Source organism: Bos indicus, chromosome 5, assembly GCF_029378745.1.
Source record: "Bos indicus isolate NIAB-ARS_2022 breed Sahiwal x Tharparkar chromosome 5, NIAB-ARS_B.indTharparkar_mat_pri_1.0, whole genome shotgun sequence".
Taxonomy (NCBI): domain Eukaryota; kingdom Metazoa; phylum Chordata; class Mammalia; order Artiodactyla; family Bovidae; genus Bos; species Bos indicus.
Genome location: NC_091764.1, coordinates 115,788,147 through 115,849,899, shown reverse-complemented (window position 1 = coordinate 115,849,899; position 61,753 = coordinate 115,788,147). Strand labels below are relative to the sequence as shown.

At 58.6% G+C, this 61,753-nt stretch overlaps 1 protein-coding gene across 4 annotated transcripts; it reads right to left on the bottom strand.

Moving 5' to 3' along the window:
• Nucleotides 1–7,333: 7,333 nt before the first annotated feature.
• PRR5 (proline rich 5) lies at nt 7,334–60,403 on the bottom strand. Of its 4 annotated transcripts, none has more exons than XM_070790564.1 (9): nt 60,233–60,403; nt 33,549–33,671; nt 24,646–24,726; nt 22,719–22,767; nt 21,230–21,287; nt 16,440–16,531; nt 15,975–16,115; nt 9,762–9,897; nt 7,334–8,277 (listed from the first exon to the last, which is right to left on the bottom strand). In XM_070790564.1, exons 2-9 carry the CDS (start codon nt 33,659–33,661, stop codon nt 7,799–7,801), a joined length of 1,149 nt encoding a protein of 382 aa, XP_070646665.1. In that variant the 5' UTR covers nt 33,662–33,671; nt 60,233–60,403; the 3' UTR covers nt 7,334–7,798. The 4 variants fall into 4 exon arrangements, with proteins under 4 accessions (XP_070646665.1, XP_070646663.1, XP_070646664.1 ...); XM_070790562.1 differs by lacking the exon at nt 60,233–60,403 and adding an exon at nt 59,186–59,207; XM_070790563.1 differs by lacking the exons at nt 15,975–16,115; nt 60,233–60,403 and adding an exon at nt 59,186–59,319.
• Nucleotides 60,404–61,753: the final 1,350 nt, after the last annotated feature.

Below are 61,753 nucleotides of genomic sequence, written 5' to 3'. Positions count from 1 at the left end.
CCTCTGATAAAACATTGTTATGCTCTTTAACCAAATTGCAAAGAGTTTCTCTCCTTATAGCGCTAGCAGAACAAAACCCAGGGAAGACCTGGGTGTCTGAGCCCGAGATACACGACCATTCCAGGGATAGGAAGGGGGTTAGACAGACCAAAACTTTATCCTCCCCAAGGTCAGGACAGCTTAGGGACTTCCCTGGGGGTCCCAGTGGCTAAGAAGCTCCCAGTGCAGGGGGCCCAGGTTCCATCCCTGATCAGGGAACTAGATCCCACATGCCACCACTAAGAGTTTGCATGTCACAGCTAAAAGACCCTGCGTGGGGCGACGACCCCACGTGCTGCGGTTAAGAACCAGCACAGACAAACCAATAAATATAAACCAATAAATATAAAGCTTCATGCCAGTCGTGCTAACCGTAAGCGTGAAGTAAGTGAATACGGTTTAATATTAATGGGAACCAGTGCTTGGCTCTAAACTTCAGCTGTCACCTTTCCGAGGCGGGCCAGCATTATGAGGCTGTTTGCTGACTGCAGTATCTCCAAGTGTCCAGTCCTGTGTCCAGCACATGGTAGTCACTGTTCTCAATATGAATGAATGAATGACAACAGTTTCTATTGTCCCCCAAGCAGCTGCCTTTTTCTGTGCAAAGAATCTGTGACCATCCTGGCATGCGGGCTTGTTCACCTCTCACACCCCTAAAAGTGAAAGTGTTAAGTCGCTCGGTCGTGTCCGACTCTGTGTGACCCCGTGGACTGTAGCCCGCCAGGCTCCTCTATCCGTGGGGATTCTCCAGGCAAGAATACTGGAGTGGGTAGCCTATCCCTTCCCCAGGGGATCTTCCTGACCCAGGAATTGAACCGGGGTCTCCTGCATTGCAGGTGGAATCTTTACCGTCTGGGTCACCAGGGAAACACCTGCATGTTATTATTTTTACCCTCCTTGCTCCCAAAGGACTTTGGAGGTGAGAAGACAGAGGGGTCCATGCTGCTGCCGCCCTCTAAGTCATGTGCACGTGTGAGCCCCTGGATGGATCGGGAAGGGGGCCTGTTTCCAGGTCAAAACTCTTCTTCCCTCTCAAAACATGGCAAGGAAATGGAGGAGATGCCCCATGACTTACATGCTTGAAGGGTTTCAGCTAGTGGTTATGCTGCCTTTTGTGGAATATAAGCATCTTTTATTATCAAGGTAAGATCAGTCTCATGAAACTGGGACAATTTTCTGGTTCAAAAAGCGACTTTGGACAGAAGTAAGAGAAAACACCCCTCTCCTCTTCCCCGCTGCTCTATGACTAGCAATGTAATTTCATGGTATTAAGATGTGTCGGGGGGAACGCTGCCCTCCTCGCTTCTGTGTTTTGTGAAAATCTCATACAAATTCCACAACCACAGCTTAGTGATATTAAAACATACACAGTAAAGCAGTCATACAGAATGATTCTGGGAAAAGAATGCAGGTGTGTCCCGCCATTCATAATAAAAGGCAAGAAGTAGAAAGAAACTGTGAGACCCACATCGGCTCCCTTTTTGGTTCTTTCTTCTGTTTTTCTCCCCAAGCACGTCTAATCAGTCACCCACCAGTTAGTCATTCCCTTTTGTAGCTGTAACAATGACTCCTTGCATTTCAAATGCTTTGCGATAGAAAAGAACGAATAATAATGCAAAATGAAGGAATTACATCTGAATGGTATTATTCCCAGCTTTATTAAATTTGCTCTGTACAAATGTTTATGAAGTTGGAGAGTTGCTTTTCCCCTGAGCCGCAAATTCCACGTTAATAAGTGCTGGGGGATGGGAGCTTGAAAGGAAGGAGGAAAGAAAGACCCCTCGTCAGTGGTCCTGGGCTTCTCGTTTGTTTTTTTCCCAAATTTAACTCTCCCTGCCAGCTGCTTGAGCCGAGATGTGTTCTGCTTTGAATCCTACTAAAACCATGAAACCAAAATTTCCCCACCAAGTGTGGGCTCGGGCGTGATATCCAAGTCGAGCCAAAAGGCGTCTAGGAGTTCGTGTTCCAACCCTCCCCTTTATGGGCACAGACCAGTGAGGTGAAGGGCTTTATTTGCTGCCGTGCAGCCCAGCCAGGAACCCAAGCAAGGTTTCCCGACTGCCTGCCCTCCTGTCGTGTGCCCCGGTCCAAATTTTAAGCAAATGCGTTTGGTTGTTAGCAGTGACTGCACACTCAGCACACGCCCCCTGGTGTCTGCTGCCGCTGTTTGGACCCAAGTCTCGAAACCCTTTTGATTTACAACTGAGCAGGTCTCATCCTGATGCCTTTTTGGTGTCAGGGTGGAAGGCTGGTTGTGTCCTCTGACACTCTGCACCTTTCAAATGACTTTGCTGTGTGCAGACTCCCCACCGTATTAGTCTCTCCACCCGAGGTGGCCAGACCTAGGGGTTTACCCAGAGTCCTTTGCAACCAGGACCCTGACATTGACTAGACTCCACTGTTGTGACCTACACCATGAGAAAGAAGGCGGCCCTGCAGTGTTTTATGGGAAAGGGAAGCCTCAGATGTTCAGCGGGGGCAGGGGGCGGGGAGGAGGGGGCTTGCAGTGGATACAAGGTTAAGTACCTGGGACATGATTGCTATTGGTGCTGGTGACAGTTGTGGGTTTGGCCCAGGATAACTGGTACATTGTTATGTGGTGAGAGCACTTCCATATAGTGGGAGTGATTTCTGGGGGGGAAGCTTCAGCCTGCAGCCACTTGAAGCAGGATTTTAGCTTCTGGCCAGAGATTGGAGTCAGGCCGCAGCAGTGAGAACACTGAATCCCGGCCACTAGACCGGTGGCCAGGACCTGCCCGTATGGCTTTGCAGAAAATGGGAGAATAGTGAAAGAAGTGAAGCGTTTGTTAGAAGAGTGCGTGTGGATAGACACGTGGTGGGCTCAGAGAGAGAGCAGCGCCCTCGTGGTAGCTGGAAGTACCTCCTTTGCTTGGTTCCGTTTATTCGGCTTATCCCAGTGTCCCCCCCTGTCTGCACACACATCTCTTGGCCAAGACAGATTCTAGCGAAGAAGCCTATGAGTAGGTTGACAGTGCTTCCTTTTGACCTCCAAGAAGCCTTCCTGGGCATGTATAGTTGGGAATGTCTCCTTGACCTCGAGAATGAGAAATACGAGGTCTTTCATCTGGGCAGGGCTCAGCTCCTCCTCATCTTGGAGTATCTGTCCACAGGGGACGAACTCCAGCTGTTCAGCCTAGGGCCCATCTATCTCCTGCCTTGGGAGCATCTCTGAGTGGTAGAAGCATCTGTGTGGAAGGAGCATCTCTGAGCGGTAGGAGCATCTCTGTGCGGTAGGAGCATCTCTGAGTGGTGGAAGCATCTCTGTGCGGTAGGAGCATCTCTGAGTGGTAGGAGCATCTCTGTGCGGTAGGAGCATCTCTGAGTGGTAGGAGCATCTCTGTGCGGTAGGAGCATCTCTGAGTGGTAGGAGCATCTCTGTGCGGTAGGAGCATCTCTGAGTGGTAGGAGCATCTCTGTGCGGTAGGAGCATCTCTGAGTGGTAGGAGCATCTCTGTGCGGTAGGAGCATCTCTGAGTGGTAGGAGCATCTCTGTGCGGTAGGAGCATCTCTGAGTGGTAGGAGCATCTCTGTGCGGTAGGAGCATCTCTGAGTGGTAGGAGCATCTCTGAGTGGTAGGAGCATCTCTGTGTAGTAGGAGCATCTCTGAGTGGTAGGAGCATCTCTGAGTGGTGGAAGCATCTCTGAGTGGTAGGAGCATCTCCCTGTGATAGGAGCATCTCTTGTGCCTTAGCAGCCTCCCTGTGCAATGGGAGCATCTCTATGGGGTGTGAGCATCCCTGTGCAGTGGCCACAGTAGTGGCAGCTTTTCCACCAGGCCTGTCATTTGCGATGGTTTGACGCACTGTTCCTGGAAAGAAAGCCTCTAGCTTGGCCCTCCCCACCTCCTGACAACTGTGTGCCTGCACTTGGTCGTTTAGTCAAGTCCAACTCATTGCAACCCCATGGACTGTAGCCCGCCAGGCTCCTCTGTCCGTGGGATTCTCCCTGTAAGAATATTGGAGGGGTTGCCATTTCCTACTCCAAGGGATCTTCCTGACCCAGGAATTAAACCCGTGTCTCTTGCGTCTCCTGCATTGGCGGGTGGGTTCTTTACCACTGTGCTGCATGGGAAGCTCCAACATCTCTAGGAGCTCCCAACATCCTTTAACAAACTCCTCTGTGTAATATGCAAGAATCTGCTTCCGTGGCTTGCAAATAAGAGCCCTGCCCGGCTCTGCACCCTCCTATTTCAGACTACCCTGTCCCTCCTCCCATGCCCAACACAGGCTGACATAAATTCCCATGGTGAAAAGAGTAATGTCAGCATGAGAAATATTTTTGTGATGATGTTGATGACACTTTACATTTTTATAGCTTTTTGCAGTCTGTTAAAGCAATTCTGAGCTCTCTGCAAACACATTCATCAATGAGAAGGGGTCTTGGGGCTGAAACCATCAGTTCATTCATCCATTATCACCTTCAGGTCAAAACCCATTAAGTGTTTGCTGGGCTGCACAGCCTGTCAACTGCACAGAGCTTCTTCAGCACACAGCCTGTCAACTGCACACACCCTTCATGAAGGGTGCTTGGTAACTCGGGGTTCATCATCTACAGCCCCTGCTCTGCGTGTGTCCACAGCGCACAGACGAGCAGAAAAACATCGCCAGTCACAGGATATTACATCTGGAAAGACCCGCACTGCAGATCGGGAATCTCGGCCCAATATGACATAGCAAGGTCATGACCGATTCAGGATCAGAACCCTGGGTCCTGGCTCTGCCCACGAGGGGTATGCAACACACGTAAATATATAAAATGCCGTCACCCAGTGTCAGCCTTCTCTCTACCCACAGACCACCTTCCTCTAGAGTGTTTGGGTAAGAGGAGTGTATCAGTCAGTCACGCCAGGTATGCTGCAGTAACAAACATCCCCAGTCTCAGGGGCTTACACCAACCTGGGTCTACTTCTCACGCATGCTGCCCATCCACAGCCCCCTGAGAACCGGCCTACTCTAGCAGCCTCATCTGGATACTGCCAATCTCCACGCAGAGAAAAGGAGAGCTCTGGAGGATCTCTGCCTGGCAATGAAAGATCCAGTGTCAAAGGGTCCCTTTGCTCAGAACTGGCTGGGCAGACCTGGTCACAGCACACCACCCAGCCCCAAGGGGACTGGGAAATGTGGGCCTTCTGTGTGCTCGGAACCCGAGCGCAGCTGGTATTGGGTGTAGCTCACAGCACGTGGACCCCCAGGATCTGGCTGAAACGCAGATCCAGCATCAGCAGGTGTGGGCCGGTCTTAGACTCTGCACCTGAGAGCAAAGGGGAGCGTGGTCAGGAGGATCCCCTGGAAAACCTACAACCAACCAACTAGCAAAACACAAAAATAGTGAGCCGGTCTCTCGAACCCCAGCCCTGGAGATGCAGACAGATGATCCACTGAATAAGGGTCCATGCTAATCAACCTTCAGTTAACAAGGGAACCAGCACGTGCTGGGCACTGAGCTGTGGCCGAGGGCTCAGTGGGAACAGGGTAGGAGCCTTCCTGCTGCACGGGGCTGCCTTCTCATGGGGAGATAAGTTAATAATGAACTTATTTCGGCAGGAGGATTTCCCAAGAGCTCATGAAGCATCTCTCGGGCTCCAGGCAGCTATATTAATAGGTTTTCCACTGTGTCTCTCCACTCTGCTCTCTAAGACAACCACATGTAAGCTTCTGATTCCACAGTTCCTGTTTTCAGGTCTGAATTTCAGACTGACCAGTGTTGTGAATCAGTGGGGAAATGGGTGGCGGGGGAGGGGTGGGAGAGGAGACCATGGCTCAGGGGTGGGAGGCGGGCAGGTGATGGAGCAGACACAGGGCTACAGGCCGGCCTTGGCCACAGCTAGCCTGGAGCCTGGCCTGAGCTCCCTGAAGGCCAAAGTGAGACATGGTCAGTGGTGCGACCTTGGGTGCCGGGTTTGGTTCTCGGAGGGGACACCTGGGTTTCACCTTGGACCAAGGCCCACATGTCTCTCTCTGATAGTTCTGTGGATCTAGAGGCACCAGGAATACCTGGTCTTGGAATCTGAGTTCCCTGGTCCTGAGTTTTCATTCATAATTTACCAATCCATAGCAAGACACTTTGATGCAGAGCACTTTAAACTTTTTCTGAACAAGGTTGGGTATAAAACATGGATACGCTCAAGGCCCACCTTGGCAGCCTGCCCCTTAATGGGGGGCTTGGGGGCAGCCCAGGTTGGAGGCCCCGCCTGAGTGCCCCAGAGCTGCTGTGGGACCTGGGTTCAGCACCTACACCCGCTGGGATTCCGTTTTCCTACTGCCGCGGAGGCGCATCTGGCAGGTGTCTGGGGGCGCCCTTCCTCCCAGGGTGGAGCAACCTGTCAAAGAGCTCAGAGGCTCCTACGAAGTTCACGCCTGATCGTGGGGCCATGTGCCAGCCAGTGTCAGAGCCCCCAGGGATCAGATGGGCCTGGGGTGCTCAGATCTCCAGCGCTGGGGACATGAGGGCAGAACAGGGCCTGAGGGGCCCTCCCCACTGCGGGCAGAGCGCAGGCAGCCAGCTCCCCACCTCGACCACCACCCTCCGCCTGGTCCTTCAGTTTAGAGGGAACCGGTGCCATAACGCACTCGCTCCATCCCAAGCAGGTCCCAGGCCCAGCCCGGGGTTCCATACCGGAGCTGGGAGCCGAGCGGGCTGCTTCAGCAATCTCAGCCCCACCAGCCGAGCTGAGTGGCTACATCCTTGTTGTTCTCCGACCAGGCACAGGCTCCTGGCCCCATCTCCCAAGCCTGCTTCCCAAGGCTGCTCCCTTAGCCACTTCTCCCCGGGACCTTCTCAGTGCTGGAGCGGTCACAAGGCCCTGTGTGGTCAGAACATCCCCAGATCAGACCGCAAAGCTGAGCTCCTGCACAGCCGCCCCCTGGGCACCCCACCCTGGGCTGGAGCAGGGGCTCCTGGCCTGTGTCTCCCACCAGAAGACACTCATCCGCACCGACAGCTCCGTGTGCAGACCCCCAGAGGCTGACACTTGCCACCAGGCATCCATGTGGCAGTACCCATCACACCGGCTCACCCGCCCTGGGTCCATCCTGTTGTCTGCTCATACGTCACCCAGCCCTCACGTCCAACCAAAAACTGACTCCATGGGAGGGGAGCCCTTGGAATGGGTCACGGTCTCCCCCGACCCCCGGCCAGAAGGTCCCCATCCAGTGGCTCAGAGCTGACCTCCAGGAACAGGAAGGGGAGGCCCTGGTGAGCTGGTGACCGGCCTGGGGCTGAAGACCCTGTAGGGATGTCCGCGGAGCCTGGCATCACAGACACAGCTCAGGAGCCAGGTAGACAGGTTTTATTCCACCCAACCCCTGCCCACGGCCCCCCTGGGCAGAGCAAGGGCAGGCTGCTCGGAGGGTCTGAGGCAGAGTGGTGCACAGGTGGTCTCGCTGTGGCCCCAGGCGAGTGACAGAGGGAAGGTGGGTCAGCCACCCACCCTGGCGTCGCTCCAGGGGCCTGGCCAAGCTGAGGGGTTCACAGTCTCCGTGGTGTGGATGCTGGAGGGCTGGGGTGCGGGCCATGCCTAGACACGCACACAAGGCTGCCAGGCACCTGATGGGCCCCCAACGCCCCAGAACAAAGGTGCCGGGGTTGGGTGGGTGGGGGAATCTGGCAACAGTCTTTCTGACAAAGACAGGAATGCCAAAGTGGCCGACGTCGACAGGGATCCAGACGGGAGAGTAGAAAACGCTCGCGCTCACGCACTGCACACACACGCGGGTTCGGTAGAATCGCGAGGCTGGAGTCACACGACGCTCTGCCGGCCCCCCGCCCCATCAAACTCGGACGTGCCCGAGCCCCCGCCCCGGCCAAAGTCAATGAAGATCCCCTCCGAATCCGAGTCGACCGACTCCAGGATCTGGTCGACCAGGTTCTCGGGGCTGGAGGAGGCCGGGGAGCCGCGGGCCGCGCCCGGGCCGGGCTTGGGGGGCTGGGCCGGCGGGTACAGTCTGTTGGCGCAGGGCCCCGACGGGGGCGACGACGGGGAGGTGCCGAAGGCCCCAGCGGGCCCCGGGCCGGGCGTGTCGGCGAAGCCCTGGGGCTCGGGGCAGGACGTCATCTCGGAGACCGAGTGCCGCCGGACGCCCGCGCCGCCCGCCGCCGCGCCCTCGGCCTCGTGCTCCGCCACGGGGTTCAGCAGCGGCGTGTTGTAGCTCTTGGAGCGCACCACCGGGTTCTTGGCCAGGACGTCCCCGGAGCGGGAGCGCCGCAGGTAGTGCTTCTCTGAGGAGAGACCGGCGGAGGGAGCGTTATCAGGCATGGCCGGCCAGGCGCGGGGCAGCCCCGGCTCCCGCACGCACCGCGCGCCCGGCTCTGCACCAGGCTCCGCTCCAGGGAGGGGAGTCGGGCCCCGCCCCGCGGACCTGTGGCCATCCTGGGGGCGGGGGTGGGGGGCGGGGGGGTCCCCGGGGGTCCCCTCCTCCTCTCCTGGGGCCAACCCCCTCAGCCTGGACGGGGCGGGGGCTCGACGGAATCGCCCAAACGTTTGCACACGTGCACGGGCCTCCTCGTCCCGACCCGCAGGAAGTCACCAGGTCCAAGCACTTGCTACACGCCAGCACCTACCCAGGCGGACAGAGCCCCGACCCTCAGAGCTGCGGTCCTACTGTGTGTGTGTGTGTGTTGGGGGGAGACTAGAAACCCCTTTTGGGGGCCACAGCTCAGGCAACGGCAAACACTGAAATGGGGCAGAGGATGAGGGCAGGGCTGGGGGTTTATTCTTAACCCCGGGGAGAGGACGGCCATGGGGGCGGGGCTCAGGCTCCCCAGCTCAGGACCTGCGGTTCCACATAGCGACCACCAGGTGGCAGGGCTGAGCGTGGCCAGCGGCCCAGGGGCCATTCCCGGACCACGGGAGACAGGCTCCTTCCTGGCCTGGCAGGGGTCTCGGGGTCCAGGGCCGCAGGAGCTGGGGCGGCTCAAAATTTTCCTCCAGCTGCTGGGGCCCACCTGAGCGGAGGCATGCCGCTGGGCAGGTTTCAGACCTGCAGGTGGATGGGCCCTCTGGACCTACCTCATCCCAGGCCTGGGTCCTCCCTGCCCTTGAGCCCCCGGCCTGGCCTTCCCTGAGCGCCTCACCCATGGCGTGGGTCACTTCATGTCACCTGGCAGGGGTCACCTTGGGCACTCATCTGGGGATGGTTTACTCACTTGTCTGCGTCCCCTGGTGGCAAGAACCCTTGACAGTGGGTGTGGTCCCCCCGAACCCCAGGACCAACAGCAGAAGCTGGCACCCAGCAGGTGCTCAGCTGACACTGCTGACTGAACCAAGGGGCCCAGGACGCCCAGGCACGCCCACCCCGTAATCCCTGCACACCCCCGGGAGCCCCCAAATAAGCCTGCATTTCTTGGGCTCTGGGCCATTGTACGTGCTGGGTCCTCGTGAAACCCCGACCCCAGGACTGAGCATGGACGTGACTTCTGTGGGGAATCCAGGGGCCTCTGGGGGGCTCTCAGAGGAGCCACGGCAACACCATTAATGCTGTCTGCCCATCAGGGCAGCCCTTAAAGGAGGGACCCCCAGGTGACCCCCCCTGTGTGCCCAGTGACCTGCATGCCACACGGCCAGTGGGTACTTGGGGCAGACCTGCTACATCTGCACCTCTGATTCGGTCTGGCCTTTCACCAGAGGCTGGGGTTCCCAGGCAGAGGTGTGGATGGGGCCAGGGGCCACCCCGCCCTCCACCCCAGGCCCAGGCGACCCCTACCCAGGATGCAGGAGTGTGTGAAGGCCCCCTCGCCAGAGTAGAGGCCGTAGGTGCCCAGGTAGGGCGACACCACCTTCTGGATCAGCGTCTCCAGGCGCAGGTAGTCCTTCGTCACGCCCCGGGACTCGTGCACCCCCTGCGAGAGGGAGAGGGCAGGAAGGTCACTGGTCAGCCTGTCACTCCCAGCCGAGCCGGGCGCAGCTCAGAGGCCACCACGAACGGCCCGACCCACCCCCTCTCTCCGGTCCTGGCCCCCATGGTAGGAGCCACTGCACCCTCCCTTTCCAGGCATCTCTCCAGTTGGAACCTCTGAGCCACTTCCTGCTTCAACGCCCTCGTGGGGGCCCGCTGCACACAGCAGCTGGTGTGGCTGGGAGGCTAAGATGTCCATGGAAAAGGCTCTGAGGCCAAATCAGGACAGGTACCCTGAACCCCCACCCGGACAGCTGTGTATCCCCTTCTGTGAGCTGGCTTCCCAGAGGCTCTGGGCAGTCACTGGGCCAAGCTCATTGCCGGGGCCCCCTATCTCACCCACTTGTCCCAGGGAGCACTGCAGGCAGGCAAGGCTGCCCCCAGGGGCGGGGCCCTGGTCCAGGTCCGCATCCCGGCTGGGGGGTCAAGCCCTGCCCATCTGATAGCACCATCCATGCCCCTCCCACGCTGCCAGGTCCTGTCCAGCTCCTCCCAACACGTCCCCTCACTCGGAGCTTTAAAGGGCTCTCCACCTGCTCCCATTTCATTGGAACCAAGGCCTGAGCATTGAGGCTGCCCACGGGACAGCCTTGGTCTTGCCCACAGCTGTGAGCCCCGGCAGAGGGCTGGGCACACAGCAGGATTTAGTGAGCTTAATGAAGGTTGTTTCCGAATGAATGGATCATTCTCAAAGGACTGCCAGCAGTTAAGAAACAGGACACACCCAGGTTAACGTTAAATGATGGTTTAAAACAGGAACAGAATACAGCTCTATGCTGCCTATGAGAAAGCCACTTAAAGGATAAAGACATGCAGACAAGAATCTGGGAGGGAACGAAGGAGATAAAACGTGTTAACAGATCACAGCTCACCAACCATGGCAGGGAAAGCCGTGTCAATTTCAGACAGGACCGACTTCAGGCCAAAGAACTTGGGCAGGAATAAGGAAGATCCCGAACTAACAATAAAGAGGTTGATTCTCCAAGTTGATACAACAGTCTCTAATGTGAACACACCTAACAACAGAACAGGAGACTACGGAGGCCAAAAGTGGTGGGGCTGCAAGGAGAAGCAGAGAGCCCACAGCTAGAGACTCCGCCCCGGGGTCGGAAACAGACCCAGCACAGAAACCCAGGAAGGACTCGGACAGACTCAGCACCACCGTCAACCAGCCGATACAATCGATGTCTACGGACAACTTTGTCCAACAGCAGAATCCACATTCTTCTCAAGCTCACATGGGGCATTCTCTAAAACAGACCATACTCCAGGCCATGAAACACACCTCGACACATTTGTAAGGACAGAAATCAACGTCTACTCTCAGACCACAGAAGAACTAAACCAGAAACAGAATAACCGATAATCTCCAAATACACGGAGATTAAACAGCTCACTTCTAATTAACACGCGGGTCAAAGAAGAAACCTCAAGACCTATTTTTAGATATTTTGCATTAAGTGAAAACCTAACATCCAAATTTACGGGCTGCATCAAAAGCAGTGCTTAGAGGGAAATTTAAAGTACTGAATGGATACATTAGAAAATAAAAAAAGTCTAAAATCGACTGTCTAAGCTTCCACCTTAGGAAACTAGAAACAAAAGCACAAGCTCAATCCAAGGTAAGCAGGGAAAAAGAAATAGAGCAGAAGTCAGTGAAACGGAAAACAAAAATGGGTAGAGAAAACCAACAAACCCAAAAGCTTTGAAAAGATCAATAAAATCCACAAGCCTCTAGCCAAGCTACTGAAGAAGAAAAGAGAAGATAAAAATGACTAATATCAGAAATGAAAGAGGGGAGGACTTCCCGAGTGGGTCCGGTGGTTAAGACTCTGCTTTCAAGGCAGGAGGCATGGGTTCAGTCCTTGGTTGGGGAACTAAGGTTCTGCATGCCAAAACCTATTGCATATTGAGTGCAGCACTTTCACAGCATCATCTTTCAGGATCTGGAATAGCTCAACTGGAATTCTATCACTGCCAGGAGCCAGTGGCAAAGGTCATGAGGAAGGAGGCTTGGCATACGCAAAGGCGGGATCGAGCCTCAGGAGTCCCCCTGGAAATTCTCGAGCATCTACCCCCAAAACCAGAGTCTGCCTACTTTCCGCTTTGTGCTCTCACCTACACCTCTGACTTTACAGGGGGCTGTCCCCCACTACCTCTCTCTGAAAAAAAGAGTTAACTTACAGCTCCAGTTAATAAAGTTCCTGGGTGTGATAGTGTTTCAACCTACAAACTCCTTTGGAAGTCCTCTAGCCTGCCTGAAAAGGTTTTTCCAGCCACAAGTGATTGCTCAGAGCCTCCCAACTGTGAGAGGCATGAGATGTTCTAAACTGTCTAAATACAGAGTCCTTTGAGAAGTTAAAAGATTGATTAGAAATTGTATTGAAGGGTTTTTCACTTGTTGGGCCAATGTTTGCTGCTAAGTCTCCATATCCCTTACCTGCTGTGTCCCTGGCAGTGTATTGATTAATATAATTGGTGTAAGTAGTAGCTTTAATGTTTGTAACCTGGGACCCTTGAGTTAATTCTTTTTTGTTGTAGCCCACCACACCTTTGCCCTATAGGAATGCAACTTTAATGCTTTTGGAGGGTGGCGCCTGCCTAATCACCTTTAGAGAAAAATAAGTTTTCTGAAGAAAGGGTCTTAAAATGTTAACAGGCCTCCGGGCCAGAAGATGATGCAAATCACCTAAACTTTTGCATATGATAAGTTTGCAGGAAGAAAGCCTGGCTTACTCCATGACTCTACCCCTTCCCCCATTATCCTCTATGCATGCTAAGTCGCTTCAGTCGTGTCCGACTCTGTGCGACCCCATAGATGGCAGCCCACTAGGCTCCTCTGTCCCTGGGATTTTCCAAGCAAGAACACTGGAGTGGGTTGCCATTTCCTTCTCCAATGCATGAAAGTGAAAAGTGAAAGGGAAGTCGCTGAGTCGTGCCTGACTCTTAGCGACCCCATGGACTGCAGCCCAACAGGCCCCTCCATCCATGGGATTTTCCAGGCAAGAGTACTGGAGTGGGGTGCCATTGCCTTCTCCATCCTCTATGCATAACTTAAGGTATAAAAACTACTTTGGAAAATAAAGTGCGGGCCTTGTTCACCGAAACTTGGTCTCCCCATGTCGTTCTTTCTATCACCTTCTGGCTGAATTTTTCCTCTGAGGTGGGGAAGCTCGTCAAGCCTACTAATTTTGCCTGGGCTTCTAAGATCCGACCGGGGAGGCCTTAGTGTCTCCTCTCCTTCGGGAGAACGGGAGGACGCCTGCGGCCTTCGTAGGTGACGTAAATTCCCTGCTTTGTAATTTTATTCAGCCTCTTTTCTTCACTGAATTTTCCTACTGAGCTATCTTTATTTCAGCCTCTTTTCTCCACTGAATTTCCTCACTGAGCTATCCTCATTCTATTACTCTTTATATCTTTGATGAATATTTAAATAAATAGGTCGCCAATGCCGTTTCTCCTTCGAATACCCTGGATCAGCCGAGGCTGGACCCCGGCAAAAACCCAACCCAAAGCAAACAAACTCCCACAAATAAACAGACAAAACGAAGAAATGAAAGAAGGAACGTCTTATTACAGACCCCAGAGTGACGTGCGCTCAGTCCTGTCTGACTCTCTGCGACTCCATGGACAGAGGAGCCTGGCAGGCTACAGTCCCGACTCAGGGATGGAACCTGCATTGGCAGGTGGATTCTTCACCACTGAGCCACCTGGGAAGCCCTATGGATGCCCCCGGAAGTCATCCAGATGAACATGGAGGAATTGTCCCCGCCCCCCCAACCACAGCACCATGAGTGAGGATGTTACTGATGAGCTATGCTGGCCGTTGCACAAACCGTATGTCCTTTCATTCCCAGGACTTGTTTATGAAGCCTGGTCTCTGCTCCCCACTGCACAGTGAGGAAACGGGGCCCCGGGGCTGCGTTATTTGGGTGAGCTCAGATGCAGGGCTTCTTCCCCGGTGGCTCAGATGGTAAAGAATCTGCTGCCATGTGGGAGACCTGGGTTCAATCCCTGGGTTAGGAAGATCCCCTGGAGAAGGGTATGGCAACTCACTCCAGTATTCTTGCCTGGAGAATCCCCATGGACAGAGGAGCCTGGCGGGCTACAGTCTGTGGGGTTGCAGAGTTGGACACGACTGCTATTCAGCTTCCAGGACCCCGTGAAAAGGAACTATGACTCTGCAGGTGGAACTCAGTAGGCTGGGGAACTCGGTGCACTTGGAGAACACAGTAGGCCCTCAACACACGCTGACCAGGTCCATCTGGGGCTTGAAAACTGGGGTCAGGTTCACCGCGGGGCTGGGACAAGGCCATGCAAAGTGGAGGCCAAGACAAGGGCAAAGGGCCGAGGCTGGTGTGCGGATGGCAGCCAGACAGGGCAGGACGACGCTGGGGGAAAACGGGCCCAAGCCCAGAAGCTGCACGAGGCAACAGGGACCACCAGGGGTCAGCACTGCCCTGGCCCGGCCCCCACCCCGGGGCTGCTCCTGGGATCGAAGTGAAGGCACTCAGTCATGTCCGACTCTTTACCACCCCGTGGACGGTAGCCCACCAGGCTGCTCCATCCATGGGATTCTCCAGGCAAGAAAACTGGAGTGGGTTGCCATCTCCTTCTCCAGGGGATCTTTCCAACCCAGGGATTGAACCCGGGTCTCCCGCACTGCAGGCAGACCTCTTTACCGTCAGAGCCACCAGGAAAGCTCTCCTGGGATTAAAAAAAAAAAAGCAAAGGTTAGTCCCACAGTCACGTCTGACTCTTTGTGATCCCACGGACGACTGCCAGCCTGGCTCCTTTGTCCATGGGATTCTCCAGGCAAGAATACTGGAGTGGGTTGCCATTTCCTTCTCCAGGGGATCTTCCCAACCCAGGGATCGAACCTGGGTCTCCTGCATTGCAAGCAGATTCTTTACCAACTGAGCCACTAGGGAAGCCTGGGATCAAGGTGACACCTTATTCCTCGGCTAGAAATCCCAGCGTCGTCACTTCCTGCCCCCAAGAACAAGCACCACGGAGGACTCGGCACCAGTTTCTTCCCATCATCCTTGAACTTGCCCCCAGGGAGGTGGTCCTACTCCATCACACAGATGAGGAGACAGGCTGAGATGCAAAGTCCCTCCAGCTGTTCCCTGCCCCTCACCCACCCGGGGCAACCCAGCCAGTTCAGTTCAGTCACTCAGTCGTGTCCGACTCTGCGATCCCACAGACTGCGGCATGCCAGGCTTCCCTATCCATCACCAACTCCCGGAGCTTGCTCAAACTCATGTCCATCCAGTTAGGTGATGCCATCCAACCATCTCATCCTCTGTCGTCCCCTTGGATCAACAGCCCCACCCATCAACAGAAACCCAGCCGGGTTGGACCTAAATCCCTCTGAAATCCCAACTGCAGGCCTGGCACCCTGCTTCACTGCCAGGACAACCAGCTCCCACTGGGAGTAGCCCCTGGACCCTTCAGCCCTCAAGGCTCACTAGCCCCTTCCTGCCCTGCAATCTTCAACCAGCTGCCCTGGGTCTCCCCACTGATCAGCCTCACAGACCCTAATTTAGGAGGACTCGCACATGCACGTGTGGGTTCAGGACAGTGAACTGGGTTTGGAGCCTGTCCGCCTCCGGCGAGCAAGGACTCTTCCCTGTGAGCCTGAGGCGGGGTGGTTGATGGTGCTCCCCCCGAGCTGTGACAGTGAGGTAAGCTGGCTCACTCTAGGGTGCTGTGCTCACCACAGGGTGTGGTGGTTTGAAGAAAGGTCCAACAGGAAGGTCTGGAATTGCTGTGGGGAGTGGGAGGTGGTGGCCCCCAGCCCCCCCGCCGGATGGGGGCACGTTGGGGCCCAACCACGGGGACACTCCGTCCGCACACCCCGGCTCCCCGCGGGGTCCCAGGCTGGCCTCCTCCTCTGCCCCGGCAGCTTCCTCTCCCTCCCAGGTTCTTCCCGAGGGTCCCTGCTTGGTGGGTCTCACATGGACAAGAACCAGGCTCTGTCCCCAGGGAGCCTGCCCCGGCGCCCGAGGCCCCACCCACCTGCAGCACCAGCAGCATCTGCACGATGGCGGGGGGCACACGGGCGTGGGCCCGGGCCAGCGCGTCCTCCAGCTTCACGCCCAGGGTGATGGTGTTCCGAAAGTGCAGCAGGGCCAGCTGGCGCACCGACGGCTCCTTGCCCTGCAGACACGCGGCCGCCGCTGTCACCGAGACCCCCCAAGACACTGGGACGGACCCGCTGACCCCCAGGCCCCCGTCCACCCTGCTCTCCTCCCCAGACGACCCTTGTTCCGAGGAGAGAGGGCCCCACGTGGCTTCCTCGGAAGAGGGAGGGGTGACCGTCACACACAGAGACCCTCCTTCGTGTGGGAGCATTGCGCAGGTCTTCCTGGGGTCCTGGGGAGGCGGCTGCCTTCCGTCCATCTCGGGAGGGGGCGGCGTGCGCAGGCGCAGGCGGCCCACGGAGAGCGGAGGCGCGCCCACCTCCAGGTCCCGGCCGCTCACCTGCACGGGGTAGAAGACCGCCTGCAGGGTGGGCAGCACGTCGCTGAAGAAGAAGTCCCAGGTCTCCGCCAGCGAGTCCAGCAGCTTCTGTCCTGTGGGCACAGGGACCGTCATCACCACCCCAAGGGCGCCGGCAGACGCTTCCTGTCTTCCCAGGTCACGCATCACCTCCTCGCACCCGGGGGAGGGCACGGTCCCGGAGCTGACGCAGGGCTCTGGAGGTCCCCCCCGCCCCACCCCCGCCAGGGCGATAGAGCGGGGACCCCCTGCTTCTCCTCCCGGTGCCTCAGTTTCCCCACAAAAACAATGGGGCTTGGGGTAGGGGGTGCCCTGTAGCCCAGGGCATGGGGCTCTGTGCTCCACTGCAGGGGGTGTGGGTTTGATCCCTGGTTGGGGAACTAAAATTTGCAAGCTGTGAGGTGCCGGTGGCCGGGGGCGGGGGCTGTTAATACTCTTCTCCCAGAGCTGATGGAAGGAAGCCAGACAAAGCAGGGCCTGGGGCAGAGAGCGTATGGGTGTGTGCGTGTGTTCCTGTTTGCACCACACACAAGCCCCCGGGTGCTCCACTCACACGCTCGTCTCATCCACTGCCCCCCAGCACCCTGTCTCTCTGTCTCCCCCAGCAGACACTGGCAAGGCACCTACACTGTGCCAGGCCTGGCACCAGGGACCCAGCTAAGCCCCTAACTGCCCAAGTCCCACCACGTTGACAGACAGCAGCGATCGGGGCTGGGAGCAGTGGGGGTGGGGAGTGACCCCACCAGGCAGATGAAGAGCTGGGCTTCAGAGAGCGTCTCTCCCTCCAGGGCCCGCGTCCCCACCATCTGGAGCTGCCTAGGGTAAGCCCTGGGGAGCCAGGATGACGGCCTTCAACAGCTGAAACCCGTCCCAGGCAGGAGGGAGTCAGGCAGGGAGGGCTTCCTGGAGGAGGTGCTAGCCGAGGGTTTGCCTGGTGCCCTGACACCCTCGGCAGACGGAGGCAGACGTGTTGGAAGCAGGCGTTTGGACAACGGGAAGGAGCGACGCCAGCCACAGGTGGACAGACTCTCAGGGGAGAGTCCCTGAGATGGATGGATCCAGCTGGATCCGCCCTCCCCTCACCCTCAGGGGAGGGACATTTTGAGGTGCCCCTGCGCTGGCTCTGGGCATCCCCAGGAAATGCCAAGTGCTGAACCCTTAGCCCTTCTGCCTGGAATGAGCGGAGAGCCCGGGTGAAGGCTGCCGGCTCAGGACGAGCAGGCCGCTGGGGTGTCTCGCTGAGGCCTCTGCTGCTGGCCGGGACCCCCAGCGGGAAGCCAGACCAGCTGTCGGCTGGGGACACACGGGCGTGGTGGGTCGGTGTCCCTGGGAGCCAAGTGGCCAGGGCTGCAGATTGCAGGTTGGCCAGCCTCCCAGACCACACCACCCATGCCTGGCTCCTGGAGGTTTCCCTGGGAACCAGGTTGGTGAAGGGCCCTTGCCTTTTAAGTTCCCTTTCCCTGCGTTCTGGGGTGCCCCCCCAACCTGTGAAGTCCCCCAGTCTGTGGAGATGCCAGGCTCGGAGAGGGCAGCTTGGCAGGGGGAGGGTGACCGTGGGGAGGAGGGGGTCTCTGCATATGACCCGTCTGCCTGGTGGCCAGCTCCCGGTCTTCCCCCGGGGCTCCACAGCGGGCTGCCTGGAACCCAGGACGGTGGGTGCCCACCCCCTAAGGAGCTTGGCCTGCACACAAAGGTCCCTTGAGGTCCCCGCCGTCGCCGGTGAGAAGAAAGGCGGCTCAGTTCCCGGGCGGCCGTGGGGCGGCTCTGGGCGTGCGCCAGCCCGGCGTCTGGCGGAAACGCAGGGGAAAAGGAGATCTTGTAAAACCGAGCACGAGCCGGAGCAGAGCTGCACGCAGACCAGGGGTCAGGAGGCTCAGCCGTCTCTTGGCTGGGCGCTCTGCTGCCCGGGGACTGGGGGCGGGGGCGCTGGGGTTGTCAGCCGTGAGGCAGGCACGTGGCATTAAAGCCCGGCCCTGGGGGGCCCCCATCAGCCCAAGCCTCAGTGTGGTCCTCTGCGAAATGGGCATGATCCGCGTGTCCACACTCAGTAGGCTGAGCGCTGCCATGTAGCAGTCGCTCGCTGTTAGCCTGACGCTGACGGTGGGCCTCTGTGGTTCGCAACCAACCTGGCAGGATCAGGACTGCCCAGGGGTTGGATAGCCCTTGAGCCAGTTCTGGGATGGGGGTTTGGTCAGCCTGTTTGCCTTCCTTTGGTTTGATCATGCAGGCCCCGGAGACAGAGATGGGCCGGGCTGACCTCAGCTCAGGTCTCAGCCTGAGGCAGCGAGACCCCGGGGACAGCAGTGACCCCAGGGCAGCTGGAAGGGCCACCACCGCAGGGGCTCAGAGGTGAGCGCATGAGGGTCACTGCAGTGGAGGTGGGTGGCCTGACCTCTAACAAGCCGGGACTCCTGCAGGACAAGGCCAAGCCCAAGGCCTGGACCCTACACGAGCCCCTCGGGTCCCCCTCAGAGACCCCGAGGGTCTGCCTGCTGAGAAATGACCCGGCTGCAGCGGAGTCCTTAGAACTGTCACCTTCAATGGGTTCCCTAGAGAGAGATGCCATTTCACGGCCCCTCGGGGCTTCCCACATTTCCAGGAATCAGTCTGCTCAGGAGCAACGTTCAAGGCCTCACTGGAGGCTGGAGTGGGCAGGTGGCAAGGTCCTGGGGCTGCCCCGCGTGGGGCCGCCTGCCTCCCAGCAGAGGCATGGGCTGAGGACGTGGCTGGCCACAGGGAGCAGGCTTTGGGACTTAAACTGGGGTAGAAGGCAGTGGTGGGGTGGGCTCCCAAGGCTGCCTCTCGGGGTGTGGCTGGCCCCTGTCCCCACTGCGTGGGCTGGAGGAGGCCACATGTCCTCCTGAAAAGACCACATTTCAAGGCCTGACTCCATGCAGCCCTTCCTGACTGCCAGGTGGAGCCAACCCTCTCTTCCCCAGGGCCTCCCTTCCTCCTGACACCGATCACACTGGACTGTCGCTGTCTGCTCCACATCTGTGTGCCCAGCTGGGCTGTGAGCCCTTGCCAGGCAGGGCCCAGGTCCACCTCCAGCTCCCCAGAGGCCCCCCGGGGCCTGACCTGTAGTGAGCACACTGATGGAGCCTGTCTGACCCCCACCGAGGTGGGGACAGAGGGAAACGACGTGTCTGTGGCTGGCTGGGGATTGGAGGCCGGGCCCTCTGGCCCCCAGCCTGGGGCTCTGTGCCGGTCCCCAAGGCCAGGGGAGGTTGGATGGCGTTAGTGCTCCCTGCTGGGTGGCCTGGTGGCCACGGCCATCATGGGCAAGACTCCACCAAACTGCACAAAGCACCTCTTCTCCAAAGGGCCCAGCTCCCTTGGGCCGGAGCTGGTGGGAGGGCAGGCATTGCTGGAATGTGCCGAGTCAGGAGAGGGGAATGGGAGGGCCCCTCCGCCAGCAAATCCTCCTGCCGGCTCAGGTGCCACCTCCTCCAGGAAGCCTGCCCAGATCCCCAATGGCCTGTGCCTCTTGTCCCCACGTCTGTGGTTCTCACGGCCCTTCTCAGGCTCCTGCCTTGGCCGCTTCCACCCGACAGAGGCAGAGCTGGTGCAGAAGGGACAGAGGACACAGCTCTGAGTTAATGCTGAGTGCCCCAGGCCTTGGTCTCCATCTCTGTGAAATGGGCTAAGGCCCTTGCTTTCCAGGGTCAGTAAGGATGCAAGGGGGAACCTGGAGCAGCAGAGAGAAGAGTACAGATTCGGGTGCTGGGCTGCCAGGGAGGGGTCGTGTAGCCCGGGCGAGTGACTCAGCCCCCCTGTGCCTCAGTGTCCCCAGCGTTCAGTGGCTACAACGATGGAAACTTCTGCATGGGTCTGTCAGGCGATCCAGGAGTTGGGTGATGGAAGCTGCTGGGATGAGTCCAGCACCCGTGTGGGGCTTGGGTCTGGCACAGAGGGGCCTGCCCCGCACGGGGCGGGGCACACAGCAGGCCTGCAACAGCACATAATCAGCCTGAGCTGGGTTCTCTGCATAACTCGATTTATCTCTATGCCAAGTCACCCCTACCAGGAGGCAAACACACTACATTTATCACCCTCCAGCCCACAAACATGGGGAACCCAAGGTTTCTGGGACCTGGCCTGTCCTTCCAGAGCTCTGGGCCCGGTCAGGCGCCTCCCTCTCCTCGCTGAGGGCCGCCGTGGGCAGAGAGGCCAGCTGTGACTCCTGGCCCGGTCCCTAGAAGGGCAAAGGGGATACACTCTGGACCCGGATGCCCTGGGTTCCAATCCCACCTCCACCTCTTAAAACACTGTGGTTCTGGATGAATTGAGGGCCACTGCTGCCCTGTTCCCAGCTATGAAATGGGTACAATGACCGAGAGGCCTCACAGGGCCCCAAACCTCGGCCGGGAGCCCAGGTCAGCTGCTCCTCTGGCTGGGGGCTCCCTGCTCTGCCATGTCCCGGGTCTAGACCACTCCCCCTCTGGTCCTCAAGGATCCTGATGGGGGTTCTCCCAGGCTGCTGGGACGGGGTTCCTGGGGGCCAGAGAGCCTCGTGGGCAGTGAGGTGAAGCAGAGGCTTTCTCCCCGACATTCCTTGGCCCTCCAGGGCCCCATCAAGGTCCCTTCCCAAGATCAGATCTGGGCCCCGCTGCCCTCGAGGCATTGCTCCTACCCCTCTGAGCCTCCTCGCCCGGGAGGGCCACCCCACCTTCCCAGAGCCCTAGGTGGAGCCCAGGTGAAGCCAGGGTGCCCAGGAGCCACGCCCTCAAGCAGCCGGCACCCGCTCCCGGCCCCAAGACCACCACACTCACCCTCGTAGAAGCGGATCTTGTCTCGCAGGATCACCATGCCTTTCGTCAGCAGCTGGTTCTGCAAGGCCCATGTGGAGATGCCGTCACCGCCCCGGGGTGGGGGGACCCAGGGCCCCCAACACTTACTTCCCAGCAGGCAGCTGAGGTCCTGAGGGGAAGGGGCTCACCGATGACCCACAGCCCGCCTGCCCCAGAGCTGGGACCTCAGCTCCTCTAGTGGACAGGGGTGACTGACCCAATCGGGCTGTCCTGAGACAGAAGAGGGTAAGGAACCCCCAACCTGCCCCCCAGAGACGGGCCAGGCTGGGGTCTCCTGCTCCAGGCTGAGCGGGTGGGCAGGTAGCTGCCCCTGAACCGCACGTGGAAGGGGGGTCTTTCAGGCAAGAGGGGCTCCGTGACCAAAGGATGGCGTGAGCGTGGCCATGGTCCACCTGAGGCTCAAACGGTAGCCCCCGGCACCACCCCTCAAGCAACACCAGGTGGCTTTCACAACAGCTGGAGCAGCCAGAGAGCAGGAACAATCCGGGGGCCAAGGACCAAGGAGCAGCCCCGGCCCACGAGGGCATGTCACTCGGCTGCAGAAAGGGACGAGGCTCTGACACGGGCACGACGTGGAGGAGCGTCGACAACGCTGTGCTCAGTGAGAGAGGCCAGGCTAAAAGGCCAGGGGCTGTGCAGTCCCACCACACAGGTGGATCCAGGCAGAAAACAGATCAGCGGTGGCCTGGGGCTGCGGGGAGAGGGGAAGGGGGCGAGGACAGGGTCTCCCTTCGGGGTGACGGAAAAGGCCTGGGATCAGACAGTGGGGACAGCCGTCTGTCCCCCCGAGAAGAGCTTTGAGTATGCTGACTACTGCACTGCACTTTGTTCAGAGGCAGGCCATGCAATCTATCAGTTTACACCTCAATAAAGCTGCTACGTTAAAAAACCAACCCTACACCCACAGGATGGGGAGGGGCCCCAGGCTGGTTCTCACCCCCCGCTCCTGGGCCTGCATGTGGACACCCCTGCCTGTACCACCTCGGCCTTCCTGCCTGTGCAACCTCGGGGGCCCCGGGCCCAGTGTGTTCATTCTCTTTGCAGGCCTGTGGCTTCTGCAGCACCTGGGAAAGGGCGACCTCGGTGACCCCGGTGCCGCGCTAACACTGTCACCACACAGCTCAGGGTGACACGGCCCAGGGCTTGTAGATGAAGAACACCGGGACTCTGGGGACCAACCCTGGTCTTCCAGGAAGAGGCGGGCCACCAATCACAAAAGTGACCTCGAGCCCCGTGCCAGGCAGGGCTCTGAGTCCTCACCTGCCTCTGATCGCATAACCGCCCCAACAACCTGAGCTGGCTGGCTGGGGAAACTGAGTCAAGGCTAGGTAGACACCTCGAGCCCAGCACGCCACGTGCCCACCGGGAGCAGGCACCCCCTTCCCACCCTGTCCTTTCCAGCCAACTCAGGAAGCAACCCCGGGCCTGATGGGGAGCAGAGCACACCCACCTGTAGGTACTCCGTGAAGAAGGACCCCAGCTCCGTCTTCAGCAGCTGCCTGTGGGGGTGGGGTGGCAGGAGTCAGAGACCTCATGGTGCTGGTGAGGGTGGGGGTGGGGTGGGGGCCGCCTGCAGCAGGAGACCAACCCCTAGGCCCGGAGGATGTGGCCAGATGCTTCTCCAAGATAGACGAGTGGCCAGTAATGTGGGGGAGGTAGTTATCAGTCAGGTCAGGGGAAGGCTGACCACTGTCAGTCACCAGGGAACCAAACCCAGACCCCGACACCCACCCTGATGGTGTTAGAATCAAGGCCCCAGGCTGTAACACGTGCAGGGGAGAAGCTGGGGAAAACGACCCCTCATACTCGGTGAGAAGGAATGCAAGACGGCGCAGCCGCTGCGGATAATGGCTGGGCAGCTCCTCAAAAGGTTCAGTGTAGACCTGAGGTTCAGTGTAGACCCCCGAACCCCACCCTTAGGTGCAGACCCTGGAGCAATGGGAACAGAGGTCCACGCGAGGTCTCCTACATGGATGCTCCCAACAGCCGAAAGGTGCAACCCACCCAAACGTCTGTCAACACAGGACTGGGGAAACAAAAGGGCGTGTTTTCATACAATGGGGTATTATCCGGCCATAAAAAGAAACGAGGCGCTGATACCTGCTCCAGCCCAGACGAGCCCAGGTGTGGAGGTGCACTGGGCCGAGGGCAAGAAGCAGACACCAAGGCCACGTGCATTATCGTATGACTCCATTTACAGGGAACATCTGGGCAAACCCACGCAGATGAAGTGGACTGAACCTCCCAGAGGCCGGTGGTGGTGGCAGGGGGTGATAGGGAGTGACTGTTAAGGGGTCTGGGTTTTTCTGTGGCAGGGTAGGGGGGTGGGGGGTGATGAAAATGTCCTGGAATTAGATAGTGCTGGCAGTGGTACAAGCTGTTGAATGGACTAAGAACCACTCAACTGTACACTGTAAAAAGATAAATTGTACTTAAAAAAAAACAAACATATACGGGCTTCCCTGGTACCTCAGACAGTAAATAATCTGCTTGCAACAAAGGAGACCCAGGTTTGATCCCTGGGTCAGGAAGATCCCCTGGAGAAGGAAATGGCCACCCACTCCAGTATTCTTGCCTGGGAAATCCCACGGAGAGAGGAGCCTGGTGGGCTACAATCCATGGGGTCGCAAAGAATCAGACACGACTGAGCGACTAACACTTTGAAGGGCCATCTTAGGTCTTCAGGGTCGGGGTGGGGTGACCCTGTCCCAATCCCTCGTCTACTCCTGCCCCGAGCTCACGAGGTTTGCTGCCTGTTTACCCAGGGTGCAGGGACAGGATGGCACTGGTCGGGGCATGAGAGAGAAGGGCATGGAGGTGGGAAATGCCTCCTTGAACAAGGTAGCTGTGAGGCCCTGGGCAAGTCTCTCGACCTCTCGAGTTCAGCCTCCTCCAGTACCACGTAGGACTAACGCCTCGGCCTTCCCAGATGCCCTCCACGCTGGTCTGTCCCAGCTCCCGCAGCCGAGTTCAGTTCTCAACTGTTCGCAGGAAATAAGGGGCGTTCAACTGGGCTGTAATGGCCTTTCTGGGAACAAAACTCCCGTCATTAGGCAGGTGGGTCCTTCCTCTTTTAACAGAATAAATATCCTTCGCGATGCTCAACGGCAGCTGGGAATGTGGGCGTCATCTTGAGCCACTGCCCAAGTCCCTCCCCGTTTCCCCTGCAAAGCAGTCCTGGACCAGAGAGCGGGGTGTGAAGGCCACAGGACACGGCTGGGGTCAAGGGTCACAGAGCGGTCAGCGCCCACCTCAGCTCTAAGGGTGGAACCTGGGGCTAGTGGACAGGGGGGCCTGCCCGGGGTCCCCCCTTCCTAGCACAGCCCTCCCACCGCTCCCAGACCCGGGCCCGCATGACGGGACAGATGGCCACTCACCGGACACCTTCGTTCAGGCTGAAAAGCTCCTGGTCGGGCAGCCCCTTGCGCTGGAAGACGGCAATCACCCCGTTGTGGATGCTGCAGGGGGAGGTTGGAGGGGGAGAGCAGGGTTGCCGACCAGAGGCCCTGAGCCCCAGCCCACCTTCCCTCTCCCGTGGCGCCCTGCCCGCTCCGCTCAAAGCTGGGCAATGGCCTCTCGCAGAGAAGGAAGGCCTGGAGCACACAGGTCGGCCGCCCCCATGGTACCCCATCTGCCCCAGAGCCTCAGATCCCATCTCGAGCTCCAGGCCTGTCACCGGTCACTTCTCCTGGAGCTCCCAGGTACCTTCCACACACTCTGCCTCCCTTCCCGTATCCCTGAACCCTCTACACCCAGGCCAGAAACTAGGGAACACCCTGTGATGGCCTCCTGCACCCCCGAATATAACTGCCTTGTGCTTCCAGGTGCCCTGGAGCTGGCCCCTGACCCCCTGAACTGGGTATCTGTGCTGTCTGCACCTGGCCCCACTGGGGAAGCTGCCCTCACCACAGGCCTTTGCTCATGTCCCTCCTTCAGGGCCCAGGCGGTCTCAGTGCTTACATTCCATCAGTATGCAGCCACGTGTTTACAGGTGACTTGTTTGATCGACTGGTTCCCACCACCATCTGTAAACCTCAGAGCACAGGCCCTGTGCCATCAGCGGCTGCGCGCTCACCCTGGCTCAGAGGACAGCCTGGTAAGTGCTGTTCGGTCCTTAAGTCGTGGCCAACTCTTTGGGACCCCAAGGACTGCAGCGTGCCAGGCTCCTCTGTCCTTTACCGTCTCCCGGAGTTTGCTCAGGTTCAAGTCCATTGAGCTGGTGATGCCATCCAGCCACCTCATCCTCTGCCGCCCTCTTCTCCTTTGGCCTTTAATCTTTCCCAGCATCAGGGTCTTTTCCATGAGTCGGCTAGCGACATTCATCCTGACTCTTCCAGGCCCTCCAGATCCAACTGGCCCTGAAGCCCTGCCCATCTCTACCCCCGAGATCTCCGCTGCGCCATATCTTTCCTTCACACTCACCTGACCTCTGACTGCACAGTCAGCCTCACTGCACCTGCCTCCACCCAGGGCCCTGCAGATACAGCCTAAAGCCTGAATGTGGCATTCAAGGCTCGTCTGGAATGGTTCCTCCCCACCAGGCAGAGTACTGCTGCCATACCTTAGGGTCTTTGTATCCATTTCTCCTAAGGGGGTGGGTGGGGGTGGGGTGGTCCTCATGCTATCTACTAGGCAAGTAACTATTCACGCTGGAGCTTTGGCTCAGAGGCCACCGCCTCCAAGAAGCCCTCCTGACTTCCTCCCTTTCCCTCACCTCCTGGCACTTTGCCATTTACTTCCACATTAGTTCCTGCCACCGGCCATAAGCTCCCAAGGGTGAGAACCAGGTCTGGTGGCTCCACCGCCCTCCACTTAGGACCCGGTTGCTGCTGTAAAGCTCAGCACCATAGATTGCTTCTCAGTGTTTAGGGACAGCCGGACACCGGTTGCTGTGCATGTGTATCACGGAGTAGGCGGCGGCCACCAAGCTCCCAGAGCCCTTGTCTGTTCTCCCCAGGCCCACCGTTCCTAGTAACGTGGACTAGGACGTTCCTAGTTCCTAACGTTCCTAGTAAAGTGTCCACCCACTTTGCAGATGAGGAAACTGAGGTTCAGAGGGGCCAGGTTCCAGGAGGCCACCAAGCGCACCCAGCGCTGCCCTTACTTTCTGTGGAGCCAGCAGTGGGCAGGGCTGCCAGCTTGCACCCTGGAAGAGGCAGAGCAGGGGCAGGGCCCACACACCCTGGGTGGGTGACGGCAGCTCTGAGCAGTGCAGGGACATGCCTGGGGACCAGGCCAGGTGCCTCGTCCCCTGACCTGCCGCCCGACCACCCCGGGGCCTGCTGCTGGAATGCTGCTTATTCCTGTGGCCAGGGCCACACGCCCTCCCACTTGCTTCCTGCCTGAGAAATGGGGGTCACAAGCGTGCCTGCCCCTAGGCTGCCGGGAGGATGAAAGCCTGGCCAGGCCCGAGCCTCAGTGTGGTCCCAGCTGGGATCACGCTCGCCTCCGTCAGGAGGCCTGTGTGGACCCGGCCTATAGCTCTGACACAGTCAGGCTGTTCCCCATTTACAGGCTAAAAAAAGTAAGAGTCTGTTGGGAAGTCAAACGGCCACAGGAAGCCGGACTGCAGCTGCCACCCTGAAATCCGAACAGCCGGGGACTCACGCCCGGTGGGGCTGTGGGGGGTCAGCCCCTCCCAGTCCTGCCGGGGGCGGGAGCCCAGGGCACTGGCATGCGGGGCCCCATGGGGCCTGGCCACTGCGGAGGCTCAGAGGGGCCCGGCTGAGTCTTCCCTGCGGCCCAGGCCTCCGTCAGGCTGAGGGACGGCCTGCGGGAAGGCCTCATCAGCCTCCCGGGCCTGGTCCTGCTGTTCTCAGCAGCCTCTCCAAATCCTTCCTCCTCCTCCAGTGAGCGTTCTGGAGGAACCCCAGCCCGCTCTGGTCCGCTGCCCAAAGGCCACCCTAACCATGTGGCTTTGGACGGGAAGACCGGCTCTTGGGAGAAGCCTTCTGGAGGCCCTTGGGGGTCCAGCACCCACTGGGTCACCTGCACCGCCCCCCGCCCTGCCTCAGGCCTTCGTCCTTGCTGTCCTCTCTCCTGCAGGCTCACCATGAAGTCAGGACCCTCTCCCCTCCCACCTGTGTGGGGAGTGTATTTGACCCTATCTTCTTCTGCAAGAGGAGAGGTCTGTCTCGATTATTGCCTGCTTCTCGCAGCCCAGGCCTCACACCACTCTACGTGTATGCAGAGCCCTGCCCAGCCCTGGGGTCCCCCTTGAGTTCCCCAGCCATCCTGGCCTCCTGCTTTGTGGACCCCGATCGTGCCCTGCCCATCTCCAGCCCCCATGCTGGTCTCAGTTTGCACCCCAGCTCTGGGCTCCCTGGCTGCACACCTCTGCCAAGACTGGACCATTCGTGCCTCAGTTTCCCCATCTGTACAATGGGACTCATATAATCACAGCCGCTGTAGGAGACACTGGGGAACAGATAGCGCCCTGTGGGGTTACGTGTGTCACACATCATCAGAGTTGACTGTGGGGGTGGGGGGGCAGAGGGTGCCCCTAGAAGCATCCACCATGGCTCTACCATCTGCCCTGGGTTTTTCTCCATCTCCTTCTAACCATGGCATGAGGTGGGGACTATGACAGTCCAAGCTGCAGAAGGAAACGGTGAGGCTCAGAGCAGCCAGGGCACGCCCAGTGTCATACAACTTGATGCCTGGTGGGGCCAGAAGGAAGCCTGGGGCCCACCGTCCTCCCACCCCATGTGGCTGCTCCAAATAGGGGTGGCGGCCAGGCAAGGTCTCTGCAGCTGATGTTCCACGCTGTTTCTAAAGTTTTGAGTTGGGTCAAGAATAAAGCCCTGCTGGGATAGAGAGGAGACCGGGGGTAGTGGGATGGTAGTGGAGAGGCAAGGCCCTTGTGGGTCTCCTCCCTTCAAAGAGAAGTGAAACCCCAGCCCATGGCCTCCCTGAGCAAGGCAGGCAGGCCCAGCCGGGACACGGGCAGTGGCCCAGTGGAAACCGCAGGCACCCAGGGGCCCGAGTAGAGACCGACCCGTCACCTCCTCTTGCAGGGAGGCCCTCTCCAGACCTCCCGCCCACCTAGGGAGACAGGATGGCAGGAACCAGTCTCAGCACCTGTCACCCGAGCACAGGGCGAGGAGAGAAGCCTGAACCCCTGGGTGAGGCTCCACGGCCCCCACGATGGGGCCCAGACCTGCTGCCCTCAGGGCTGGCCAGGGTCCCCGTGCTCAGGCTAGGGGAGGAAGGGCTGACTGTGGGGCTCTGGGGGGACCTGCCTTGGCTGCCCTGGCGTGGGCTTGTGCCGGTGTGGGGCCGCCAGCAGGTGGGACCCCAGCAGGGCAGGACCCCGGCCGCACCTCTCACTGTCACTCATCCGTCCATGTAGGAAACTCTGGCAGAGAGTAAGCAGGCGACAAACCCTGGCAGGTCACACAACACATCTCTAGGGACTCCTGGGAAGGCTGGGGCCAAGGGCGAGGCCTGGAGGCGCAGGCCTGCCCCTTCATGGGCCCTGCTCTGCTCTGGACCTGCCTCTGGAGCCTCAGGAAACAAGCGAGGAGTGCAGGCCTCCGCCAGGTGCGCCCTCACCCTCTTAACTGCCTGGTGCCTCAGACTGAGTATGTGGGAGCGGCGGGGATGCCAAGCACAGGCCCCCACTGGCCTCCCCTTCCCGCTCCCAAATACCAGTCACCCTAGAGGTTTTAGCCAGCCTCCTTCGGCCACCCAGAGACCCCCATGAAGTGGTGGCAGGAGCTCTGGACTTAGAACTGGACAGGTCCCCTCACCTCCAAGTTCTCATCTGCAAGGTGGGGGCAGGAGTCCCACCTTGCAGGCTGCTGCAGGGAAGGAAGGCAGCCTCTTCCACGCCCAGGGTTGGGACAGGGGCCAATACCAGTTGGGGGTGGGCCGCATCGGAGGCATGCGGCATTCAGGGCCCAGGAGGAGAGCCGGGCACAGGATGCTCTGCACTCCCCGGCCCCCGCCTCACCCCTCCAGGACCAGGGATGGGTGGATGAGCAGGGCGGGCTGCAGCCTCTGGGCTCTCACCGCCAACCCCCGCCCGGCCTGGCCCCAGTGGACATGAGCCCTGGGCTGTGGCTCCAAGTCGGACCAGGGTTCAGACCCAGCGTTAGCAGGGGCTCTTGGTCAAGGCCCTTTCCTTCTCTGGCCTCGGTTTCTCTGAAGACCACCATCGCAGCCTTAGAGACGGGTCTGCAGGAGCAAGAGGACCCCGCCACTGCATTGCATGGGCTCCCACAGCCGGAAGACAGGCAGGCGCCTGGCTCAGGCATTCAGGCGAGGAGTAGTGCTCCCTAATGGTCTATATCCTGTGGCCCAAATGCAAGACTCAGGCCAGGGTTTGGGGGGCTCTGCCTGTCCCCCAGCTGGCCCCTGAGCTCAGGCACATGACCTTTGTGCAGCTCGACGCCCCGCACACACAGAAGGGTCCAGACCGAGCGAGGTGCTAACTGGGGCCAGCACAAGGACAGGGACATAGCATGCCACCTCCGAGCCCCTGGGGAGGGGACCAGGGGCTGTGTGTGGGGCCAACAGGTGAGGCATCCAGCCCTCTGCAGGGCCAGCCCTGGGCCGGGCGCGGGGCACAACCCGCCCCGGAAAGCAGCCGCAGGGGCTTAGGAAACAGCTGCCGACGGTTCTGCTCTAGTTTCTGGTTCGTTGAATACGGCCCGGTGGGCCAGCCCTGCACCCAGAGCTCCTCTGTGCACCCACGGGAGAAGGGAGCACAGTCCCCCACCGCGTGTGGCCAGTGTTCACACTCCCCGGTGGTTGTGTTCTTCCCAGCACTGACTACCACCCGCTCGGGCCTCGTGGATTTCCTGCGGCCCCGTTTACCTCCTGACCCCCTTCCTCGACTCCCGATTCCATGCCTGGGGCTGGGACAGGGCCAGTGGGTGAACGAATGGACAAAGGAAGGAACGGCCAGGTGACACGTGGATGCCGCCGTCATGGGCACATGCTCTGTGTTTTGTCCCACGTCCAGATGAGGGAGCAGAGAGAGGCCCAGGGAAGTCAAGAGGACCGGGCCAGGTCACTGCAGTGGGTCTCCGAGAAATTCATGTCTTCCCAATGCCATAGATCTTATTTGTAAACAGAGTCTTTGCAGACGTAATTAGTAAAGGACTCTGAGACAAAACCAGTCTGGATTTAGGTTGGGCGCTACGTCCTACGAGTGGTGTAAGAGGGAAGAGAGGGAAGTTTCGGCACAGAGACACAGAGGACAAGACCCGGTGGAGGCAGACACAGAGAACGGAGCGGCATGGCCAGAGGCCAAGGAGCCACAGGGACCTGTAAGAGGCAGGGACACTCTCCCCTGCAGCCTCCGGAGGGAGCGAGGCCCCGCGGACACCTGATTTTGGACTCCTGCTCTCCAGACTGGGAGAGAAGGACTTTCTGTTGTTTTGAGCCACCAGTTCAGTTCAGTTGCTCAGTCGTGTCCGACTCTTTGCGACCCCATGAATTGCAGCACGCCGGGCCTCCCTATCCATCACCAACTCCCAGAGTTCACTCAAACTCATGTCCATCGGGTCGGTGATGCCATCCAGCCATCTCATCCTCTGTCGTCCCCTTCTCCTTCTGCCCCCAATCCCTCCCAGCATCAGGGTCTTTTCCAATGAGTCAACTCTTCGCATGAGGTGGCCAAAGTACTGGAGTTTCAGCTTTAGCATCAGTCCTTCCAAAGAAATCCCAGGGCTGATCTCCTTCAGAATGGACTGGTTGGATCTCCTTGCAGTCCAAGGGACTCTCAAGAGTCTTCTTCAACACCACAGTTCAAAAGCATCAATTCTTCGGCGCTCAGCCTTCTTCACAGTCCACCTCTCACATCCATACATGACCACAGGAAAAACCAGAGCCTTGACTAGATGGACCAAGTTTGTGCCAATTGTTTTACAGTTGCCCTGGGAAACTAACACGGCCACGAAGAAAAAAGCGGTTCACTTTGGACTCAAAATGAGGCGTCCACAGCTCAGCAAGGCAGGCCCCGCACTGCCCCATGCCCCGAGGCTGTTGTCCTGGGGATACTGCAAGGAGGCGGGTGGGCCAGCAGGCAGCCAGAAGAGGCTCAGGCCCCCGGTGATACCTGTGGAGCTCCGGTGGGGAAGACCCTGCCCCTCCCTGACTCAGGGCTCTCTCTGCCAGGGGGAGGACAGCAGGCGCTGTGCTCTGCGGCGTCAGCATGGGCAGGCCTCCTGGTCCTCTCGTTCTTCCCCTCTAAATGGGGGTGCGGGGTGGTAATTGTATCTCCCTCCCCGAGTTATGGTGGCAGCAGGCAAAGTGAGCCAGGGGCCCCTCGCAGGGGTCGAGCCGCAGGAGTGTGGCAGGGCAGGTTGAGCTGCAACGGATCCAAGGCTAGGTGGCTAGGAGCCTGGGGGGAGCTGGCTGCCAGCCGGGTCACACCCTACAGTCCGCCAGGGACAGGGCACAGAACGGCTCTGAGGTCCTAAAGTTCCTTTAGGTTAAAACAAAAAACAGTGGGGGTGCCCATGTGGCCTCTCCCTACAGGCACCCCCCTGGGCTCCAGAAGACTCAGAGCCGATCCTAGGGTGCCCCCACCTCTGCCTGGAGACCCCTGAGTAGCGCTGAGCACTGCAGGAGAAAGCTGCTGTTGGTGAAAGCTCAGGAACCAGTAGACTTCTAGCACGCACGTGTGCTCAGCTGCTCTAGTTGTGGTGGACTCTCCGTGACCCCGCGGACGGGAGCCAGGCTCCTCTGTCCATGGGATTCTCCGGGCAAGAATGCTGGAGCGGGTAGCCACTCCCTTCTCCAGGCGATCTTCCCGACTGAGGGACTGAAGCCGTGTCTCGGGTCTCCTGCTCTGCCAGGCGGGTTCTTTATCAGCAGTGCCACCTGGGAACCCGTGAGAGGCCCTCCCAAAACCTATCCCGACAAGGCCCACCCTGACATGTCCCCAGCATGAATTTGAGCTTGAGTCGTGAGTTACCAAACACCTATTAGGTGCTAGACACATGCTGAGGGCTTGAATACAGATCTTCACCTTTAATCCCTACAACAGCCTGGAGGTGGGCATTTTAAAGGACAAGGAAATTGAGGACCAGGGAGGCTCAGTGACTCTCTCAAGCAGGGAAGAGGCAGACCTGGAATGTGAACTAACTCTGTCTGTCTCCTCGGGCTGGATCAGGGCAGAGACAAGGAGGGGGACTGCTTTTCTCTCAGTGCTGCGGGTGGAGGAACTGCCTCTTCGGGCAGCACGTGGTCACTGGGCCCAGGAGATGCCCTGAGGGGAGTCCTTCTCTCCGTATCCCCACACCAGTCCCGTAAGAAGGAATGCTGACCCATGGGGAAACTGAGGCCGACTGGTCCCTAACTCTCAAGCCGTTCGCAACCTGGTAGAGGACAGAAGCGAAGGGCACAGAGGATGGTCTCAGGCTGGCAGCCCTGTGCTTCCCGCCACGCTCAGGAATAGGTGAGCGTCCACGCTGACAGTTGGTTTCCTGGTGGCCCAGACCACAGACGGTGGAGCATCTGGCAGGGCGTGTGCAGTGGTGGGGGCAGCTCACATCCACAGCCCCCCTGGACAGCCTGCGCCCCTCTCTTCTCTCCTCCCACTTTCCTTTTGGTGGAAATTCTGTTTTTGAATAGGGCTCCTGAGCAAACACGGTGGGAAATCCCACTAAACAAATCGTCTCTTTTTCCGGATTCCCCCAGCCTCGCTCTTTAAACAAAGCTGGTGGGGTGGGGGTGGGACTTCCCACGGCCCCTGCTAGTCTGGGAAGGACTCGCTGGGGGAGGGTCGTCTCAGGAATGCCAGGCAGCTGCTGCTGCTGCACCCCTGCTGACAGCTGGGAGGGCAGGGGCCCTCCCCCCGCGCTCAAGGGAAAGCCGGCCGCCCCGACTCCCGACCGAAGGGACCTAAACGCAGAAACAGGAAGCAGAGCAACCCATCGACTGCGCCCGCAAAGCTCATCTGCGAAATGGGATAAATACTTCCTGCTCTATTTACCTCCCAGGTTGCCAACAGCAGGGGCGAGGGGCGAAGACGTGGGAAGACCCCGGGAGGAAGGCAGGCTTGCGGGATCCAGGCCCACCCCGTCACCCACCAGCTGCGGGGTGGGGTAGGGGTGCCCCTGGCGCCAGCCCCGGGCCCGCGGTCTCGTCCCTCCGTTCTAGAAACACGTCGCACTAAACTTCCCTCCCCGCCCGCGTAACTCCGGCGGAGCGAGTTCTCCGCAACCCGGGAGGCGCAGAGCTGCCCCCGGGCACACTTCCTCGCCCCAGGCGCCCCCCGCCCCCGGCTCTGGGACCCGCGGGGCCGGCCGGGAGGGCGCGGCCTTACCTGTCCCAGGTGGCGTTGGCGCAGGCCCGGCGCTGCTGCGTGCCCCGCTCGTCCGCGGCGGTGGCGGCGGCCGGCTCTCTCTTGCCCAGGTCACTGAGGCTGGGCGAACTCATGAACTTCAACCTGCGGAGAGTCCTCATGGTGACCTCCTCTGGCGGCGGGCTCCGCGCCCACGCGCGCTCCGCGCCGCGCCCTGCGCCACGCCGCGCCGCGGGCCCCAGCCGGCGCTGCGCCCTCTACGAGGAAACTTGGGCGAAAGCAGGAAGCCGGGCGGCCCTCCCGGGGCCCGCCCCGGCCCCGCGCCTCCGCCCCGGGCCCCACGCCGGCCGCCGCGCCGGGTTAATCATTGCTCCGAACGGCCGCGGCGCGCAGCGCCCGGAGCTCGGCGGATACCGCGCGGACCCGGCGCAAAAAGGGCCCGGGGGCGGGGCAGGACTGAGGGGGCGGGGTGCAGGGCCGGGGCGGGGCGTAGGCGTGGCCTCCGGAGAGGGCGTGTACAGAGGCGGGGCCTAGAGCTGGGGGCGGGGCCTCCACAGAGGGCGTGTGCAGAGGCGGGGCCACGAGCTGGGGGTGGGGCCGGCTCCTCCAAGGCAGCCTTAGCGGCCCTCCTGGGGTCGCGCTCTGGGTTCCCTCTATTCTTCCAAGGGCCACGAGTGCCCACCAGAAAACAACACGCACGACTGCACAATCCGACCCCAATCGCCCACCCCGCGACAGGCCCTGCGGCCCCACCCCGACGGTGCTCTGCTTCGTGCCCGGTCCCGGACCCCTGCTGCAGTTGTTGTGCCAAGTGCCCCCTACCTCGCCATCCCTCCCCACTAAAGGCTGCGCCCAGACAGATTTCTCAAGACCCCGCCATGTGGACACAGGCTCCTCCCTGGTTCTCATGAAGGCTAACTAGGTCGAGGTCTTCAGCCTGTTTTGCAGTTGAGAAAACCAAGGCTCAGAAGGTGAAAGAACCTGCCCAACGCCTTACAATGAACAAACGGTTTGGGATGCCCATGGGGCTCCCTGGCCCTTGCCCTCTCCATCAGACAGGGCAAGACAGTGTCTCTCCCCTCCTGTGTTCCCACGGCCTTTCCCGAAGCAAGGCCTTTATCACCAGAGGCCTGGCCTCACGTCTTCCTGTAAATGTCCCGCGTGCATCACTGGGGGAGAGGAGAAGCAGAGCCTGGAGTGCTCAGGCCCCCTCCCCCCAGTGCTGTACAGAAGATGGAACTGAGGCCCGGGGCCTCCCAGGCCCCCTATCCAGGCTCTCTGTATGAGATTACACCGCCCCCACCCCGACCCCCGTCAATGACAGAGCCAAAGCCCCTGCCGCCACCCCCCTCCCCCACCCCGCTGGTCTTGGTAATTCAGCCCGACACAGTGTAGGTCCACATTACCGTCCCCACTCAGAGACTGGAATCTGCACCTTCGCGTGGAGGAGGTGGTGATCGCAGGGGAGAGGTATGGCTCAATCCCCCGCCCCCTCAAGGCCGGGCCTCTTTCTGCTGAATGCCCCAGGTGGGATGATTTGCCAAGCCCAGGCTGAGTAACCAATGAGCGTCTTTTGTGGCTCCAGGCGTATGAGGTGTATTGACTGGGGAGGAGACACTGTCCAGGGAAAATCACCCAACGTTTCCCAAGCACGTACTGCACACCAGACATTACCCTCATCCTCGGGAGGCAGAGTCCTGCCCAGCAAGCCCCCTGACTCTGAGCTCAGAATCGAGGGGTCAGAGACCTCTGACTCCCCCAGAGTCCATCACCCCCAAGGCTGAGACCTGCATGACGCAGCGTGAACGACAGGCCAGGAAGGACGGTGGTTTCCACACCCTTGTAGAAACAACTGTGGACCCTGTCTGCTCCTTCCACCTCCACTGTCACCTCCCCAGCCCAGGACAACAGACACCTCCTGACTGGTCTGCCTGGGGCCACCCAGGTCACGGGAAAGCCTGTCCTCCAGGTGGCAACCAGGGTGACCCTTGGCATACCATGTGCCCTCCTGCGCTTGGAGGCCCTGCTGGTTCCCACCACCCTGGGGATCAAGGCCAGAGCCTGAAATTCTTGGGGGACCGTCCCGCCTCTCCTCGTTCCCGCTTCTGACTGCCTTCACCTTGGGTTAGGCTCAGGGGTTACCCTCTGGGCATCTGATGACTTTTCCATGCGATGCCTCAAGCCAGGCATCCAGGGGGTCCAGGACTGTGATGTAGTTCACCACTACATTCCTGAGCTCAGTACACAATAGGTATGCGGTAAATATTTGGTTAAATGGATGGATAAACATCTGTCTCACAGGTGGGAAGGGATTCAATGCATTGTAAATATTGCCACACTGAGGCTTTCCTGGTGGCTCAGTGGTAAGGAATGTGTCTGCCAACGTAGATCCCTGGTTTGGGAAGATTCCACATGCCTCGGAGCAACTAAGCCCCTGTGTCACAACTATTAAGCCTGTGCTCTAGAGCCGCGGAACCGCGACTTCTGAGCCCACGGGCCGCATCTACTGAAGCCCGCACACTCCACAGCGCGGCTCTGCAACAAGAGAAGCCACCACAGCGAGAAGCCTGTGCGTGCCACGAGAGAGGAGCCCCTGCTGGCAGCAACTGGAGAAGAGCCTGTGCAGCAGTGAAGACTCAGCAGTCAAATAAATGAATAAAATTATATATATAAAAGTTGCCACACTGGACAGAGGCAGAACCACCGTCACTGCCCCTGGTGTAAATGCAGCAGAGAACCGCCAGGATCCGTCCACATCCCCGTGGACAGGATGAAGGGCGGGTTCCCTCGCTGGAGGGAGGCTCTCGGGCGAGGGCACTGCTTTGTGTGCTTGGCGCACTCAGGTGGGAAGAACTCAGCCACAGGCAGGGCCTGGCTGGCACGAGGGGCCAGCTCAGTGCAGAGGGAGGCTGGACTGTTCTGGATGTGGGTGGTAAGGGCAGTCCAAGGAGCGGGGCAGGAGTGGGGCTAGAAGAGGAGGGGCTGGGAGAAGTGGCCAGCCAGAAATGCCAGAGGTGGGGCTGGCAGTGCTGGGGGTGTAGAGGAGACCCAGGGGTCTTCTGTGTTTGGGCTGGTGATGGGCAGGGAGGGGCCCGGGGTGGGTGGGGGCTGGACAGACAGGGGAGCAGGCAGGCCCCAGGGCCGGAATCTGAGGCAGAGGCCGGGAGGCAAACCATCCCAGCCCCCAAAGCAGGGGGCAATGGGGAGGCCGAAAACCAAGTCCGGCCCCTAAACGTGTTCCGCACAGCTCGCGGTGTGGGGGAGAAAAACAAAAAACCAAAACTGCCCACAGCCAGGGTTTCACAATGGAGACACTGACACAGAAACCCTGATTTCTGGCTTCCCGGGAAATGTCAGATGACCTGGCCTCCTGGGCCTGCGGCCCCATGTGACCGCCGTGACTGGGATGCTGCCCCCACAGGCAGGCACAGGGTCTCCCGGTGCCCACCGGGCCCTCCACTGACTTATGGAGGCTTCTGCGCCAGGTAAGAGGTTGGGGACTGAGCAACCGTATGGCGGGGTGGGGCTGGGTTGGGCCCGTGTGTGCCTGGGACTCAGGGAAGGGAATGCCCTCCATTCAAGGGAATGGGAGACAGGGGTACCCATTCATGCACCCCCGAGGCTCCCAGAGTAACCTTGCTGCAAGAGCTGTGCCAGGCCTGATGGCATCAACCACATCCTCTCCTCCTTAAGGAGTCAAACTTCATCCCAGCCCCTCCCCAACCAGTGGGAGGTCAGTACCTGGTACAGGACCCTGGTCAATAAGGGGGACCCACAGGGCTTTTCTTTCTGTTGCGGGAGGGAGCCCTGGGCAGAACGGGGGTCCACTGGACCTGCCATCAAGTCAGGTGACCTCTAGGGTCTTGGTCTGCCCATCGGTAAGATGGATGGGGTTGAGGGACATGGGAATGAGACCCCATAAAACCCTTCTGCAAGGAGATCAAACCAGTGAGTCCTAAAGGAAATCAATCCTAACTATTCATTAGGACTGATACTGAAGCTACAATACCTTGGCCACCTGATGTGAAGAGCTGACTCATTGAAAAAGAACCTAAGGCTAGGAGGGATTGGGGGCAGGAGGAGAAGGGGACAACAGAGGATGAGATGGTTGGATGGCATCACCGACTCAATGGACATGAGTCTGAGCTAGCTCCACGAGACGGTGAAGGACAGGGAAGCCTGGCGTGCTGCAGTCCACAGAGCAGCAAAGAGTCAGACACGACTGAGCGACTGAACAACAACAAAGCCCTCAGGGGCCACGTGCTCCCTGTAGCTGTGGCAGGAGCTGGTGATCCAGGTGTCTTTGATCCTTGAGGTATGACTGTGCTGAGGGGCTGGTCCGGAGGTTTTGTCTTCACGGTCAAGGTGCGAGGACTGGCAATGACCTTTAGGATGGGCTCAAAGCACTGGGTCTTGGCGTCAGAAAGGCCTCCAGGGCTGGGAACTCCAGCCAGGATCTTCGGGGGTGAGGCCTGGGGTTGCTCGGAAGTATCTCAGGGACTCTGCAAACCCCTGGGCATGGCTCAGTCCTGTGCCCACCACACAGATGGACAGCCTGACGCCTGGGAGCAGGATGGATGGCAGGAAGTCTGTGCGGCCCTGGAACCCAGGCCTCCAGCCTTCTAGGCCACCAGGGGTAGGATAGGAGCAGGCAAGAGGCAGCCGCCAGCTCTGTGGACCTCTTGCTGGCGCTGACCTCAGCCAGCTGCACCCTGCCCGCTCGGAGGGGCACTTCCGCCCCCTGGTGGCAAAGGCTGGTGCTCCCCACAGCAGGCTGGGACTGTCCCTCCAGTTTGCTGGGGAATCCCACCGGCCAGCACTCTGCACCCTGGGGGCCTGGACAGCTGGGAGGGGCCTCACCCAGGCATAGAGAACCCTGAGGGGAATGCCTGGCGCGTGTCTCCTTTCTCTGAGATGGGCAAGACCCCCATGCTGAGGGGAGGTGGGACGAGACCATTCACACGGTCGTGCGATGCACGCCAAAGGGTGGCTTACTGCTGGCTGTGACAGTTGCAGAAAGAGACTGGAGTCAGGGCTGAGCCCCCATCACCCACGGTGACGCCAGCATCACTTGGCGATTAGACTGGTCATCTCCGAAGGCTTTGCAATGTGATGGTTCTCAGCGACTGTCCCAAGGCTGGACAACCAGTCCTCAGGCTGGATGGGCACCAGGCCATCAGAAGCAGCATGTACTATATAGTTCATGAGTGGGGGGACTTTCAGAGGTGCCCCTGTGCCCAGCCTGGGGTGGGGGCACCACGACCAGAGGTGGGTGGGTCCTGCCCTCAAGGTTGTTGTTGGGTCACTAAGTCATGTCCCACTCTTTGCGACTCCATGGACTGCAGCATGCCAGACTCCCCTTCACTATCTCCTGGAGTTTGCTCAAATTCGTGTTCATTGAATCGGTGATGCGATCCAACATCTCAGCCTGTGCCGCCTGCTTCTCCTTTTGCCTTCAGTCTTCAGACTTGGGAGCTTTTCTCTCTGGCTTCACTGTTGTCGCTGTTCAATTGCTCAGTTGTGTCCGATTCTTTGCGAACCCACGGACTGCAGCACTCCAGGCTTTCCTGTAATTCAGCATCTCCCAGAATTTCCTCAAACTCATGTCCACTGAGTCGGTGATGCCATCCAACCATCTCATCCTCTGTCGCCCTCTTCTCCTCCCGCCTTCAATCTTTCCCAGCATCAGAGTCTTTTCCAATGAGTCGGCTCTTCACATCAGGTGGCCGAAGTATTGGAGCTTCAGCTTCAGTCCTTCCGATGAATATTAAGGGTTGGTTTCCTTTAGGATGGAGTGATTTGATCTCCTTGCAGTCCAAGATGCTCCAGGGAAAAGTGTCCCTTCTGGTGGTTTCAGAGTCAGTACCGACTATTATTACCCCGTTTCAGAGATGGAGACAGAGAAGGTGAGTGGGGGTGAGCTGCCTGCTTAAGCTGTCAGCTAAGAAGCGTGGGGGCAGGGATGCTGTGCTGCTAGGGGGACAAAGCCCACCTCCCCAGTGCTTTAAAAGCGCTGGAGACATTTATTGAGCACCTACTGCATGCCTGGCACTAGGCGCTGGGAACACAGCAGGGGACAAAAAAGCCAGGGTCTCTGCCGTCGGGGGAGCTCACCATCCCCTCCGAGCTCTGCCATCTGCCATCTCCTGACATGTTCACGGTCCCCTCGAGCCTTCTCTCTGCCAGCAGAGCTCCCGCCCCACCCCGCTGCCACCAGGACCCACCTGGAGCCCCCTTCCCCAGACTAGTGGCCTCTTCCCTCTGCTCTCAGAACCCTCCCCTCCTCCTTCTGGATCTGGATCCCAGGCCTGGAGTGGGGTGGGGGCGGGCGTTCTGACCAGGAGACGTCCCTGTTCTTAGATCCCCAAACGGCACCCACTAGAGGCTCTGTCAAGCCTCAGGTTCCCATCTTCAACAACTGGTTCCCCAGGTCTCTCCCGGGACAGTGTTGTGCAGCTCTTGTTGTTATTCAGTCACTCAGTCATGTCGAACTCTTTGCGACCCCAAGGACTGCAGTGCGCCAGGCTTCCCTGGCCTTCAGTATCTCTGGGAGTTTGCTCAAACTCTTGTCTGTTGAGTCGGCGATGCCATCCAACCATCTCATCCTCTGCCGCCCCCTTCTCCTTTTGCCCTCCATCTTTCCCAGCATCAGGGCCTTTTCCAATGAGTGGGCTCTTCGCATCAGGTGGCCAAAGTATCGGAGTTTTGGGTTTTTTGTGGAACCCTGATTCTGGTCTATAGATAGGTCCCTGGTGGTACAGTTAGGAGAGCAAAGCAGGAGAGATTCCAGGCTTCCCAGTCCTCCAAACTGGGTCTGCTGCCCACTCAGCCGCCTCCCCTGCAAGCCCCTATGCCCCCAAGTCTCGGGCTCCCCAGTGGAATGTCCCTCCCAGGGTGAGCGGGAGGATTGAATGAGCCTCCATAACTATAAGGAAGTCAGTTTCAGTCTGTGGCAATTGGTGAAGGCAGCCCTGAGACACCAGGGCATCGCCTTCTCCAGACAGAGCCTGCACCCTGGCCCACCCAGACCCCGGCTTTGACCTCTGCATCCGGGAAACCTCACAGCCAAATGTGGCAAGGTCGGGCCCCAACACCCAGCAAAGCGGAGACGCGTTCGTCCCCTACTCCCGGCTTGTCTAACAGGAGCACACAGACTCTAGGAGACAGGAGGTGACAGGTAACTTCTGGCCAAGGCATCGTGGCTTCTGAACGCCAACAAAGCAGGGGGCCGCTCTGCCTTTCTCAACCTGGATAAATGCAGCTCCGAGCCACATCCCCACTGTGTAGCCAGGTGGACCAGGGCCACGCCGGGCAGAGCTGGGTGGATTGGGCTTGATGTCCAGTTTTCTCTCCTCCCCAGGCACTTTCCTGGCCAGCAGCCTTTTCTTAGAAGAATCCTTGGAAAGAGTAAGGACTGCGCAGGCAACCGGAGCTCAGACTAATGATGGGAAGCCCAGGAGAGGAGCCTGGGATCGTGGACCAGGGTGGGGGGGGGTGGGGGCTCCAAAAGGGTCTCTTCACTTACTTCTTCCAGGAATGAATAGTTCCAGGGTGGTGAAGGTCAGTGGCGGGGGGAGAGCCTGTGTCCTTGACTTTGTAAATAAAGCCCACAGAGCCCAATGAGGAGGCAATGGCGGTGGGTCAGCTGGACTCTGCCGACTCTTAAGGCCTTGCTCCCAGGGGAGGGGGAATCCACCCCACCCACCATCCTCCTGCTTCTGCAGGGACGTGGCTCTGTCCACCAGGTGATACATTTAACGCAGGAGAAGCTGCTGCTGAGATTCGCTGGGAGGTGTGAAGGGGAGCCCCCCACCCTTCCAGCAACAGGGACCCCTTACTGAGGGCTGGCCCTGGCTGGGCTGGCCCACGGTCCCCAGCTGGGGACCTGATTCTCTGCCAGCAGAGTGGTCTGATTCCCCCACCACAGTGGACATGGAGGCCCCAGGTCCTGATGTCACCTGGCCAATCATAGGCCAGGATGGACGCTGGAGTCCCCATTCCAGTCCTGGCTTCCTTCATAATGGGCTGTGGACTGAACACTGGCCTGTTCCTGGGACAGGCTGGGACCCTCCTCACGCAAAGCCTGGGCAGGTAGCGCCCCTCCCCCACTGACCCCCGGCCCCTACTGTCCAGCTCCCCCCCTGCTGGATCAGCAAGCACAGGTCCGGCCCCTGCTCCTGGAACCTGCCCACCTCTGGGCCCTGAAGGCCTGAGGACTCCAGACTTCACCACCTCCCCTTCCCCTGACCTGGCCTCCTGGCCTCTCAGTCTACAGGACTCCACCCCACCGCTGGCCGATCGAGCCACTCTGCCACCCAGACATAACCTACCCATCGGCTCCGAGGCTTCCGCGGAGGCCCCAGCCTGCGGGATGAGCTCCAAATTTCCAGCGAGGTGGCCAAGACTCCTACAGACCACGGCCGCTGCTCCTCGGTCTCCACTGCAACTCCTACGAAGCCCCTCCAGGCCCCCTCCTGCAGCACCCCCCCCCCCCAACCCGCTAGGAGACAAAGCAACCACTGTTCCCAGTCTTTCTGCCCGCTTCCCACCTCCGGGCCTCTACCCAGCCTCTGCCCTAGGCCTGGGTGCCCCTGTCCCTTCCCTCCAACTCATCTCTTGTACAGTGATTATATTAATAGTAAAAGGCAGGAGAGGGCCGTGATTTGGAGTGTGGACTCTGGAGCCAGCCAGCCTGGGCTGGATGGTGGCTTTACCGGTTAACAGCTGACTGTCTTGAGCTGATCACCTCTCCTCTCTTTAACTGTGCCTTGGTTTCCTCATCTGTAAGACGAATCAGAAGAACACCTTCCCCCACAGGGATCCCAAGACTGTAAATGCATTCAATGATGTCAGAGGCTCAGGGTGGGCCTGGTGCACAGTAGGTGGTCATCAACATTAGCAGTCATCACCAGCTGGCCTCTTGCTCTCCATGCCCATTCCTCCAGTGTCCCCTGGATCCCAGGCCCCCAGGATCTTTCTCCCCTCAACCCAGCTCAGCCAACAATCCCCAGGCTGCCCCCCGCCTCTCCTTGTGAGGATCTCGGGACTGGGCCTGCCTCCTCCATCAGACGCCCCCCGAGACTGAGGCTCCTCCAGGCAGAGGAGCAAATGCCCAGCGGACACCGACGAAGACTTCCCTCTAGACCTAGCTTTAATCAGTCTCCTTGGAGCTCTCTGCTGGACGAAGGCTGACCTTGGGCTCCACTCGCTGTCCTTGCAGAATCCACTTTGAGCAAGAATTCTGAGTCAGTTTAGTGAAAAACCCCCACCCCTGCTATCTGAGCTCCCTGTGTCTCACCACTTGGCTGGCCTTCAGCTAGAATTCAGTGGAGTGGGTCAACAACAGTCCCCCTTCCCCCGATGTCTCCTCTTCCAGCTTTCCCATCCACTGACCCTCACCCTGCTCCTTGGCTACAAACCCCCACTTGTCCTTGTTCACGATACACTGCGCTCAGTCGCTCAGTCGTACCCAAGTCTCTGCGACCCCATGGACTGCAGCCCACTAGGCTCCTCTGTCCATGGGATTTCCCAGGCAAGAACACTGGAGTGGGTTGCCATTTCCTCCTCCAGGGGATCTTCCCGACTCAGGGATCGAGCCCATGACTCCTGCTTGGCAGGTAGATTCTTGACCACTGAGCTACCTGCGAAGACTTGCTGGAGCGGGAGTCAGGTCCAGTCACTTCCCTCACCGCTGCAAGACTCGATCTGAGATTCAGAAATGCAAAGAACTTTGAAAACTCAGATGTTTGTCAGGGCTCATTTAGCCACAAAACCTGATCTGACCAGAAGTAAGGCTATTTAGAGTCTCTGTCTACCTGACGTGGTGGAGATCTTGTGCAAAAACATTCCCCAGGATGCTGCCCTGATGCCTTCCACAGGGCAGTGACAGCCTGCGTCATCATTCAAAAATAACTGGAATTCCGCCGTTACATCTGGCCCTGAGCGTGTTGGCCAGATAAGGGCTGGGGGATTTGCACAGACGCAAGATGAGTCAGAGCTGGCAGGTATGTGGCTGAGCCAGATTCCATCAGACTCCAAAGATGGCCTGTAACTTAGTAGAACTAGACACAGGTATATATAGGCTCTGAAAGTACCTGGGAAGAAGTAGTGATATATGGAGAATATGGTTACTATTTTGCATTCACCACTTAAAAGTCAATTTAGGGAACTGCACAACCTGAAAACTCCTCCCTACGTATCCCCTAGAAATGCTGCATAAAAAATTATACACGTCTAAATGCAGAGCTGAGCTTGTAAAAAAGTGAGGATAATCAACCACAGGCCAGAATGATAATAATATTAGTATTATCAATAAGAGATTCCTTATCAGTATCTTTATACCATATCTGATATTAATTTACATAATTAATCTAATAATTATTATATAATTAAAATAATAGTTAGATAGCATCACTGACTCAATGGACATGAGTTTGAGCAATCAGTGGGAGATACCGAAGGACAGGGAAGCCTGGCGTGCTTCAGTCCGTGGGATCGCAAAGAGTCAGACACGACTTAGCGACTGAACAACAGCAATATTAATTTTACTGAAGGCCAGCATAGTGCTTGCAATATACAATAATTCGATATGGAGTGATCTCAAGAATCTTAACAGAAACCTCATTTAACATGGAGCCAGGAGGCCAGAAGGGGGAGCCCTCACATCCTAGTACTCCCGGTCAGTCGCAGACCCAACAGTAAGAGACAGACCTTCGCATCTCCAACAGGAAGGTTACTACTCTACTACCCAGCTGGAGGAAGGAAGAATTTCTCCTTGCCTGGCAACAGCCCAGCCAATGAGAGACTGGGACAATTCAGCCAACGAAAAGCCACTACACTTGGAACTCCCCGTTTCCTCCAATGGACTCTTTTGTTTATAACAGCCCCTCCAAACTCCCCTTCTCTCTTATAAAAGAATGGTACCCTGGACTTGCCTGTGGTTTGCCATAGGTTGCACATCCTCAATTGCAATTCTTTGCTATTCCCGAATACACCTATTTTTGCTTGCAAAACAACAGGTGTTCTACTGTTTTCTGTCAACACCCTCTAGCGCTTGCAGCAACTCCAGCTCTCTGCTGTCCCCATTTCACCGCTGAAGAAACAGTAGATCTCATGCTGGTGGAGCTGGGATTCAAGCCCAGGCAGTCCAGCTCCAGAGTCTGCATTCTTCACTACTATACTCTGAGAGTTGTGCTCTAATTAGCAAAACAGTTAAATCACAGGAAAAGACTGTCAACTAAAAACCCAGATGTTAAATGAAGGTGTGGCAGCCTTGTGGGGGTAGGGAGAGGGGGGCTTCCCTGCTGGCTCAGATGGTAAAGAATCGGCCTGCAATGCAGGAGACTCGGCTTGGATACCTGGGTCGGGAAGATCCCCTGGAGAAGGGCATGGCCACCCACTAGTGTTCTTGCCTGGAGACTCCACATGGACAGAGGAGTCTCTGGAGGCGGGCTCCAGTCCACGGGGTCGCAGAGTCAGACATGACTGAGTGATTAACACTTTCACACGCTGAGACAGAGAGGTGAAAACCAGCAGCTGGGAGATGCAACGCCAGCAAGGAGGACGACGGAAGGCGCAACTGAGTCCTTCACAGAAAGCCAGAGGTCTCGGGGGCGGCACCCCTAATAAACAGGCAGCTGGGACAAAGATCTGCCTGGTGACGGAGAGGACAAGAAAACTTGTCTCTGACCACCTGAACTTGAGGCAGGGAAAATGCCTAAACATCTCCTGAAAATCTGTAGTCAAGGGTCTGCCTTCAGACTGGGGTGGGTTAGGCGGGTGGCGAGAGCCTAAACTGATCAGCATAGAAGTGGCCCCAGGCTGTGCTAGCCCCAGGCTTCTAGCAGAGTGACCACAAAGCTGCTCTGGAGGGGCAGGTGCACAAGCCAGGGCTCCGGGGTTTCCACGGATAAAGCCTGGATGGAAGTAACCTCATGACCCAAATTATACAACACACAGGGAAACAGGCCACCACGAGGCAAGGAAAGCCAACACACAAATGTCGGGGTGAAATTCCTAGAGCTTCAGCCAAGAAACTATTGGAAAGACTGTAACACGAATTTAACATAATCAAAGACAAAAGAAAGCAGGAATAAGACACAATGTCATAAAATTCGGGGCTGTTGCTGAAGCTCCAAAACTTTGCCACCTGATGCAAAGACCTGACTCACTGGAAAAGACCCTGATGCTGGGCAAGACTGAAGGCCAAAGGAGAAGGGGGCGGCAGAGGATGAGATGGTTAGGCGGCATCATCAACTCAATGGACGTGAATTTGAGCAAACTCCAGGAGATAGTGGAGGACAAAGAAGCAGGCAAAGAGTCAGACACAACTCAGCTACTGAACAACAACAGCAGCAGCAACCCACTTAGTGGGCGCCTCCCCAGGTGTAAAATGGAACGGAGACACCTACGCCACCTCAGCGCTGACTTCCCTGTCCTGCCCTGCGTTCTGCAGTCACTGTAAGAGTGCCCACCAACTCAAGGGCCTGGCGTGTCTAGGAGGGTATTAGATACCGAGGCCCACTTCTGTCTGGGTCACGCTGAAAACATCTGAGTCTGTATGGAAGAGACAACTTCACAGTAAATTTGAGCTTTCTGCTGCTCCATGCCTAACAAAAGCCCAGTTGCGAGAAATAATATTCATGAGCTTGGTCCAGAAGACACATTCTCCTCCATCACCCCAGATCAGAGCTTGTCAAGACAGGGTCCTGGAGCTTTCCAGGATCTGTGAAGCCCTGAAACTGCATCCCTCCTGAATGTGAGTGTGCCTTTTACTGGAAGGGTGTGGGGAGAGAGAGGTGGTGTTCACAGGCTTCTCTGAAAGGGCTGAGATCCCCTCTTAAGGCAAAGCCAAGGAGTGAGCATGGCCCATCATATGGAGCATCTCTGTTACCCAAAGATTTGGAATGGAGGCAGGAAAACAATTGGTTTTTGTTTTTTTTTTGGCCAGGCTGTGTGGCATGTGGGAACTTAGTTCCCTGACCAGGGATTGAACCCGCACCCCCTGCAGTGGAAGTGCAAGAGTCTTAACCACTGGGCCACCAGGGACATCCTGAAAAAAGGAGAGGGAAGCCTGGTGTGCTGCAGTCCATGGAGCGGCAAAGACTCAGACACGACTTGGCAACTGACCAACACTACCACGTGGCTCAGTGACAGACTTGAGGTGAAATCCTCATGGATTTTGAAGATAACACATGAAACTTCCGTCATCTCAAGGTCATGAACCTCACAGAGTCCTTGCAGACCAGCTGGGGGGGTCCCTCTCCGTCTCCCCTGCAGTTAGGAGAGCCTGAGCGTCCAGCTCCAGACACTCAGTCCTTGGATACAGCCGGACAACAGGAGCACTGAGATGCTGCTCACAACATCAAACAGGGAGCCCTTTACAAGGGTTTCTAGGAGGATTGTCGCTTCAGTTTCATTGCCAGGAAAGGCTCTGTTTTCATCTTAAGGGCATTATAAAACTAGTGAGTGATCCTTTTTCCCTCTGTGCTTTGGTTGCCAGGAAGCTCACAGTAAAAAGCTCACAGTCCCTGCTCATATAGGGACTTGCTTGGTGGTCCAGTGGTTAGGACTCAGTGCTTCCACTGAAGGAGGCCTAGATTCAATCCCTGGTCAGGAAACTAAGATCCTGCAGGCCACTGGGCGTGGCCAAAAAAAAAAAAAAAAATCAGTCCACACCTCTCATGTGACCTCTTGGTACGTTTTTTGTTTTTTAATCCAGGAACATCTTGATAATGATGATAGCCATAACACAACCACAGGCATTATGAGCACTTTCTAACAGCCAGGCACAGCCCTGAGGGATGCAAATGTACAGTCCTGCTGGCCCAATACCCTCTCATGCAGGCTCTGCTGCTCCTGCTTCACGGACAGGGCTGATGAAGCTGCAGGGGTGCTGGTGGTCCCTGTGATACAGGAGGGGTGAGATCAGGGCAGTGGGGCATCAGACAGGGCATCTTCCCTGTGACCCGCACAGCAGGGTGGCAGCCGCCATCAGACTCCGCTTCCTGGGGAGGGACTGGGGGTTGGGGTGGACGGGGTGGAGGGGAGCAAGGGGCTCGGAGAATTCCACTCCCAGAGGTGTCTGGAGGGAAGGGACACTTGTCCCAGGGCCCTGGGGTCCCTGAGTCTTCCGCCCTCCTTTACACTCCCCTCCCGCGTCTGCAGTTCCTATACGTTCCCGGTCGATGAACTTGGTTTAAGTTTGGCAACCAACACAAGCAGCTCAGAAAGGCCATTTAACAAAACCCACCTGGCCCTCCTTGCCTGCAAGAAAAGCCGGTGAATACTGTAAACACGCGAGGAAGTAAGAGAAGGGGCTTCCCGACAAAGGATGCTGGGTGGCCTGGCTCCAACGCTGCCTCCCAGGCCTTCTGCACGCACCCTGTCTCCCAGGAAGTCAGGCCCAAAGGTCCCCGGAGTTTATGTAGCCCATCTGTCCATTTTATAGACAGAAAGACCGAGGCCTCGAGAAGGGGGTGGGGCATGCAGGGTCACTCACAGAGCAGGGACATCCTGACGCGTGGTGAAAAGGCTTGAATACTGAGGTCCTACTGGGTCCTACCCCCTCCCTCCTGGGGCAGCCCACCCAGGTCAGAATTCCCACCCTCATTTTTCCAAGGAGGAAATTGTGGCCCCAGGGGAACAGACCTGCCCAGCTGCATGGCAGGCAAGCGGAAGTGCTGAGACTGAGCCCAGCTGTGACCTGGAGGCCACACGCCTCACACTGCCACTCTGGAGGGACCCCCACCCCTCTGTCAAGTCATTAGTAATCGTGAGCACCAACGCAGGCCAGAGCCTGTCCCCAGAGGCTGCCATGTTCCCCCTTCCCTGGAGAGTCACAGGAGGCCAGTAACAGAGGAGGCAACGGGTGGAAGGTTCTGGGACCCCTGAGGACCCTGACAGCCTTGGGGAGCTCTGACAAACTACCAGAGGCAGTGACATTTTAAACAGGCCTGGAGGCATGACCTCACGCAGCAGGGCCAGGCTGGGGTGCAGACTGGGTGGCAGGAATTGGGCTGACCACGGCGTCCATGAGAACGCCAACTGAGCCATTGGCAGGGGAAGGGCCCTGTGCTCAGAGGGGCTCTGGGCTCTGGAGGGGACAGCGCACGGCCCCATGGACAGGGCAAAGGCAGGAGGCGGCCTTCTGGGTGGGGGTGTTGTGTGTGGGCTATGGCTGGTGCTCAGATGGGCAAGGTCTCTCTCCAGGCCGAGGCGGAGGGGCATCACAGGGGCAGGAATGCAACATACAGAACAGAGGATGGAGATGAAGCCTGGAGAGGCGGGAGCCAGAGCTCCAGGGGCTGGGAGGACCGTGGGCACCACAGTGTCGCCTTGGGGTGCGAGAGGGGGTTGGGAGGGGAAGGTTTCAGGAAGGACCCCGGGGTGAGTCTTGAGTTGCCCAGGTATTCTATAGAGTGACTACCCTTCTCATGCCCCAAATCTGGACCATCCAGTAAGGGCCTGAGCTCGGGATTCCTGCCCCGAGTTCCTACTCTGCTTTCCCCGGGCGGGGGGCACTTAGAGTTGAGCCTGAGAAAAGTCAGTGTCCCCTCCACCCTGAGCCACAGGGGTGCCCTCCACCATCCTCTGTCCTGCTTGCCTGTGACCAGGGACGGGGGCTGGCCCCCGACGCCCCCCATTTCTGGGATCTGTAAGTAATCAATCCTGTGACTTGGCTGTCTCAGTGTGAGCGTATTGAAACCGCGGCGTCAGGGGTCCCAGGCCTCGGCTGGATGACTTGCCAGCCACACTAGGGTCAGGGAAGGGCCTCCCCATGAGTCTGCAGGCCGCCCAAGTGACCGGCCTAGGCAGGGGGGCACAGCCCGAGGGGGCCGGGCCGGAGCGGGCACAGGGACTCGGTGCCCTGGCGTCTACGCCTCCTGGCAGCCTCCTGTGGGGCGCTGGGTGTGGGAGGGCGGCCCTGCCCAGCCCCTGGCCTGACCCCCGAGCGGCTCCTCACTCAGGTCTTGGCAGTTTCTGGTTTTGAGTCACAGATGCCCGGGCTCTTTCTCTGTGGTTCCTTGTGTGGGTGGCAGAGGGGGTGGGGACTGAGGTGAGAAGTCCGCCTGGGAGGGAGACTGCTGCCTCCACTGCACGCCGCCTGGCGCCTCCTGCACTGGCTGGGCCCTCGGGATTTCCCCAGACTTGGGGGCAGGGGACAGGAGGGGGCTCTCCTGGGCTCCGCCGCAGGGATGAGACAACAGGGAAGCAGCCAGTCACAAGTTCCCAGCCCCTCCCAGGGAGGCTGTCAGCTCAGGGGTTGTCTGAAGGCAGGGGAAGGGAGCCAGGAGACTCCCTGCAGCCTCCCGAACAAATGAAAGCAGACGTCAACGTCCTAGAGGAAGGTGCAGTCCTCAAAGGCCAGGTCCAGTTCATGTCCACATGCTTGCCCTTCACTGTCTGGGATAACTTTCCCAAAGCCTGGTCTGGTTGGCCAACTCCTATGCATCCTGCAAAACCCTGCTCAGAGTGACCTCCCCCACCAACGTCTTCTCCACAAGCCCCGCCCCACCACACACAAGTGTGTTTGAAAGGCAGTACTGTCCAGGCCACCTGCTGCAGTGGCACATTCCCCAGAGGCTCAGAGAGCGAGATCCCTCACTAATTAAGGACAGACTCCTGCCTCCTTCCTTAGCTGGTTCCTGCAGTTCCAATCTGGCTAGCAGTTCAGTACTCTCCACATAGCAGGCCTGTCTGCACAACACTCCCGGGTTAAGGCGGGGTTGGCAGCTCTCTTCACTGAGGACACGGAGGCTGCGAGGGCCACACAACTTGTCAAAGGCCGTCTGCACGTTCCTCCTTTCCGCCCAGTAAGCACTTCTTGAGAATCTAATACACACATCCCAGCCCCCGAGCCAAGCGCGCGATCTGAACTTGACCTTTGGCGGCCTCAGTGTCTACCTGGCCTCGTAACTGCTCCGGGAGGAAGCTAGGCTGTGGGGGAGGGAGGGAAGTTGTCCTCCCTCTTCAGCGGGGACCGAGGCCCACACTGGGCACGCGGCCAGGCCCCTGGAGGGGGCGGGCAGCCTGCACTGGCTCCTCTGCCTGCCTTGTTCACCCCACTGAAACCCCCAGGGAGCAGGGGACCCTCACCCTTTCCTGGTGGAAGCAACGGAGGAAAAAGGTGGGCCCTGGCTGGGGCCTGGGCGGGCCTCTCTCTCTCCCCTTCTCCCCTCTTGCCCACCTATGGGTGCCTACAGCACCTGCCAGAGCTTCCTGTGTCAGCAAACACGCAGGGAGGAAACTCATCTGAGCTCAGCGACACCCCCCACACCCACCCCGCCCAGCACCAAGGCCTGCAGCCGACAGACCAAGGTGATGGCTGGTGACCTTGACCATCAGTACGGAGGCCTTTCCTCCGTATTGGCTGGTTCTTCTCTGTACCTTTAGGCAGCGCAGAGAGCATCTTACCTGCACTGGCCCTGCCCCCACTGTGGCTCAGTGGGCCCCGTGTTCCCTCCTGCCTCAGCTGGCTGGACCCAGAGCATTCACAGGCGGCTCCCTCTCTGACCCGCCTGCCTTGTTTCTGCCCCCGGGGCACACTGCCCACACTCCCTCGGGTCCACATCTGGGGTGGTCTGAGCTGACGTCCTTTTGGCTGCTTGAAGCTCGTTCCCGTAAGTCTTGGGACATCAAACTCATGTCCGATTTCTGTGGGTTCTCCTGAGAGCCCTGTCCCCAAGGTGCCTCCCGTGCTTACGTCTGTCCCCCTAACTTGCCACCCTGGGCGATGCTCCAACCACAGACAACAGAAATTGTGGACCCAGTGAATGTCAAGGGCTGGACTTAACAATTAACTCTACCAAGGGCGCTCACTTGGTCCAAGAGGTCACGTTCTAATCCCCACCCTACAAATGACAAACCGGAAGCCCAGTGACGAGCAAGGGCTGCAGGAGAGAGGCCAGCCGTTCAAGCTGGGCTCTGGGGACAAACAGACCTAGATCTGAAGTTTGGTCACTTACTGCATTTGGCCTCAGTTTCCCCATTCTGTAAAGTGGGGCCACAGCCGGGCCAGCCCCCTAGGGTCCCTGTAGAGGTAAGGGTCACAGGGGCTCCTTAGTGCACCGTGCCTCCCCTCGTGGGGCAGGGGGGTGGCCGGCGGGTGGACCCCCAGGGGAGGCAGCCAACTGTAACTCTAACAGGGGCACACGCCCTCCCCTGTCCCCATCACTCAGGGTCTGGTCCAGCCCCTCGCCGCGTCTCTCACCATCCTCACCTCACCCTTGTCCAGGTCTCCAGTCAAACAGCCCTCCCAGGCCCAGTGCACCTGCCTCCCTAGCAACTCCCCTGCACCACCACCCCCGGCAAGGTTCCAACTTCACAAGGCTCTTTAAGCTCCTGCTGGAAAATGGCCTCCTCCTCCAGGAAGCCTTTCTGACTGCCCTGCGTCCACTCCAGGCATGGCCAGGTGCTTCCTCTAGGCTTCCCTTTGTGACAGCTCCATCACACCCTGGGTCTGAGTCCCGGCAGCCTCCCCCATCAGACTGCGTCAGGTCAGTCTGATGACGAAGGACTAATTCTCCATCAGACTGAGTGTTCCAGCAGCAGGGGCTCTGTCACCCCGCAGGGTTCATCACAAAGCTTTCAACATACATGTAAAGTCACTGAAAGAACTTGAGAAAACTACAAAATACACGAAATAGTTGGAAGAGGAAACGAACCACCAGAGAAAGTTACTGCCCTCATCTCGGTGCATTTCCTTTCAGTCTTTTTTTTTTGCTGGGCTGTAAGCGTTGGATACCACCGTGAGCACCCCATAAACGCAAGCCTGCCTGCTTCTCTTCCATGAATAAAAGCTGGGCTTGCAGAATGGACCTGAGGCCTGACGGAGGGACTGAGTCTCTCGGGGTCATGCAGCTCCAACAGGAGGGGCCCAGCCCTCTTGACCCCCAGGACTCTGCACACCCTGCCCCACAAGTCTCAGTCCCGAAGTCCTTATTACCTGCTGTCTATCATCTGTGAAGACCAGGAAAACGGGGGTCCCCACAGAAACACAGCGAGTTCACACGTGGAGCACATCTTACAGATCTGCTACTGCCTCTTACAACACATTCCTATAACCCCAATCCAGCTGTGATGTCTGTCACTCACTCGCTTGTTCTTCAGACACTCCTCGGGTATGCCAGCCGTAAGCTGAGCCCTGGGACTCAGAGATGAATCAAGCAGAATTCTGCCCTTGGAGCCCCAGGCTGGCGGGAAGGAGCCTGGGGAACAGGTCCAGTGCTGGATGAAAGACAGGAGCAAAGATTCCAGGGCACGGGGGCAGAGGAGGGGTGTCTACCCACTCTGCCTGGAGTGGACGCAGCGCAGTCAGAAGGGCTTCCTGGAGGAGGAGGGCATCTTCCAGAAGGAGCTTAAAGAGCCAAGAAAAGCCCCCAGTGAAGAACGGAGGAAAAGAATTCCAGACAGAAGAAAGACAGGAGACAGTCTAGAGGGGAAGGTGGACAGCAAATAAGAATATGAGATGACCTCTGGGCAGTGACCCTGGAGGAGCGACCCAGGGGATGGCTCCAGCCACCCACGGGGCTCCCTCCCACAGCTGCGGGCAGCGAGTGTGGCTCCAGGGGCCAGTATTCTTCAGAACTAGGCTTGGAAGAATCTTCCACCTTCAACCTTCGGATCTGCAAGGGCCCGGGGCGCTGGCTATGGGCTATTTTCTGGGAGAACCAGCCGCAAGGCCTGCTGGGATCTCTCTGGAAACCAGACCCATCCCAAAGGCCAATGAATGCTGTCAGGCCAACGTGAAGATGTGATGGACCACAAGGACACAGGTGCGATCCTCGCTTGAGAAAGCAGGGTGCCCCCCACCCCCTTCACACATGGGAGACGTAGGCTCAGAGAGGCGGAGAACCCGCCAGAGGTCACACAGCACGCAAGCAAGCAGTACGTGGGCCCAGGCCCAGAATCCAACTCTCTCTGGCTCCAAGGGGGGGCCCCCCACCACAGCCCCAGTGTCCCCCACTGGTCCCCAGGCCTGGCCACCACACCCAGAATGCATTTTATGAACGAGCGAACAAAAGAATCCGAAAGCCCCGTCCTTCTGCCCACAGCAAGCAGGAGCCATCTGCTACTGGTTTTTGTTGGTGCTGTTATTCTGCAAATGAAAAGCACAAACCCGAAGTCACAGCGCGGTGTCACCTAGGGGTGGGCAGAGCACCCAGGCCCTGGCGCGGGGCTGGATCGGAGTCCGGCACCTCGGAAGAGAGATCGAACAGCCAAGGGCTGAATCTGTGCTCGGCCACCCTCTGCCTGAGACCCACCCCGTTGCATCCCTGCTCTGTGCCTCGGGGTCTCCGTCACTAAACGGGGGTGCCAGGGACCTACCTCGCCAGGGGCAGTGAGGACTGAGGAGCTGGGGTCCCGTAGGGGTGGGTGCAGGGGGACCCCGTCCGGCTGGCCGCCTCTGCCCGTGACCCTGGCCGCCGAATGAGCTCTGAATCTCTCAGCCCTAACCTTCCTGGATGCCCGGGGCCCTGTGGGCAGCTGAATGGTTTACGTATTATGAGGCCTGCATGTGGCCAAAGGGCAGAGGGGCTGAGGAGGGCGCGGGCAGGCGACTCACAGGGCTCCCCCGTGACTCAGCGGAACTCCACGAGGCAGCAGGCCCGGGGTGAGCCGCCCCCAGGCGTACCCTGTGCGGGGAAGCCTGGCCGCCGGCATCTCTGATAAATATTTTATCACTGCTCACAGAGCAGGCCCCAGGAAGGTGCCTGCAGCCTCCGATCCCGCAGAGCACCCGTTCCTGCCCGGACAGAAGGACGTGGCTGGGTGAGGAGTGCAGGCGGGGTCAGGAGCCCAGACGGCTAGCTCATTCCCCACCTGGTGTCATGTCAGGTCAGCTCAACTCAGCAGATGCACCCCCCACAGCCCGAGCCTTACTCACACTCTGCTCCCCACTGTGCTGGGTGCTGGGCTCCGCCCTGCCCTAGAGAGCTCCGAAGGTCCTCTGCAGCACCCCCAGAACACCAGCACTCTACCCCTCAGGCTGGGTCAGACGGCCCATGCTGCCGGCCACTGCCACTGCTGCCTCCTCCAGGAAGTATTCCTGGCTCTCTTCTTTCCACAGTGTGGCCTTGGGCAGGGCCATCACCCTCTCTGACCCATTTCTAAAATGGGGCTGATGATCTCCACTCATGGGGGACCAGGTGAGACTATGTAAGTGAAACATCTCCCAGCTCTTCACCCACATGGAGGGAGACTCATTCTTTTTGAAGGGGCCTGAATGTCAGGAATGAAATCAATAGATACAAAGAAGTATGTCTAGGAGTGGGAGGCAGGAAAGTACAGAGCCCGGCTACTGCTTGCAGGGCTCCACAATTTTAACTGGGGAGATAGGACCTAAATAATAATAATAATAATAACAGCAACAGGAATAACAGCTACCATATTTCAAGACCCTGCTGCTGCCAGGTAACTGACATCATAGCCCTTCATTTACTCCTCCCAGGGGCCCTGGGAGGTGAGGTTCTTACCCCTATTTCATAGCAGAGCAGGAACCTGAGACTCAGAGAGGGGCAGGACTCTGCCCAAGGTCACACAGCTTGGCAGGACTGACCTGCTGTCCTGCTGGACCTCTGGGGGTGTGACCTCAGGATCAAAATCTGCTTTTCACATCACTGTCCACGTGGAGACGCCACCAAAAAGGGGATGGTCCAAGTCAGATGACGAATATCCACAGGATATCATGCAGCCAGTAAATCACCACTCTTTCAACTAGTGGACTTTTGAAGGAATTGGAGGGGAAACGCTCATAGGATTACAGTTAGTGAAAAAGAACAGGATCGGGGCTACGTGTGGTGTGATGACGTTATGGGAAAATAGTTTTACATCAAGACGTGTTTATTTAAACCAGACTGGAAACAATATACAAAATGATGATGCTCAGGGGACAGAGTTTACGGGTAAAACTGGGGCCTATTTTCCAGACTTTGTACAACACGGCTATGTGGGTTTTATAATTTAAATTTTCCTAAGAAATAGGGCTGGTCCACTGCAAGGATTTATTGGGCACCTTGTGCCCGCCCTGTGCTGAGAGTTTGCTCCTCACTCAGCCTCATATTGGTTCTGTGGGACGGACAAGATGGACAGCATCGTGAGGAAAGAAGAACCTGGAAACACCCTCTCCACCTCTCCACGGCTGGGCCTGCCAGCAGACCCAGCACGGCCAAAGTCAAGCTCAGGTTCTTCTCCCGTGTGGAGTCTCCTGTAGCAGGGACCATCACCACCACCTATTCAGGTCCTAGACTGACAATCAGCAGGAGCTCATGAGGTAGTGAGCTTCCCGTCATGGGAAAAAATCAAGCAAGGGGCTTCATGTCTCTCCACCAAGAAGTGGCCTCAGTAGCTGGTTTTCAGCCCATCTTAATCAGACCTAAAGACTTACCACCTGTGTGACCCTGGACACGATCCTGACCTCTCTGGTTTGCCCTCTCATCTGATACAATGACCTCATGAAGCCCCTGAGGGTTAAATGAGGGCAAATACAGAAGACACTTCCCAGATACCTGTCAAGGGCTATATTGACTATTATTATTTCCTGGCATTACCTATCCACCAGGGGAAGCTAAGTAGTGCAGATATAAAAATTCCCATTTCACAGGTTTGAAAACTGAGGCACAAAGAAGCCACTGCAGACTCAAACGGGTATAAGTGGCTCTAGGCAGACTGATTTGGCTGGAGAGACTGTTTGGCAACACAAAGAAGGCCTTTAACCGGTCTAGCCGACGGCACAGAAAGCAAAACTTCAAGAACCTTCTATAGCAGGACCCCCCGCTGGGGTCGGCGAGCCCATGGCGGCAGCTCCTGACGGTGAGGCGTCTTGGTGACACTCCCTCACCTTAAGGCACGTAGCATCGTGGAAAGCGGCAAGCACACCTCAAGCCAGAGACCCTCAAGCTCAAGCCCCAGCGCTGTCTCTTGCTGCCAGGGTCTCTGGGCAGCTCTTGGCCTCTCTGGGCCTTAGTCTGCCCCTCTATTAACTGGGCATGGCCATGATTGCCTTCTGGGTTGGCTGGGATGGTGGCTGGGATGGTGGCTGGGGAAGACTCCGCACAGGGCCTGGCACACGGTTAAGTGCTCAGGTAATGGCCAACCCCTCCTTTGGAGGTGAGTCCACGCTTTGGAGTCAGAATCCCGGAGGGCAATACCTGTTGCTGCAACAAACCACACAGATTTTCTAGATAACCTTTTCAGAAGGCACTTGGGCCCAGCCCCTCCCCACTGGCCTCTGGGTTTGGTCGGCGGTAACGCAGTAGCAAACCTGTCCTCGGTCCCCTCTGCTCTCCCCAGAGGGTAGAAATGGGGGCCGGCATCACGCGAGGGCTTCCCCACACCAGGTACTGAGGGGCCCTGCACACGTCTCAGCCCCCATCGTCATCACGTGACCCCAGAAGTGGGCTCCAACGCCAGCATTTACACTGATACTGATAGGAGGTCCAGGCCGGGCCAGCCTGACTACAAGCCATTGTCACTGCAGAACCACGTCACTGTGCAGTCGACCACGCTGGCACAGGGCACACGGTCCTTCTGGGGCCCTTCCCTGGAGCCACGTCGTCCTCACGAGCACCCTGTGTGGCAGGCGCTGCCATCAGCTCCACTTCACAGATGGAGAAACTGAGGCACACAGAGACGTCTGGTGACTTGCTGACGTCACACAGCTGGTGAGAGGAGAGGCTGAGGTTTGAACCCAAGCAGCCTGTCTCCAGAACCCAGGTCTTCACCTGAGCTGAGTGTTCCAATCCACACTACGCAAATGAGAGCACTGAAGCTCAGAGAGGTTAGGCAACTTTCCCGCAGCCACACAGCTATAAACCGTGCCAGGCGGACCTGGCCTCCGGGTCTTTAGCCTTTGCAGCCCTCCGCCGGCCCCTGCTGGCTTCTCCTCCAGGGCACCCAGGACCTTGGGCCTGGGGTCAGAGCCAAGTCTTATGGGCAGTGCCACCCAGGCTGCTCCCCTGAGACATTAGGATTCCTGAGTGACTAGAACTCTGCTCACACCAACTTCAAAGCCCCCGCCCCCCCAGGTGCTCCCCCCACTGAAGTTCAACTTTGAGACATAAAAGAGGGATGTGGTTAAAAGGAAAAAAAAAAAAGTTATACTGTCACTAGGAAGTCACCTCCTTGTTCCACTAACCCAGGTCGTTATCACAGCCCACAGTCCTAATTCACATCTCCCTACTCCAACCCTGGTTCTCCTCTGTATCCGTATCCCTCAGGGCCACCCTGGGCCTTGGGGTGAGTCCTGCCATAGGATGTCTTGACCCCGATTTTCACCCGCAGGACCACTGACAGCCCGTCTGACCCAAGAGACCCCCAACCAGTTTGTGTCTGTGGCCTCCCCTTTCTGGGTGGGTCTCTCTGCCTCCCTGGGGACCATCGCCACCAACAGGCCTGGAGGAGGCTCTGGGGAATGAAGGAACGAATGAATGACTGTTCCTGTCTCTCTGTGGGCATCTCGAGAGCTCTACTCCCCTCACAGATGTCCTGAAGATGATTTTGTTCACGTCCACGGATGCCCACCACTGGGGGCACCAGGCTGGGGCCCAGGGCTTTCTCCTTCCTCTCCCACCCGGCCCGTCCTGGGTTCTGCTCTCCTGACTCTGCCAGGGGTCGCCTGGGAGATAAACGTGCTGTCTCTCAGTGCTTGCCTTGAGCGAGAGAGCTGGCACAGGCACCCAGCCGGATGCCATTAAGTGCCGCCCGATGCCGTCCGGGCACTTCCGAGTGGCCATCCTCAGGCCCTTTCAGCCGCCCATTAGAAACCAAAACCCCATTAGCTAACAAACGTTTCTGCACAGATCACTTTCCCTGCTGATGAGAAATTACGTCCATGTGACTGTTCCCATCACCAGACAGGGAGAACAGATGAGACACAAGGAGTCCCAGCCACTTGCACGACGGCTGCCCAACCCCCCACCCCCCACATCCGAGGTGTACTTTTGCTGTGCCAGGACGTGGTGCCTCTTTGGATCCCGACCACCCCCTAGGAATTGGTAATGCTGTGGTTCCCAGTTTCCAGACAAGGAACCTGAGGCCCAGAGAAGCCGAGTGACTTGCCCAGGGCCACACAGCTGGCCAGCGGGGGTCCTGGGATGCGGATCCAGGCCTGCTTGGGTTTATAGCATCTGCCTCACCTCTGTTTAAACAATGCCTCAGAACTCCAGCCCATTTGGCAGTAAAGCTGCTGAGGAGGCCCGAACCTCCTCTGATCGATCGGACCTGGGCTCAAAGAGGGCAAGTGGCTTGCCCAGGGACACAGCAAGGCCATGCCCCGAGGATGGGCTCCTCTTGGGTCCGCCCCACCGCATGCCAGGCAGAGGGAGCCATGTAACCTTGTCTGATCACCCAGTGCCACCACCCAGCGGTGCTCACACCGGCAGGTGCATCAGAAGGGGGGTGAAGCTGTAAAATGCAGATGCCTGGTGCCCCATCAGAGGTCCGGACAGGAGCCCAGGACTCAGCATTATATTAAGCACTGTCCTTAGAGAGGGTAGTCTAGAGTTGCCAGCCTCTCCTCCCAGAGCTCCAGGAAGAGTCGGGTTGGGCCTTGCAGCAGGTCTGAGCAGCCACAGGGAGCTCCCCTCCCCCTCCAGATGCAGTCCAGGGACTGGCCTCTGGGATCCCGGGGTGCAGCCCTGGTCTTGCCATGAGCATACCTAATCACCTGGACACGATGGCTGTCCCACGGGGTCCTCATGGCAGCTGCCTGCAGCTCTGACTGCTGCCCCGAGCCACGGAGGGGGAAATGGAGGTCGCTCTCAGGAAATGGCCTGGCCTAGCAGGGCTGGACCACACCCCAGGACCCGGGGACCAGGGACCCTCCCCCGCCCCAGCAAGTTCTCCCCTACCTTGGCTCCATTGGAAAAAAAAAAAATCTTAGCGGTCAGGCGCTGCTCATGCCAACCGGGTCCAGGGCATGATCTGATTTTGCCCGAGGGCAAAGGGTCCAGGGTCAGATCTGATTCTGACTGGGCACTCAAGTGCCACCTCTCAAGGGATGGGAGGTGGCTCCCAGGTGGAGGGCACAAGGCTCTACATGCTCCTGCTGGAGGCGGGGGGGGGGGGGGGGCCCCTCTGCCCTCAGACGTGCCTGCTACCCCAAGCCCACCCCCACAGCTCTGCAGGCCAGCTCCCGGCAGGAAGGTGGCGGCAGGCCCCGGCCAGAGGCCAGAGGGGTGGGGCCCCGCGCTGAGCCCGGACAGGGCTCAGAAACGAGGTGTCTCCCTCCCTCGACCATCTTTGTTTGCTCTATTAAGGGGGGGGCCGTGGAAACAGAGGGGAGAGCTGCGAGGGGGAGGGGACAGTGACGGGGTGGAGTGGGGAGGGAGATCAGGAAAGAGACAGCTGGACAAGCTGCTGGACGGACATGCAGAGACCCACCCACAGAGACAGAAACTCAGAGACCGAGAAGCCGGCGGAGTGCGGCGAGGTGGGGGCGGGGGGGCGCGTCCAGAGAGAGACTGCGAGAGATGAGCTCCGAGGTCCCGGAAGACCGGGGTGGGAGAGGCTGGACCCCCAACCAAGGGGACAGCCCGACCCCCACCCCACCCCATGTCCCCGTAACCGACGCGACACGCGCGCGCGCGCGCACACGCCACTCCGGCGGCGCCGCCCGGGCCCCCCCCAACCCTCTGAGGGGCGCGCGCGCCTCCCCCGGCCCCCTCCCGCGGCGGGGGCCTCCCGGACCCATCGCCGCCGCTCACCTTGGTCCCCGCGCCGCCTCCGCCGCCGCTGCCGCCGCGCACAGCCGGAGCCCGGGGCCGGGGGAGGGGGCCGCGGTGGCCCCGCCCCGCTCCGCCCCCCGGGCCCGCGCAGGGCGCCCGACGCGGCCGCGGCCACCGGGCCGCCAGGGCCGCCGGAGGCCGGTGGGAGGCGGCCGCCTGGGCCGCGGGCACGCCCACCCACTGCGGTGGCCGGGGGGCCGGGACCCGCCGGAGCTGGGAGCCGCGAGCCGGGGGTGCCCTCCCCGGATCCCCCCATCCGGGTGCACTGCGCGGGCTGTGGGCGGCGCCCGCCGGGGAAGGGGGCGTCCCCGGCCACCCGGGCGGTCCCATCGGATCTCCGGCCAGTAATCCGTCTCTTCTCGGCGCTCTCCCACGCCCACTGAGAGCCCCCTCCCCAAGCCGCAGCCTGTGCGGGGTACCGGGAGCTGAGAGGAAAGATCAGACGCTCAGATTCAGTCCCTGCCCTGGGGCTTGGGGTTTTGCGGGGGGGTGGAGTGGGGGCGTGGGGTGGGGCAGAGAGGGGAGGGATGGGACAGACAAACTCTTCCAGCATCTAAATATCCCAGGGCTTGCAGTCATCAGAGTGGCCGACTGCTTCACGGGCATCACCCTGGAACTTAATAGAAACTGGAAATTCTCTGCCTCACCCAGACCTACAGAAACTGGGGATGGAGCCTAGGAACCTGGGGTTTAGCAAGCCCTCCTGGTGATTCCCCAGCTCCCAGGATGTTTGAAAAGTTCCACTGCAGTGGAAATAGCCAACACCCCAATACCCCACACCCAGCACCCTACACCCAGCGCCCAGGTCCACACCCGAGTGTCTAAAAAGGATTCTTTTCACCCTTCACTTAAAGACACTACCCTTGTCTCCCTTTTGACACTGTGTTGGGGGGTGGGAGGGACTCCTGGACCAGACTTCTCTGGCAGGGTTAGAGTAGCAGGCAGTGCTGGTTGGAAGCCGAGTTACTGAGCACTGCCAGGGCCAGCCGGCCTGGCTGGGGTGGGCTGGCAGAGATGGGTACGGGTTCTTGTATGTTTTAACCTGTAGTGATTGTTGTGAAGTTTTGAAATTCAGTTATGCAAATATTTATGTCCATGTTCAGGACTAAAACATCTTTCCCATCCTTGTGCCAGTTGCAGCTAAGCCACCCAACCCCCAGAAGTAGTGGCATAATGGGGCCCATCGAATGGCAGTCGCTCCTGGTGACTGAGTCCGGGAGAGGGAGTGTGCTGAAGGGGTGCTCCAGGGCCCTGGGATGAGCGCCTCTGCCTGGGCAGCAGGCCCTGGCATCCCTGAAGGTAGAGGGGGTATCAGGACGGAGGGGCCAGCTGAGCAAACACATGGAATGTGTGCTGGGATTTTCTAGCATGTGTCCTGGATTATCTGACATTGCCCCACCCTTCTCTTGTTGCTTCCTTTTACTTCTTAGTATGTGCACTTGGCATTACATTCTGCAGTGGGTTGTTTCTTTATTATATAGTTTGATTGTTGTGGTTTAG

What these genes read in the sequence shown, in the direction of transcription:
- PRR5 (XM_019961948.2), bottom strand. Translation starts at nt 33,688, where the DNA reads ATGAGGACTCTCCGCAGGTTGAAGTTCATGAGTTCGCCCAGCCTCAGT. An exon ending in GCCAACGCCACCTGGGACAG is followed by an intron (nt 24,727 to 33,548) that starts GTAAGGCCGCGC and finishes CTCCCCCTGCAG; the next exon opens with CATCCACAACGGGGTGATTG. An exon ending in CAAGATCCGCTTCTACGAGG is followed by an intron (nt 16,532 to 21,229) that starts GTGAGTGTGGTG and finishes CTGTGCCCACAG; the next exon opens with GACAGAAGCTGCTGGACTCG.